The 72,089-nt window shown below is 32.6% G+C and overlaps 3 protein-coding genes across 3 annotated transcripts; 1 reads left to right on the top strand and 2 right to left on the bottom strand.

The window, feature by feature from the left end:
• The first annotated feature begins 2,380 nt into the window (after positions 1–2,380).
• On the top strand, positions 2,381–30,286 carry LOC123653522 (NADPH--cytochrome P450 reductase). The gene is made up of 12 exons (XM_045589512.1): positions 2,381–2,853; positions 17,620–17,806; positions 17,894–18,040; positions 22,595–22,719; positions 23,851–24,045; positions 24,622–24,749; positions 25,226–25,467; positions 25,557–25,754; positions 25,841–26,004; positions 28,031–28,205; positions 28,995–29,152; positions 29,439–30,286. Exons 1-12 carry the CDS (start codon positions 2,669–2,671, stop codon positions 29,581–29,583), a joined length of 2,049 nt encoding a protein of 682 aa, XP_045445468.1. The 5' UTR covers positions 2,381–2,668; the 3' UTR covers positions 29,584–30,286.
• A 7,188-nt stretch (positions 30,287–37,474) lies between these two features.
• LOC123653521 (A-kinase anchor protein 1, mitochondrial) lies at positions 37,475–59,533 on the bottom strand. The gene is made up of 9 exons (XM_045589511.1): positions 59,343–59,533; positions 56,390–57,277; positions 56,067–56,313; positions 55,848–55,987; positions 54,305–54,310; positions 47,145–47,316; positions 41,307–41,525; positions 40,359–40,492; positions 37,475–39,055 (listed from the first exon to the last, which is right to left on the bottom strand). The coding sequence occupies exons 2-9, from the start codon at positions 57,248–57,250 to the stop codon at positions 38,984–38,986; spliced, it is 1,851 nt and encodes a 616-aa protein (XP_045445467.1). The 5' UTR covers positions 57,251–57,277; positions 59,343–59,533; the 3' UTR covers positions 37,475–38,983.
• A 6,336-nt stretch (positions 59,534–65,869) lies between these two features.
• Positions 65,870–66,773, bottom strand: LOC123653520 (eukaryotic translation initiation factor 1A, X-chromosomal). Its single transcript, XM_045589510.1, has one exon. It carries the CDS (start codon positions 66,641–66,643, stop codon positions 66,197–66,199), a length of 447 nt encoding a protein of 148 aa, XP_045445466.1. The 5' UTR covers positions 66,644–66,773; the 3' UTR covers positions 65,870–66,196.
• Between the last annotated feature and the right edge of the window lie 5,316 nt (positions 66,774–72,089).

The following is a 72,089-nucleotide window of genomic DNA, read 5'->3' as shown; positions in this document are numbered from 1 at the left end:
AAACTATAACACCTACAAGCATGAAATTTGGCAGATAGACTCCTTATAGGGCTTAAACAGCCGCTAAGAACGGATTTAACGAAACTTGACCCCTAAGGGGGTGAAACGAGGGTTGGAAGTTTGTATAAAAGTCCTATGATTTTGAAGTAAGAGACTTGAAATTTAAAATGTATGCTCTATAGATGGTGAGAAGGTGTCCAAATAACGTATCTTTAGAAATCAACTCCCTTTTGGGGTGTGGGGAACTATAACAGCTACAAATTTGAAACTTAGCAGGTAGGTTCCTTATAGGGCGTAGACATCCGCTAAGAACTAATTTTACGAAACTCGACCCCTAAGGGGATTAAACGTGGGTTTGAAGTTTGTATGAAAGTCCCATGTTTTTGGAGTAAGAGACTTGAAATTTAAAATGTTTACCTTATAGATGATGAGAAGGTGTCCAAATAATGTATCTTTAGAAATCAACTCCCTTTTGGGGTTAAAACGGGGGATGGTAGGTTTACTCACTCATCACGTAATCTCCGGAACTATAACTGCTACATATTTGAAACTTAGCGGGTAGGTTCCTTATAGGGCGTAGACATCCGCTAAGAACTGATTTTACGAAACTCGACCCCTAAGGGGATAAAACGGGGGTTAGAAGTGTGTATGAAAGTCCTATGTTTTTGAAGTAAGAGACTTGAAATTTAAAATGTATGCTCTATAGATGGTGAGGAGGTTTTCAAATAATGTATATCATAATCTATATATATAAAAGAGAAAGGTCACTAACTCACTCATCACGAGAAATCAAAAACCGCTGGATAGTCTATCCATCCAGGTTGGACAAAGATAAAATTTGGCAGGGAGGTAGATTATAGTTAGCAGACGTCCGCTAAGAAGGGATTTTACGATATTCCACCGCTAAGGGGGTTTAATTGGATTTGATAGTTTATATGAAACACACACAGCCTGAAAATAAAACTAAAAATGTGGTGTATAGAGAGGTTTTATAAAAATAACTATTAAATTTTACTAAATTGTGCCTTTTAAAAAGTTACTCAGTCTGATAAGCATTTCAAGTGACTGAAATAAAAATAATTTGCGTTAAACATCTTAATAGTAATGCATATCTTCATAACCACGCGGACGTAGTCGCGGGCAACATTTAGTGTATTATAAAAAAAAGTCCTCAAAAGTGTATGTGATCGATTCCCTCAAAATCTACTGAACGGATTTTCATGCGGTTTCAACAATAGAGAGAGGGCTTTAAGAGGAAGATTTACGGAACGGGTAAGCCGATTTTGATGAGAGTTTCACTGGAAGTTTGCCGGGAAAACTTTGTGACACACTGATTTCAACGCGGGCGAAGCCGCGGGCACAGCTAGTATATATATATATTTCTTGTGTGCGTGTGTATGTCATTGAACTCCTCCTAGACGGCTGGACGGATTTTGATGAAATTTTTTGTGTGCGTTCAAGGGGATTCGAGGATAGTTTAGATTCACAATTTGATCCACTGGGAAATGTTTATTTAACTAATTTTTCATTTATAAGTAGTCAAATATTAAATATTATTCTATTTTAATTTCAGTTTGTCCCGACAGTTGGTGCTGCGATCAAATTGAGCAAAATATTTGAAATTTTGTGTTATGCCAAAACAACGTTTGCGGGGTCAGTTAATTTATTTATATTTTTTTTTCAGATAAGTTACCATTATTAAATTCGCGTTCATGGAAACTGGTTTATTTATATTCCGAATTTTGGAGAAAATTTCACTAGTTCAATTTATAGTTTGTAGCTATTTTTTTTTGTGACTATTTGGACTGTTATAATGATATTGTTTTTATTTTGCTGTCCGTCTTTTTTTGTTTCATTGTATTCTTTTTGGGTAAAAACTCTGCGATTGGTGTAATATCCCGAATAAACTTGTTCTTTTTTCTATCAGTACGTAAGTATTCGTAAAAAAACTTTATTTTAAGAGAATAATTTCAGACCTATAGATCTCGTTTGAATAATAAATTATTCATTGAAATTTATTTTTTTGAAAGCGTTTTCAATAAACCAACAGTTCTTCTATTGTACTCTATTGATGTCGATACTTAATACGCTATCTGATGCCTAGCTTGCTCTCCCCTCTCTGCGTGGATCATCTGGTCTAATAATTATAATGATAGTAGAAATAATGTGATCGTAAACACAATAACACTGCCTTACGATGGAAGATTATAAGTATCTTATTCAATTTTAGATTTTTTTTATATACAAAATATTCTCATTTATTTGTTCTGGCGTTTTCTTTTACATACGAGCCATGTAAACATGTAACAGTGACATGTGTTTTAACTCTGCGTATGTAACTCCGAGCTCACGTACACAAAACTGCGATCGTGTTTGTTCGATTCGACATCGGTTCAGGTTGCGTCGTCGCTACTATACGACATGACATTCGGTTGTTTTTCTCGCTCACTCCGCAAGACTTTTCGGTCACGGATCCGACTGATGACTGTAAAATGTAGACAGAGACACCACTACACCACACACCAGTACAATTTAGGTGGTGAATCGCGTTACTTGTGTCAATGGGAGTGATAAGTTGAAAGAGTATCGTGTTAAGTATTTAAGTTTCGTGTGACCTTGGACCTAAGCGAAATTCACTGCAAAAAGTTATAAAAAATATAATTGCACCATGTCAGATAACGCTCAGGATATCATAAAAGAAGCAGCGGCCGCAGCTGCCGTCAGTGGTTCATTATTTAGTACTTTTGACATAATTATGCTTGTCATTTTATTTGGTGCGGCAGTGTGGTGGCTTTATAGTTCCAGAAAAGAAAGTAAAAAGGATGATTTACTACTCAGCAATTATGCTATACAGTAAGTATTTTTAAGAAATATTGAAATTACAGGTCTTGCAACTAAATTATTAACAACTAAATTATGTTATGTATTAAATAAAGTTGTCAAAATTGTGTAATTTTATATACGACGTAAATATACAATACGAACATAAATTATTCTTTTTATAATTACCTACTTATGATTTTTATACAGTAATAAGTGGAATTAATTAATAATGTCAATAAACTTAGATATTTACAACAATAACTTTTCTTACAATCGCTTGTGAAATTAGAGTGCTTTAATGACACAATACGATTGAAATTACAAACTTAGTTATAACCACCATCTTTATGTTATGTATGCAAATAATACAACAATAAAAATATACATTATAATAAAAAATAAAGTTTGTAGTTATTATTACTTAATATACTTACAGAATCATAGGTACATAATCATAGGAAGCCAGGGAGGTATAGGATAGGTTGTATAAGCAAGTTATTTTACTCTTTGAGGATAGGTATACTTAAAAAATCTTGACGTTAGGATACGTCACTTGTCAAGTCTGTGCGCGGACCACAGAATACATTATTCAACAGATTATAAAGACCAAATACAAACGTATTACGTAAGTACGGTGAAATACAAACGGAATAACGTTAAAAATTAATGCAAAAACAATATATATATATGAATGTTGCTAAGTGCGTAACTCGAGTGATTCGACCAATTCGGGTAATTTTTTTTTGTATGTGCCTTAAGGGTCACGAAATGTTTTAATACTAAAAAAAAATTAAATCAATTTTTACTGTTAACGTCTGACAGAACGAAGTCTGCCCAGGGCAGCTAATCTATCTATACAAATAAATAAAATCGGAGGGTCTGTTTGTAATATTAAAATAACCGTTTTTTAACCGACTTCCAAAAAAGGAGGAGGTTCTCAATTCGACTGTATTTTTTTTTATGTATGTTACATCAGAACTTTTGACCGGGTGGACTGATTTCGACATTTTTTTTTTTTTTAATCGAAAGGTGGTGTGTGTTAATTGGTCCCATTTAAATTTATTTGAGATCTAACTACTACTTTTCGAGTTATATCTAATAATGCGTTTTTACTTGACGCTTTTTTCGTCGACCTACGTTGTATTATACCGCATAACTTTCTACTGGATGTACCGATTTTGATAATTATTTTTTTGTTGGAAAGAAAATATTCCTAGTTTAGTACCATGATAAGAAAACCAGGATCTGATGATGGGGTCCCAGAGAAATCGAGGGAAACTCTCGAAAATCCGCAATAACTTTTTACTGGGTGTACCGATTTTGATAATTTTTAATTTAATCGAAAGCTAATGTTTATCAGGTGGTCACATATAAATTTTATTGAGATCTGATAACTACTTTTTGAATAATCTTTGTTAACGCGTAGTTACTTGACTATTTTTTCGTCGATCTACGTTGTATTACTCGTCGATGTAATTGAAGTCGGTTTTTATTCGTTTGCGAGCAAACACAATTATTGTTTATTACTATAGGTATGGATATGGATGTTTACACAGTACATGTACCAAAATAGCATTTTTTACAATTTTTGTCTGTCTGTCTGTTTGTTCCGCCTAATCTCTGAAACGGCTGGACCGACTTAAACGGAACTTTTACTAGCAGATAGCTGACCTAGTAGGGAGTAACTTAGGTTACTTTTCTTTTAGAAATTTATTTATTTTATAAGTCTGAACAATACCTTTTTTTTTAAATTCCACGCGGACGAAGTCGCGGTCACAGCTAGTGTATAATATACATGTATAACGTAGGTAGACAAAAAATAGTGAAGTGTATACGCGTTATCAAAGATTACCAAAAATGAGTGATCAGGTATCGATCATAGGTCCACAAGCAAAGTATCAACTTTCGATTAAAATCAGACTATGATTTGATTGGGATACCGGAGTCCCAGGAACGGTAGACATTATTTCATCGAATGACAAACGCCTGGTTACATGCTAACACACGTACAACGTTGACGAGGTCAACTAGTACCTATTTATATATATTATATATTACTAGCCCGTTGGCGCAGTTTATGACCCTGCTTTCTGTTCTGCGGGTTGCGGGTTCGATTCCCGCCTAAGTCTTCGCCGTTTCCTTCGACATAGCCTCGCTCGATATTCTTATCATTAGTATTTTTAACCGACTTCAAAAAAAGAGGACGCGCTCAATCCGACTTTATTTTTCAAGTGTGTTATTTGATCGAGATCCGACGAGTACTTTTTGAGTTATCCCCATAAATGCATCCTGTTAATTTAATCAAAGTTCTACTCTTACTACTGTTTCATTTGCAAACAACACAATTATTTCTGGTATAATTTATACTCAACGTTCTTCAATATTTTCTCAAATCATTCTATGATTGCCTTCGTCCTAAAATCTGAAAAAAAAAATCAATGAAACGATTTAAAATGTGATAATTGTACATAATTTTTAACTATTCTCTTAATTTTTTTAAGACAATAAATAATAAATGTGGTCGATTAATTTTGCTTCAGAACAAATTTAAAAATTTCGGATATAATTATTTAAGCGAGCATTTAATGAAATATATATGCATATTAATAAACTGTGTATTTATGAAAGTATGAAAATTAAAAGTCATTAAATATAATACTAGTATTTATTTATCGCTGAACAACGGAACGATATTGTAAAATTTTTGGAAAGTATGCGTATTAAAGACATATTTACCTAGTAGCATTTTTAAGGTCATCAGAAATATTGCTTGCTTATCATTAAAAAAACTGACTATACAGTAAAATTATTAAAATATTGCAATCTACTATATTAGGTAACCATTAAACAAAAAAAATTATGATGATGATGTTGTATAGTGTTTTATTTAAACGTATACATTATATATAATGTAATTTTCTTTTGTACTAAAATGCAGCAGCAAGCTGTAAAAAAAAAATACGGGTTTATCGACATTTCTCTTCTTACATTTTTCTAATTTTACTGCAAATCCTTTCCACGTAATTATTTTCACGGGTTGCAGAACGCTGGATCCCTTCGCAGTTCGATTTACCGAGAGCCCCTCGCTCCTGAATACGTCATCTTACTAATGAGACTAGAAGTCATACATATAATTGTGTTTGCTGGCCAACTTGAAAAAAAAAACCGCCTTCAAATACATCGACAAGTAGTACAACGTATGTAAACGAAAAAATAGTCAAGTAAATACCCATTATCAAAGATTACTCCAAAAGTTGTAATCAGATCTCGATGAAATTGAAATGTTAAACAGACTTTTTTGAGTTTACAATAAATCTTCTTAAATTTTAAATTTAATACAGGAGTGTGGGGTGACTGATCGAAATTAAAAAGCCTCAAAAACCTTTCATTTGGACGCTTCCATTCCATTTTTTAATACTTACCTGGTACCCATGGCTACCCTATTCACCATAGAAACACAACATTATTTGATAGCAGTATTATTTGACTGTGATCTTCTTAAGATTAAGAAACTTTCCCATGCGGGCTGCTCTAAATTTTGAGCAAGGGAGCAAGGACTGCTATGCCATAGAACATTAGGTTTTCTGAGCAAGTGTTGGCAGATTTTGAGCAGTCAATATAAACTATTTTGGAATCACAATTACATACCTAGTAAATAACATAGTAAGGACAATACATATACTATGGGAACAGGTATTCAATCTGTGTCTGTATAAATAATGTCTGTATAAATAATTGTGTTTGCTGGCAAACGAAAAAAAAGCGACTTCAACTACATCGACAAGTAATACAACGTAGGTAGACGAAAACGTAGTCAAGTAAATACGCATTATCAAAAATTACTCCAAAAGTTGTAATCAGATCACAATGAAAATTAAATGTGACCACATGATAAACATCGGCTTTTGATTAAATTAAAAATCATCAAAATCGGTATACCCAGTAAAAAGTTATGCGGATTTTCGAGGGTTTCCCTCGATTTCTCTGGGATTCCATCATCAGATACTGGTTTCCTTATAATGGTACTACACTGGGGATATCTCCTTTCCAACACAAAAATAATTATCAAATCGGTTCATAAACGACGAAGTTATCCCCGAACGTACATTTAAAAAAAATATACGACCGTATATACGGTCGAATTGAGTAACTTCCTCCTTTTTTTAAGTCGGTTAAAAATATATATTTTACGCATTTATACACAAAGCAAAATACTATATATCAACACAAACAAAAATTCTGTATATTACTTTGTAGAGTTTTTGAAGTCAAAAAAATAATTTAAATAAATAAACTGAAGAAAACTTTTTTTGACAAACGTTCGGTTTTAGTCCGTATTATATTTGTTATTATAAGTTACTAGCTGTATCCTGCGCGGGTTGCTACGTTTTTTTTTTTTGGTCGTACCAATTTAGAAACCTTCAGCAAAGTGTTGGGCTCATGCACAACACTTTGCTGAAGATCATGACATGATCAAATACATAGTTTACGACTCTATAAAGGACATACAGACAAACATTCATTTTTACATGTAGAAACTCGTATAAATATAATTTATACTTATTTTAATACTTTGTTGCACCTATTTTTTTTAATGGTACCTAATTGCATTATCTATTAGAAAACCTTATACAACAAAGTACGATTTCAGGAAATGGTACGTGTAGGAAAGAGAAAATTGAGTAAAATGACATTTGAAAGAATGATAAACATAATAATAATAATCGTTTCGTCCGTTTTATTTTTAATTGTCTTTGCGCGTGATCTCGATAGATAATTGAGTGACATTGAGATCTACGCAATGAACCGAATTTGGTTCAGAAACGTTCCAGTAATAACGTTACCCAATCATACTATTGTATTTGATACGTCTCCTATATGTATCTAATATACCAAAGTATATGGCGACATAATTATTGAAGTAAAAATATTAAATGGATGTTACCGTAGGCATAATTAGTCCTTATCACTTATCAATTATCAATAGCTCTTATGTAAGTTTTCCTTTTTTGAGTATGTAACAAAAATACATTGCCCTTGTTATCTATTATTTTAGATTATTTTGATTGTTTTAGTGTGTTATAGTTTGTAGTGAATATTTTTATTCTTATTAATGATGTTTGAAATATTTATGTATATTATATAGGTACTACTGTGGTTGAAAATTTGATGAGGGAAAGTTAGTAAGGTACGGTGCATAAACTGGGAACTTGTTACTTAGATCTTTCGTATGTCACAAGGCTACATATTCGGTATTCTATTTGGTAGATACAAAATGATAGTGTAGAATATGCGTAATGATCGTTCTATATAACGTCAGATATTACTGAGCAACTACTCCAATTTTTAGGGTTCCTTACCTCAAAAGGAAAAAACGGTACCCTTATAGGATCACTTTGCTGTCCATCTGTCTGTCAAGCTAAAAATCACATCAAATACTCAGGTATTCTGTCCCTTGGAGCTGTGAGCCATTTGTGCTGCAAATTTTCGACACTCGTTAGGGAATCAAAATCAACAGGGTACTTCCCGTGAACTCAAAATCTTGAAACTTGGTACGAAGCAACGTCTTATAGCACAGATACAGGAAAAATTGCGAAAAGCATACGATTTTAGTTACATCATATAATAAAAAATATTTTAAATATATTATTAGTATTGTCCTGGAAGATTGGAACAAAGGAATATCGGTTGGGGGACACGTGATAAATAACCTTAGATACGCTGACGACACTGCCCTTCTCGCACAGACTAGAGAAGACATTGAAAATCTTTTGACCCGTCTGGAAAATATCAGCCTCCAATTCGGACTTGCTATCAACCGAGACAAGACGAAGATGATGATAGTGGACCGGGCTGAACAAAGTGGAAGCAATGTACACAAAATAGCTAATTGCGAAGTGGTACAGAACTATATTTACCTCGGCTCCACTATATCAAGTACTGGAGGATGTGGCGACGAAATAAGGCGAAGGTGCGCCATGACCAGGTCTGCTGTGGAACGACTGGGAAAGATTTGGAGAGACAGAAGGATCACCAAGAAGACTAAAGTCAGGTTGATGAAATGCCTTGTGTTTCCAATCTTTCTCTATGGAGCCGAAACTTGGTCTCTGAAACTGCAGGATCGCCGTAAAATCGATGCATTAGAGATGTGGTGCTGTAGGCGCCTCCTAAAGATCCCGTGGACGGCGTTTCGCACCAACGTATCCATCCTCAGAGAACTTCGTATCAAAGACAGACTATCATCAACTGTACAACTACGAATACTGAAGTTCTTTGGGCACATCTCTAGAAATGAAAACTCGATGGAGAAACTAGTGGTGCAGGGCCAGGTGGAAGGCAAGAGAGCACGCGGTCGGACGCCAACCCGCTGGACAGACGTCATCATAAGAGCTACTGAGTCCACCATGGTCCAGTGTACTCGCGACGCCTCCAACAGAGGGAAATGGAAGCACATCGCCAGGAGAGCTACCCTCGAAAATATTATCAACCCACCAAACACCCCACTATGTACCTCGTCAGCGCAGCCACGACCACTCTGACAAGAGTGTGCGACTAAGAAGAAGATTTTAAATATTTTTTGGAGGGAACTCTCGGTGCGCGAGTTCGACTCGCACTTGGCCAGTTTTTTTTTTAGTTTTCCTTCTCTTCGTGAAACTCAACTAACTTTCAATTTCAAGATGTTTCAAAAAACATAAACGCGCAGAGTATTCCTGCACACTATTCCGATATGCTGTCATCTTTTCAAAATAAAAACATTCATGTGATCTTGGTAAGTGAATCTTGGCTTAAACTGTTTGCCATCATTTTTCTATTACCTTCCAGGATTTCAATTAATCCAACACGGTCGTTGGCTGAACTGATGGTGATGTTGTCATTTATCTTCGTTCACACATTTCCTTCAACATCATTAGTAAATCCATGTCTCACGATGGACATGGCCCTGATAACCTCCCTTCCTAGAACTCCTTTTGTTTTAACACAAAGCTGTTCTAGGTGTCTATTATAACCCATTACGTGCTATTGTCTATTTTGCATGCTTCGAAAATCTATTAGAAGTATATATTCCTCAATATAGCAAAACGGTTGTGACGGGTGACTTTACCACATGCCTGTTTTAGCAAAACTGCGGAGCCATACGCTTACGCTTTCTTGTAAACTCCACAAATTTGCATATCCTTTCCCTGAATCCTACTCACTCATTTCCTAACTGCTCTCTCTCTCTTCTTGACCTGATTCTTGTTTCTTCATCTTATTATGATCTCTTATATCTTCTCTATAAAATTAGACCCCTAAAGGCAAAGTCAAAAATTTTTCTGCAGCGTAGTTTTAGGGGCATGGCCTTGAGCTATTTACGAAAAGTTGCTGGTGGGATTGACTGGGAAAAGATTTGTCCCGTCTATGGTGGACGAAAAATTGGTAGCTTTCAATTATCTCCTAAACCAGACATTTGATGTACATGCTCCTGTTCGACCTTTGCGTATTAAACATGCTCCTGCTTCCTGGTTGGCAGCTGAAATGAGAGCTTTGCAGTAGTCAAAAAATAAGACTAAAGTTCGTTATAAATCCTATCCGAGCCCATATAATAATGAAAAATATAAAACTCATCGAAATCGTTGCAACAAGGTTTGTAGAAATGCTCAACGACGCCATGTCGACGAAAATCTTGAAATTTCCAAGGACACGGAATTGGCAAAGTACAATAAGCGCCTACAAATTTCTTTGACCTCAATAAGCTCAATAAACTTTTTCTTCTTCTATCACTATAGACAGTGCGACCAAATCCGATACTCTTAGTCACCCTTCTGCCGTTGAAACTCCTGACCCGTCGTCAACTTTGACTTTCACTCTATTGTCTGAATGTGATGTTAAGAAGAGCATATTAGCTGTTAGTTCTAATGCGGTGGGCTTCGATAACATCAGCCATAATATGATCATTTCTATAATAGACTCAGTGCTTCCTGTCATAACCCATATTTTTAACAAATCCTTAAGTTTCAATACCTTTCCTACTCGCTGCAAAGACGCTCCAATCATTTCCCTACCTAAAAACCCAATTCCTCTACGTTTTCCGATCTTAGCCCAATACCTATTCTTCCTTTCCTGTCCAAAGTTTTAGAGCGTCTTGTCCATCAACAGCTAACTTTATTTCTTTCCTCGAATGATCTCCTAAATCCTTATTAGTTCGGTTTCCGTAAAGGTACGGCTACGGCCCTTGTGAAAATCACTGATGACATAAGGCAGGCAATCTACGGTCAGAATCTCACCGTGTTGACCTTGCTGGACTTTAGCAATCTCTTTGGACGTCTTGTGCTCACTTAACATATCTCCATTACCAGTTGATTGGTTTCATAGTTACTTGTTTGGTCGTCGCGGCGCGTGCTAGTCCAGGATTCTTATTAAGACGCTAACGTAAATGCTGGCATTCTGTAAGGTAGAGTTTGGTGTTATTTTTTACAATTGAAAGTTCTATCGAGCTTCAAAAATAAATCTATTAATCGCTCGTGTAATTAAAAGGCTGAGGTAAACAATATAATATATATGGATTATCTACAAGTCTAGGAGACGTCACTATTAAATGTCAAAACAAAAAAAAAAAAACTAATATTTACTAGGCAACGGTAAAATCTATAATGACAAAGTCTAACCTTGAGACCAAAGCTTGAGACCCACATCGCACACGTGTAATAATAACTTTTCCTATAATTGAAAGTCATTTAACAAATAATTCTATAGATCAGTCATCGACATTTCACGGATTTAGCTCGAGCAGCAAAGAACCAAACTCTATGCATAAATAAAGAACACTTTAATATATAAAATAAGTTTTAGTAACACACATAAGCATAACACGTAATAATTATTATGAGGCCCAAATGCAGTCAATTTCTTAGGTATATCTAAATTTAGCTTTGCATGACTTGTCGATTCATATTAAATACATATTTAAAAAAACAAATCAGTATAGATATCTAAAAATTAGTATGATGTAAAAAGTGGTATCAAAAAATTCTACTTAGAAAGAAGAAGGGATAATTGTTAAGTAATATAAAGTGAACACGTAGTTATTACGTAACTAAATAAAGAAAATGTAAATTTTTTGACGTCTATCTTAGGTTTAACGCCCGGCATACTTTTGTTAAATGGCTTTTCATACACACATACAATCATACATTGTTGAATTTATTAATCTTTCTTGCTATTTTGTGTGGGTTAAAAGGAAAACTTAAGACTGAGAAAACGAAATACCTACGTTGTCATTTTGATTTGTATGGAAATATACAAATAAAAATATATTTAAACATAATCGTACGTGTGTGCCAATAAATAGATATCGTTATACTGTTAGACAAGGTATCGACGTACCTACTTATACAAGTAAATATGTACAGACGTCATGGTATTTCTAAATAGTCAGTATAGGTATTATGGAAATTTCCATAAAATGTAACAGAAGATTCTTGATTATTATTTAATAATTCGTTATTCTCGTGAAAGGAAATAAAAGTAATTACTTAATACTTCACCTCAGATATACTACGTAATGAACATTACGTATGATATTAAATGCGTAGTTAATAGTTATAAGTCGCGACAAAAAAAACACATTTTATTAATTTTTGTATTTGTTTATCATCGCTTCAGCCTGTAATATCCCACTACTGGGCATATGCCTCTTTCCCCATGTATGGCGTGGGTTGGCGGATATATTCCCTACTATGAGTAACGATCGCTATCAGGTGTACATGATAACAACCGGGACCGACGGCTTAACGTGCTCTCCGAGGCACGGTGGGGAGACCACAAAGACTGCACAAACACCCAGACTACGGCAAACACCTGTATGGCCAATAAATGTTTGTCATGTGCCGAGATTGAACCCGCAACCGCCAGCTTAAGAGTGTATGCTACCTCAAATTGCTTATTTTCCACTCGGCAGGATATCCATATCTTCCAAACTACTGAATATTTAAGTTTGAAATTTGTGTATGGTAAAGTTCAGGATATAAACTATCTTTCATATGTTTCGAAAACACGATTCCATAAAATTTTCTCGATACAAAAAAATCGCAAAGTTACCTCTATTTTTGTATTAAAACCTTAATATCTCAGTAAATATAGAAGTTATGGACTTGAGATTAAGCATGGTAATTGAAATAAGTATGAAGAACGTTTTATATGTTGCGTTTTTTTTTTAAATAACTATTGGTAATGTTTGTGGGGAGAAAATACATATAATTCACGCGATGAACAACCAAGCGCTCTCAATTCTCATGTGTTTTTAGTACGGGTGAAATTTGAATTCGAGCTAAGGTAGTGTAGCCCCTTAACAGGCATAATCCATAGCTGTGACCGTTGCGCCAACGCGGCGTTTGTTTTATCACGAAGTTATAATATTTATCAAATTTAAAAAAATGTTTTCACTGAATTAATCTGTTGTTTATCATTCAAATCTAAAGTCTAATAGTTATTAACCTCTTATGTATTTTTTTTTTTTTTTTTTGTTACAGTAACTTATAAAAAACGCATGGATAAAATTAACTACGATTGAAAAATTGTTTGTTAACATAGAAAGTTTTTAAATTAATCTTAATTAACCATGTCATAATTATTTAGTTATAAATAGTTAAAAGAAAAGAAAACATTATTTAATATTAAACAAGCTGTGCCCGCGGCTTCGCCCGCGTTGAAATCAGTGTGTCACAAAGTTTTCCCGGCAAACTTCCAGTGAAACTCTCATCAAAATCGGCTTACCCGTTCCGTAAATCTTCCTCTTAAAGCCCTCTCTCTATTGTTGAAACCGCATGAAAATCCGTTCAGTAGATTTTGAGGGAATCGATCACATACACTTTTGAGGACTTTTTTTTATAATACACTAAATGTTGCCCGCGACTACGTCCGCGTGGTTATGAAGATATGCATTACTATTAAGATGTTTAACGCAAATTATTTTTATTTCAGTCACTTGAAATGCTTATCAGACTGAGTAACTTTTTAAAAGGCACAATTTAGTAAAATTTAATAGTTATTTTTATAAAACCTCTCTATACACCACATTTTTAGTTTTATTTTCAGGCTGTGTGTGTTTCATATAAACTATCAAATCCAATTAAACCCCCTTAGCGGTGGAATATCGTAAAATCCCTTCTTAGCGGACGTCTGCTAACTATAATCTACCTCCCTGCCAAATTTTATCTTTGTCCAACCTGGATGGATAGACTATCCAGCGGTTTTTGATTTCTCGTGATGAGTGAGTTAGTGACCTTTCTCTTTTATATATATAGATTATGATATACATTATTTGAAAACCTCCTCACCATCTATAGAGCATACATTTTAAATTTCAAGTCTCTTACTTCAAAAACATAGGACTTTCATACACACTTCTAACCCCCGTTTTATCCCCTTAGGGGTCGAGTTTCGTAAAATCAGTTCTTAGCGGATGTCTACGCCCTATAAGGAACCTACCCGCTAAGTTTCAAATATGTAGCAGTTATAGTTCCGGAGATTACGTGATGAGTGAGTAAACCTACCATCCCCCGTTTTAACCCCAAAAGGGAGTTGATTTCTAAAGATACATTATTTGGACACCTTCTCATCATCTATAAGGTAAACATTTTAAATTTCAAGTCTCTTACTCCAAAAACATGGGACTTTCATACAAACTTCAAACCCACGTTTAATCCCCTTAGGGGTCGAGTTTCGTAAAATTAGTTCTTAGCGGATGTCTACGCCCTATAAGGAACCTACCTGCTAAGTTTCAAATTTGTAGCTGTTATAGTTCCCCACACCCCAAAAGGGAGTTGATTTCTAAAGATACGTTATTTGGACACCTTCTCACCATCTATAGAGCATACATTTTAAATTTCAAGTCTCTTACTTCAAAATCATAGGACTTTTATACAAACTTCCAACCCTCGTTTCACCCCCTTAGGGGTCAAGTTTCGTTAAATCCGTTCTTAGCGGCTGTTTAAGCCCTATAAGGAGTCTATCTGCCAAATTTCATGCTTGTAGGTGTTATAGTTTCGGAGATTTCGTGATGAATGAGTCAAACTACCATCCCCCGTTTTAACCCCAAAAGGGAGTTGATTTCTAAAGATATATTATTTGAACACCTTCTCACTATCTATAGAGCATACATTTTAAATTTCAAGTCTCTTACTTCAAAAACATAGGATTTTCATACAAACTTCCAACCCCCGTTTTACCCCCTTGGGGGTCGAGTTTCGTAAAATCCGTTCTTAGCGGATGTCTACGCTCTATAAGGAACCTATCTGCCAAATTTCAAGTTTGTGGGTGTTATAGTTTCGGAGATTTCGTGATGAGTGACCTTTCGCTTTTATATATGTATAGATTAACTAATAATAAGTTGCAATTAGGTACGTGCGAATTTATTTAGAACCCATTACAAGTACATAAATAACACAATGATTAAAAATGATTTCAAATTTATTAAGACACCAGCTGTGCTTGCGACTTCGTACGCGTGGAATTTAACAAAAAAGTTATTTTTCAGTTCGCTGAGTTATAAAAAAAAAAAAAATATTCTAAAATAAAAGTAGCCTAAGTTACTCCTTATTACATTAGCTATCTTATCTGCCAGTGAAAGTCCCGTCAAAATCATTCCAGCCATTTCAGAGATTTGCCGGAATAAACAGACAGACAGACAAAAATTTTAAAAAATGTTATTTTGGTATATGTACCATGTATACGTCCATATGCATTTAATAAAAAGCGTTTTATTTAATATTACAAACACTTCACTTTTTAATATTACACAGACTTCAATTTTATTTATTTGTATAGATTCTGTTTTGCTGACGTCATTATGAGAGTAACAAGGTTAAGTATTACTTTTAATTATCATTATAACGCCGAACTCGAAAATAATTTCCGTGACTATAACACAACGAATAAATAGTTATATTAAAACTATATTGCAAGTTACGATGATTATTCGAAGCGAACGCTAGATACACTAATAATAATAATCTTAAGATATATTATGTACTAAAGATACTCAGGGGTGAATCCATTATCTCATTTATGGAACAAGTACTATTAGTCCAAAGCGGTCGTCATATTTATTTATAATTATACCCACATGTGTTTAATGATAATGATCCAGTATAAATGCAAGATAATATCTGATAAGTTGCCTTTAGTTTATCTGATGAAATCGCGCCCAAACAACTTTAATTAATAAAATGTTTATTCAAATATTTTAAGTCTACTTCCTCCATTTGTTCAATACAAAAATATAGCATTTGCTGAGAGAATATACTGCAATGAAGTAAAAAAATAAGGTTTGCCTATTTTCCCCCCTTCGCAACTATGGGGTTATATTTGTGTTTCTTAATCCGGATCTAAGACCATTAGAAACATGTGTTCTGGAAAAACCAGTTGGTAGGAGTTTAACTGTAGAGCACTGAGACGGGCCTTAAGTAATAAGGCTCCGTAGGTAAACTTTGTTAGTGGGAACTTCTAAGATTTATAACCTTTAAAAAATTGTAGGTAACCGAGTTTAAATGTAGATTATTAAGACGGACCTTTAGGGCCTGTCTGTTGTGAATAAAGTTTATCTTGCGCATAAGTTACGAATGGACTTTAGCAAGTGAAGGTAGAATTGACCTTAGGACCTGTTTGACACATATAATAAACAACAACTTTTAGCTTCACAGTTGCGAATAGGAAATATCCAATAAATAAATAGGAATTCCAGAGTGAAAAAGAATAATGTATCATAAATTTTTGTCTATAATCTATTGGATACCATCATCGGTCAAATAGCGTTAAGGGCAATCGGTGAAACAGGTCCTTAGTCCAAGTCGGTACAATTTACCAACCGAATCTTATCAAGGTTCGATTGGTAGGTTTAAAGAATATTTATTTCTCATTAAATACATATAGTCACTTACATGAGAAATTATCAACAATAATGTGAGTAAAATACAAGAAGTGTCCAGCTGCTCACAGATACATTGCGATTTGTTTTATGTATATATAATATTGTATTTACAACAAAATCAAGAGTAGGTAACTGACAAATTTAAGAGTAGCAAACCCTAAAAAATGAAAACTTAACATATTTTTTAAAAGTGACAGTTCGTCTAAGTGCACATATCTCAACAATACATAAAAATTACGTTTTTATGTATTGTATCTGTAACTCAAAATTCCTTTTGTTAAATAATGCAAAAGCATTAATAAATAAGATAACGTGATTATATAAAGAATATTCTAATTACATATTTTGACTTTCAAATAAAATTACAATATAATAGATGATTATACTTACTTAACCTTTCTCGATAATCAAATACAAACGCAAAAGAGTTCTGCATTTTTCTAGATTCCGAATTGAAGCCATTCAACCATATTAAAAAACTCATTAACCATAATTATTTAATTTAGGCAGCCTTAACTCCTAGTGATGATTCTGATGTAAAAGCAAGAATAAATTGCAAGGTCATAAAAAACTTACGAGCAACTAAGAGCTTGTGTGAGTTTTTTAACTTACGAGTAACAAAAAAATATTGTTTACGTAATTTCCGAGCATTTGATGTAACATAGACCTAGGCAAGTTATAATTCCCCGTACCTCGCGGCGTAATCAAACCTAGCAAATTGTTTCTCCTAAATTTTTTATTAATATTAAACTTAAAATTTGTGCAAACATAGACGTTTCAAAAATAAAAGTTCGAAAAAATTATATAAATTGTATAATTTTATGAATAATTAAGAAGAAATTAGGTGTATTTAAATTGTTTTTTTTTTTATTTAATAATTTTATTTCCAGACCTGCAGGGTCAATACAAGTCACAGAAAATTCTTTTATAAAGAAATTGCAGTCATCAGGGAGAAGTTTAGTTGTATTTTATGGATCCCAGACGGGTACGGGTGAAGAATTTGCTGGTCGTTTGGCCAAAGAAGGTATTAGGTATAGATTAAAGGGCATGGTCGCAGATCCTGAAGAATGTGATATGGTATATATGAGATTGTGTTTTTATTTGTTTTTTTTTTTATTATTATATAATTATTATTTTTTTAATTAATTTATTTTTATTTTTTAGGAAGAATTAACGAAACTCAAAGATATTCCGAATTCTCTTGCCGTATTTTGTTTAGCAACATACGGTGAAGGGGATCCCACAGACAATGCTATGGACTTTATAGAATGGCTGAAAACTGATCAAGATTTGACAGGATTAAATTATGCTGTAAGTGTAGAAATACATAAAGTTAAATTTTTAATTTTAAAAAGAACTAATGTAAAAAGTTAAAAAATATATTTTAAACTTATAAAATAGCAGAAAAACTTTAGGATTAAAATTATACTCGACATTATAATATATCATTTGAAATTCAAATACGTCCGAAAACGAATTCCTTAAATATTGCAACGAATATTATAGCAATCTCCGAAAAATTAAAAAAACCCGAACACATCGAATATTAAATAACAACTATATATGGTTAAAGCTGGAATATTTAGATAGAATTCATAATATTGATTAAAGTCGATTTGTCCTAAATTTTGGTTGTGCCATGTATTGAAAAATTTTCACTGACTGGGAATAGGTTAGGGGTTTTTTTTGTGTCAAAGGAAATTTAGTATATTTTTACTCAAGCCTCAAGTACAAAAGCCAATTTTTGACCGCTTATATAACTTATGCTGGCTACACTTTATGAGCTCCATGATTGCATAATTATATTATCTCTCACATGAATTGATTGACCTGATTGGTATCATCTGGTTGGCAGAATTTACAGAATTGTGAATGCGTTATAAAAATTCATATATTAAAGACTTTAAGCCGAAGTATACAAAGGAAAATCATTAATAATGAACTCGATAATAAGCATTTATTAGTGATTGTGTATGCTTTTTTTTCTATTAAGAATTGCCGACTCGCCCAGTCGTTATACGGGCGCAAAGTCCGATACAAGTAGGCCGCGACGTTAATGTGCCCCTGAATCGTATTGCATCGTGAATAATTTTTCGGTCACAAGTAAATTTAATACCTACTATGAGATATTTTTAAATACCTATAGTAGTATAGATATGAGATGTGAGATACGTTCACTATGTAATTTATTTCGGACAATAAATAATTAAATACGACTATGTGACGGGTTTCGACTGGTTAATTTGAACACAGTGTGATTCTAATTTACTAAGATTTTATTTGTCAAGGGGCTCAGCTAAGTTAACGGTTAACAGCTATGAATCACTGTTTTCTTTTCGCAAATAGACTATAGATATTATGGCGCATGAATTTATATTTCACTTCTGTTTATTATGAGGTTTATCTTTACCACTTTAAAACTTGTCGATACAGGTTAGTTTACTTCGATTTGTTAAATACATAGCTATAAGATAAATGTGATGTATACTTTTTCGTTTTTTTTTTTTTATATATAATCAATGGCTTCATCATTTGGTTGGGTATGATTTTGCCAATGATAAGTAAATGTGACGTGAAAGTAAAGACAATATAAAGCACATCTGTAACAATCATCATTTCAGCCTCTCACAGTCCACTGCTGGACAGAGGCCTCCACAAGTTCACGCTAAAAATGGCGTGAACTCATGTGTTTTGCCCATAGTCACCACGCTGCACAGGCGGGTTGGTGATCGCAGGGCTGGCTTTGTCGCACCGAAGACGCCTCTGCCCGTTTTCGGCCTGTGTATTTCAAAACCAGCAGTCGGATGGTTATCCCGCCATCGGTCGGCTTTTTAATTTCCAAGGTGGTAGTGGAACTGTGTTATCCCTTAGTAGCCTCTTATGACACCCACGGGAAGAGAGGGGGTGGCTATATTCTTTACTACCGTAACCACACAGCGAACAATTAACAATAAATATCAGCTAAAATGATTTTTTCGATCTATTTTTCTTATAAATTTCTGATACAATTATTTTCATCTATCAGTCATGTAAACGCTATAAATATTTTATTGTTACGAGTATATTCAGTTAATCATAAAGAATATTCATAATAATTAGGCAATTTTTTTATTAATCGATTTAATATTTCATTTACTTAATGACTGTTTGTCGTTATTGTGTGATTAACGCATGTAATGGGCATAACAAGTGTATTGTATTGTATCAGCATTAATAAAATTACAAGTGTTAATAAATTGAAATGATAAAGAATAATTAATTTAATCAATAAATCGAATTACTTGTATAAAAATATACTCGGATAATTATATAAAACCGTCATTTTAAAAAAAAGTTATTTCGTTATACGCGTTAGGAAACTTGATTATATTATATTAAACTTATTCAGCATATTATTTTGTACATTTATTTATTTATTTATTTATTAAAATTTATTGCACACACAAAAAAGAAGATACATTTTAGAAGGATTTGATACAAAAACAAATAATGTATGCAAAGGCGGCCTTATCGCTTAAAGCGATCTCTTCCAGGCAACCTTTAATAAAAGTAGTATAAGAAAAATATGTCGGTAGTAGTGCGCAATCAACAACGCAAGTTTAGCACATATAATTAAATTAATTACAATACATTTAAACGGTATATATCTACATAAACATATAAACACATATGTAAACACATACACACTATATTTATGCAAACATACAAATAAAAACAATATACCAATAGAAACATATACATATTTAAAATTATGTAAGAGTTAAGTAGTATTTGTGCAAACGATTCTTAAAAATATTTATAGACTCTGCTTGACGGATGTTATTGGGTAGGGAATCCCAAAGTTTGATCACTTTAGTAGTGAAGGAATTACCATAAGCATTAGAGCGACAAAGAGGTACCACAAGCAAGTTATTACTACGGGAACGCAAGTGACATTCAGGGTCATGTCCTAAAAAACTAAACCTTTCCTTAAGATAAGGGGGTGTGTGAGGGTGATAAAGGATATTGAACAATAAAGAAAGAGCATGCACATTTCGTCGCTGTCTAATTGGTAGCCAACCCAACTGTTGACGATATTGAGATATATGGTCAAATTTGCGCAACCCGAATATAAAGCGAATACATATGTTTTGTAATCGTTCCAATTTGTTTAACAGTTGTTCAGTTGAGGAGTTTAAGTACAAACACCGCGACACGAGAATTTTATATATTAGATAATCTGAATCTTGGAAACGGCTCCAACGATTTTCATGAAATTTATATGCAGAGAATTTGGTGGGCGATAAATCGATATATTAGAAAATGTCGTTTTATCCCTGTTTTTAGGCAAAGAAAAAATAGCTACAATATCGTTAGAATACGAAGGTAAATATCGCAATTGTTAATAAAGTTATTAGCTCAGGTGGGTAATCGGCCGGTCAGGATCGACCGAGAAGACCACGGTTCAAATCCCCATGTTCGTTTCTTTATAATCGTTTATTTTTTTTTTTCCTTTTTTTTCTAATTGCACTCATATTTTTTTATTTAAATAACCACTTCATATATTTTATTATTATGTCGGTAACATCGGAAAATATTATTCATATTTTATCAATATGTAATTCGTATTTAAATATGATTTTTTTAAAACACGATTTACTAAAAAAACCGAGCTAAGCTCGGTCACCCAGGTACTTATCATATAACTGTAGAATCTAAAATTAGTTACTGCGTAACTCGAAACAAACAATATCGAAACGATAGCTGTACTAAATAAACGTTAATCGTTTTTATTGTATGTAAATTCTGTGAATATTAATTTTTCGTTCAATGTGAAAATGTATATAGCCTCTTTCTTAAGATTGATTGACCACGACCGCTGAAATTGCCGTTCCACTTCCACTAACGCAAAAAACGCCGCGGGCGTTTTAGGCGAATTTTATAAGTGAACGCAATATAGCGGCGCTGTAAAACCTTGCTGCTGTGAAGGTTTTCGAGTAAATGTTTCGCATGGATTAGAGTAAAACTTAATTCAACATGGATTCCCGGAATTTTTATCGTTACGTTTTTGCAAAATCGAATGAGAGATAACATTCAAAATTTGACATTGACAATTGTTTTTTCAATTCCCGCCACGTTTTGATAAAAGCCAACTCTGACCTACATAAATTTTGTGGGTGAAGTGGGCGCGAACAGTGACGTCATCTATGACGTCGATCGATCGCTCGCAACGACCACGGGCCTTAGGTGGAACGGTAGAAAGGGCGTTAAAATCGTTGCGGTCGCGCAGTGGAATGTGCCCATAGTATTCATACTGCTGCTGTATCAATTGACAGTTGACGCGAGCCTTTTGTAAGTGACAGTTTAGTTTTGGTTTGGTTTGGTTAGTGTACTTGTGTACTTTGACATCTAAGTTGATAACCAGGGTTATGTTTATTTAAAATATTTTTCTATGTCTATGTTAGACAATATAATGTAATTATATTATGTTAGAATAATTAACATGTACAAACGCGTTAAGAGATAATAATTGTGAGAATCTCGTATAAAATTTTATAAATTTAGTGTTGATGATGTTTATTTTTACTAGTCCTTTAAAAAAGTTACCTCCGTATGTCACTAAGTTTTTATATAAGAAACGAATAGCTTCATCACTTCTAAAATTAAGATACATGGTACGAAAATCTTCAGTTTGTAATTAAACTATTTATTAGTCTAACCTCTGCTCTGTTGCAGGTCTTGCTTTTATACATTATATAAAATGTAATGTATAAAGGAACATGTAAATATAAAATTAATATACAGTCTTAAAATTTCCACAAAGTAGTTTGTTTCTAAGTGAATAATTTTATGGAAAAAAAATTATAATTTATTGCATAATTTCAGGTGTTTGGTCTTGGAAATAAAACCTATGAACATTACAATGCAGTTGCTATTTACGTTGACAAGCGTCTTGAAGAACTGGGAGCTTCAAGAGTTTATGAACTTGGACTTGGAGATGATGACGCAAAGTATGTATTACATAATGAAATTAATTGAAATATAATAACTTAAAAATGAAGAAATATTAAACATATTTGAATACTTTAGGACTTAAATATTTCAGACGATTTTATTTACTTTCCTTTTTAAACAGCCAATAACCAAAGACAATTTTTTAAATTCCTTGATAGTAAATTAATATCTTCAAAAGGTATTAATAGTTTAATTTAAAGCAAATTTTCATGACTAACAATTTGTTTTATTTCATTAACTTTTTTACGTTGCTGACCTATTAGTCATCATACAATTTTATATATTGGAATTTAACTGAGGTATGGGACAGCAGGAAATATCCTGCTCAAAATCGTGAGTAGCCTAACTAGGGAAATGCCTCAACCTTACAGAAGATAGCTAAATAATACTACTTTCAAGTAGTGTTGTGTCCCTGTGGAGAGTAAATTGACTTTTGGTGTTGCAGGTGTCCATAAGCTACTGTAGTTGCTTACTAACAGGTCAACCATATGCTTGTTTGCCGACCTAATTGTATAAAAACAAAAGCAATGTTTATCATTTTTAAAATTACCATCTCCACAGTCAGATACAAAAATAATTGAATTAATTCTTAAAAATTAAAATTTATTATTGAAACTTTTCATTTACCTTCAGATAATACAGTAGTCAGGTAATGGACATACTGACTGAATGTCACTACTTTAGTAATAGCTGGGTGGGGCAAATGGCCCACTACACCCACTGGTATGCCTATGTATGCTTCAACTTGTGTCCTTTAATAATGATTGTTTTTAAAAGAAATTTCTTTTTCTGATAAGTTTTCTTTTTGTATAATTATGTAATATGCTTTAGTACAGTTTTTTGAGTATGTTTGTACCTACCTATTTATTTCTTTGTTTTTCTGTACAATAAATATATGTGTTGTGTAGACCCAATTGAAAATTTTATAAAATAGAAAACTTGTTATATGTATCAATAGAGAAACAAAATCCAGACTGGACTGTTTTAAAAGGTTATGAGTACTATAAGACCATTTGAGCCCTAAGTTTTCGAAAAGTAAAATATGCTAAATAAATTAGTGCTGTAATGAAATGAAAATATAAAAATGTATTCTAATTTACATATTTATCACGAATGTTATGTTTTAGTATTGAAGATGATTTTATTACTTGGAAAGACAAGTTCTGGCCTTCAGTTTGTGCAAAGTTTAATATTGAAAGTACCGGAGAAGAAGAATTGACTCGCCAGTTCCGCTTGATCACACACTCACCAGATGAACTGAAACCCAATGAAATATTTACCGGAGAAATATCGAGATTACTTTCCCTTCAGAATCAACGCCCGTAAGTTTGTTGAATACCTTCTCATTTATTATTTCGTTATTTTTTTTTAAAAGCCTTATATAAAGGCTAAGTATGTTTCATGTAAAACACATTACATAAAAAATTTGTTTTGTAATCATAAAAGTGACTGACGAAAATGGGGTCATTTCATTGCATTTTACCATTAAATTAACTACAGTTAATTCTTGAATGGAACTACTTATTAATTTATTACAGTTTTAAGAATTTTACTCATTGACACATGAATATGTACTGTATGTAATTCACATATAGGTACATAGAATTTTCTAAACAATAACTTGCCCTTTGGACTAATGCAGGTTAAATTGTTAAACAGTCTTTTAATAATTCTTAACTTAAAATTAGTTTTGTAAGTAAATATAATAAAAGCTATTTAAACAAGAAAAAAAAGAGGAAGTTCTTACAGTCAATTTTGATATATGAAAAGTTAAATTTCTATTTCAATACATATTGTATTCTTCATTACATAACCCATTTTGACTCTTATAAATAGCATATTATGTTATATTACCACAAAATTATTTTTCTTATTCATTTTAAAATTCTTCGTTCCAGACCTTATGATGCTAAAAATCCGTTCCTAGCACAAATTAAGGTTAACAAGGAATTGCATAAAGGCGGTGATAGGTCATGTTTGCATATAGAATTGGATATTTCCAGTTCAAACATGCGTTATGAAGCTGGTAAATAATTTCATTATTTTTTCGTAGTTATAAATAGTATTAACACACGCTCTAATGTAGTGGTGTGAGTAGTCGCCTAAAACACTGACGGTCAAATCCTGCTCGGGATGGATATTTATATTTGTACATATATTGCGTCTAAATGCGGAAAACCGAGCCCAATACAATACAATACAATACAATACAATTGTACATATATTTTTTTCTGGATGTCTGTCCTTGTGGGTCTCCCGACAGTGCCTCGGAAAGCACGTTCAGCCATCAGTCCCAGTTATTATCATTAATACCTAATAGCAATTGTTAATTATAGTTTCAAATATATCCATAAATCTGCAGTGGAGCAGTATTGTGCTCTTCTCCTACATGGAGAAAGAGGCCTATGCCCAACAGGGGAATGTTACAGGCTGATTGCATGAATGCAAATGTGATGAAGTGTATTACTGTATGAATATTTCTAATAATTAATATTTTTGTAGGTGATCATGTGGCTGTATATCCTATCAATGATAGTAACTTAGTTGACCGACTCGGTCTCTTGACTGAAACCAATCTAGATGAAGTGTTCTCGCTTATCAATACTGATCAAGAAAGCACAAAGAAACATCCATTCCCTTGTCCAACCTCCTACCGTACTGCACTATCACACTATGTAGAAATAACAGCATTGCCTAGAACCCATATTCTCAGAGAACTAGTTGAATATTGTACAGATGAAGAGGTAATATTTTTTTTTTCTCAAAACTAATTTGAATAATTTTTAAGTTTCAGTACATGAAAACAAAATTAATAACTTATTATTATTTTAAGGATAAGAAGCAATTGATGCTAATGGCGACAAATTCTCAAGAAGGCAAAGCATTGTACCAGTCCTTTATAGTTGACGGATGTAGAAACATTGTGCACATATTGGAAGATATCAAGTCATGTAAACCACCATTGGATCATCTGTGTGAATTGCTACCAAGACTCCAGCCGAGATATTACTCTATTTCTTCTAGTCCTAAGGTTTGATTTGCTACCGACCTTAATATTAGAAAATTTTGAAAATCATAATTATATATTTTAATATAATTTTTACATTTTCATTGTAGCTATATCCAGAGATGGTGCATGTAACAGCTGTTGTAGTGAAGTATAAGACTCCGACTGGTCGAGTGAACAAGGGTGTGACAACTACGTGGCTAGCGGACAACAAACCGGATCCTGGCAAACCATTCCCACGAGTACCTGTTTACATCAGAAAATCCCAATTCAGGTATGACATGTTATTACTCTTTTTTAAATCATTCCTCTTATCGGTAGTATACTTATCAGTTTAGTTATTAGAATGACTCATTATTATACAACACAAAATAAAGACATTTTTACACATTTTTAATCTCTTATCAGTAATTACATATTTCTATACAGTACTATAATTTCATTTCCTTGTTTGCTTAAATGAGTGATTGAAGAAAAGTGCTTAATAATTTGAAATGTAATTTTTTATATCGTTTTTGTCAGTAAGTAATGAATAGAATACTGGAGAAACAATATATTCTGACATTTTTCATAAATGAAGGTAAAAATTAAGTTATCGTTAATTTAAACAAAACAACCTTCATTATAATAATAATATGTACATCAAGGCCAACGTCTTGTATTAAATTTTTTGCAGCATTTACTGGCTTGATGAAAAAGTTACATTTCGTACCCTATATAAATACGTATATGCATGTTTTTATCATTTAATTACTACTAGAAGCTTCTCAAGTAAATAAATAAAAAATTCTACTTTTATTAATTTTCAAGATGTAAAATTTTAATTTCGCTGATTTGTTAATGCTATAATTTTATATATAAAATTCTCCTGTCACAATGTTAGTTAACATACTCCTCCGAAACGGCTGGACCGATTTTTATGAAATTTTGTGTGCATATCGGATAGATCTGAGAATCGGCTAACATCTATTTTTCATACACCTAAGTTATAAGGGGGGGGGGGGGGTTAATGGGGGTTAATAACATATATGGCAAAACAACGTTTGCGGGGTCAGCTAGTAATTTTATATAGGTCACGGCATGTACTCATTTTATTAATTTAAACCATATTACTTAATACGTCTTTTTATTTTTAAAAATATGAGGAATGTGACGTGTTTTTTCTTATAGATCTTATAAATTTTAATTTTTTTTATCTATCTATCATTTAAAACATCTTAACACTTGCTTTTTTAAATACGACTAGATTGAATATGGTTATGTAGGTTAAATTTAATATGGACTAACTCGTCGACCTTGTTCGATGATTCTCGTAACGACAGTCAGTCGACTGAAGAGCAACCTTGTGACGTGCAACAACACTGATGCCAGCAGGATGTGAGTTAGGAAATCAAGGGTCATTCGTATATTTTGATGATCGTGCACGCCAAAATATTCGCAATATGACCTTGCAATATTATATAATATTTAATACTCATAAATGCATAAAGTTATTTAAAACTAGTTAGTATCGTATAAGTATTGCGTACTGAGGTAATCGGACAAATAAGGCATATGATTACAATAAGAACATTATATTATACAAAGTATATTACTATGTAGTAAAGTAGTACGTGCATGAAATTTTTTTAGCGAATTTTCTACATTGTGTTTTATTTAATGATACATAAGTAGTCCTTCGTCTATAAGGCACAGTATATTTATGTTTGCCGTTTACGATATAACGAGTCATCGTCCATTAGTTAAACAATTTGCTTCTAAACTGTTATTTTACGTAAAGCTAGCTTTAAAATTTTTCATTGTAATGACGAAATTTATACTCTAACAGTTAACACGTAAAATTTAACACCAGAGTAATATTCGTTTTTAAACTTTTGTTAACGGTCATTGATAAAATCAAAACCCCCGATATTTTGGCGACGTTGCAAACCCCATGGTCAATATGAGGTCTACCAACTGCGCAAATATATATATATATATATATATATATATATATATATATATATATATATATATATATATATATATATATATATATGTATAAAACCTGTAGTTAGAACTTTAATTGGCTTTGTTAACAAAATCCCTCCATTTGTGACTGTTAATATAGATCCATCTTACAATAGTTCGACGTCGCTTAAAAACATGGGCTTATACTTGGTTATTATGGATCAAATCGGGTTTTTATGAACTCAGTTTAAATTCTCACGACTCATAGGTTCTAATGGGTCAAATAAGTTCTAACAAGTCAAAAAGGTTCTCACGGGTCAAAAAATTCTAATGGGTCTGGTTTTGGATAGGCTCCCACTGCAGAGCCAGACTCCCATCTTGATGGTGGGCCCGGGCACAGGGCTAGCGCCCTTCCGCGGTTTCCTGCAAGAAAGAGCTCACGCTCGCGCCAGTGGCAAGCCAGTTGGCGACACCGTGCTATACTTCGGCTGCAGACACCGCGACCAGGACTACATCTACCAGGAGGTTCGTTCTACAACTTAACTAAACTTCCTATATTTTATTGTGGGTGCCCTACGCACAGCAGGTCCAGCTCAAAATCTGAATAAGTTCATCTGGGGAAGTACCTCAACCGCTAGCATCATAGCTATATAACACTACTCTTAAGTAATGTTGTGTTCTTGTGGTGAGTAAAGTAGCCAGAGCTCCTGGGTCGGAGTAGGGTCAGCAACGCGCATGCGATACTTCTGGTGTTGTAGGCGTCTATAGGCTACAGTACCGCTTAACATCAGGTGGACTGTACGATTTGCCGATCTAGTAATATAAAAACAAATGAGGATAAACCCACGCTTGTCAGGCTGGCATTAGTTCATGATCCGCTCTTTGAATCCTACAATTAAATCGATCTTTAATAATTGGCCGGTTGGGTCTCAAAACTGTGACCAAAAATTTCGAAGAAATACTAATTTTTATAACATACCTTTGGGGTTATTTTGGGTCTTTTTTATCTTCGTAACAAGTTTTAATGTTTTCAGTAGATTTTACGTGGGAGTGTTACTATATAATTTGTTCGTCCAATAGAAAAGTTAATTTCATTAATAAATAGACTAAGTAACGCAATTTGTTTACAATCGAAGATAAAAAAAGGAAACAAAATAAGTCTGTCTTTACTTCAAGCATATTTAAGAAATAGTAATTCGATGTTTGGGTAGTAGTATTGGTAGACAGTTTATCCCAAGCAGTAGTATTAGCAAAATTGTAAATTAAAATTCCGGAATAACCAGTGATAAAAAATGTATTTGTAACTTTTTACAGGAATTAGAAGAATTCGAGAAAAACGGCGATGTAGTCTTGAATGTTGCATTCTCTCGTGATCAACCTCAGAAAGTGTACGTGACGCATTTGTTAGAAAACAATTTAGACCAAATTTGGGACATCATTGGAAAGAGAAATGGACATTTCTATATTTGCGGGTGAGCAAAAGAAAGAAACATATCATAATTTATTCATACAACTAGCTAATACGGCAGATTTTATTCTGTCATTCTGTCAAACGCTTTCAAAGTTTAATTATTTCATATGGTAAAAATCGTCTATGAAATATTAGTTAAATCGATACAGTCGTTCTCAAGATATGGCGTGACCAAAAGAAATAGGAATCCATTTTTTGTACATTGATAATTTTTAAACTGTAAGTTTTTATTAATATAACCATCGCTTACGCGGTTGTAATATAAATATATTTTGTTTTTTGTATAGTGACGCTAAAAATATGGCAGTGGACGTTCGTAACATTGTAGTCAAGGCTATCGTTGAAAAGGGTGGCCGTACAGAGTCAGACGCGATACAGTTCATCAAGAAGTTGGAATCTATGAAGAAATATTCTGCTGATGTGTGGAGTTAAATGTATTTTTATAAATTAGTTCTAAAGAGGACATGTAGTAAAATTATTACGTAAAAATGACATTTAATAGAAGAGAAGCAGTGGTAGGGTCAATGGAAATATATTTTTGCATTTTAAACTGTCGGTCGCAGCTAGAGTATTATAATATGGGTTATATGTTATAATCACTGTCATCCCATATGCTATTCGTGTCGTCATTGTCTCAAAGTGAAAGTCACGATGACGATCAATAATGACGCTAGTTAATTTTAGGGTTGTCGCAAATATTCTTTTTACATTTATTTTTCATTAAACTTAAATGATTGTAACATTGTTATACAGTAGTTTATGGATATAAACTGTTTAAAAAGTTGTAAAACGATTTAAGACTATATATATATATTTTTTTTCATAAATTGACTTTATTGTAAAATGTTTTAACAAGATGTGACGACCATACAATTGAATTGTCTAACAAATAAACTAGTGAATTTTGAACATAAATAATAATAAAAATGTACAAATAAGAACGGAGAAGAAATTATAAAAAGATGTACCAAGGTTTTTTTTTATTGGACATAAAATAATTTATAATTAATTTGTTTCGTATGTGTTAGCCTTGTTTGTTATCATTGTGTGTAAATTTTGAATTAGGACATACATGTTATTTTAGATATATAAGTGGAATGGGATATATAAGAGAAATAAAATATTTTAAAATTTATATACAATATAAATTTCCTTATTTGATTAATTAAATATTTCATAATATGTAAGTTTTTTTATTAACCTTACACCATTCGATAAAATTAAAAGGTCATGCTAATGAAAAGAATACATTACAATTGTAAAAGATTAATTAAAACTTTATACAAGGTTTAATACGTAATTACTTACAAAATAAAATACGATAAACGGGAATGACAACTTTATTCGGCTATACAGTTTACTACGTATTGATTAAGATACTAAAAGTTTCGTTCATGTATAACAGTAGTTATGTTTTCCTTAAATAATTATTTCAATAGGACTTTAAACGTAGTCAAAATTAAATATAAAAATTACTAACGAGGTATACGCTTCAGCCTGTAATATCCCACTGCTGGGCATAGGCCTCTTTCCCCATGGAGAACAAGGATCGGTGCTTAAAATCGTTAATCCACCAATATTTTGGTATATGTACCGTGTATACATCCATTGCATTTAGTAAAAAGCGGTTATTTTAATACCTATTACAAACAGACACTCCAATTTTATTTATTTGTGTACATAGGAAACATAATGAAGGACGCACTATATTATAACATTATCAAGGCAAGGTTAAGTTTGAGGAGGTCACTTTTGATTTGACATTGATTTTGCTAAAGAAATAATAACTAAAAACAAAATTTTACGTCATAACAAACAATCGTCATCTTTTGTTATTTTTTACACAGATCAAGAAGAAGTTAGTTCAATCATTATGAACTTAAAGACAGACAGTGCCTCTGATCATGATAATATCCCTACAATTAAAAAAAAAAATCAAAAGACAATAGTTAATAAACTGGCAAATCTCTGTTTTACTAAAGGTATTTTTTCTCTACTCATAAAACAATCTATAATTATCCCTCTATATAAAAATGGGGATAAAGCTCAAATAAATAACCATCGATCGATTTCAGTTTTAACAGGTGGAGCGCCTCTAAAGTAATGGAAAAATTAATCAATAATAGACTAATTCAATACCTCAATAAATTTAATATTTTATCGACTTCGCAATATGGGTTCAGGAAAGGTTGTACGCAGGATGCCATTCTAGACTTAACTTCTCACATTGTCGTTATTTATTATAAAATTATAATTTGGATGCTTAACGTTAGGTAAAGAAAACATAATACACTTGTTTTTTTTTTTTTGGCGTTCATAACCAAGTTGTTTAATCTTGAATTCGCGACAAAGAAGTGTTCACGTCATCATAATTTACTTTTTTCCTATCAACTTTAAATACAAGAGATGTGCCATCTGCAGATAGCACTATATCACAAATATACTTAACATAAAATGGCAGATCATTTATGTAGGTATATTTAAAAAAAGAAACGTATCTAGAATCGACCGATCGATTGTGGAACGCCCATTTTTAGCGCAGATCCAGAAGACTTCGTTCCGTTTATTGATACGTGTTGAACTCTATTAGATAAAAATAAAGCAATTAGATTAAGAGCTTTAACATTAACGACGTAATACTCAAGTTTACTTAATAAGATCCCGTGGTCCACGCAATCAAATGCCTTTGTGATAAGTCACAAAATACACCAATAGCATTTTATGATCTCTCCGAAGCGTCATATATATGTTTGAGAAGTGCCACACCAGCATCTGTCGTAGAGCGACCTTTAGTGAAACCATATTGTTCACTGTGAAAAATTCCATTAATTTTAAAATGGAAAAGAAGTGGATTTAGTATAATTATTTCAACAGTTTTACTTAAGGATGGTAGGATTGAAATGGGCCTATAATTACTAGGATCACTTCGACTTCCTTTTTTAAAAAGTGGTAAAACTTTACTATATTTTAGCAAATCTGGAAAAGAACCCACTTTAATAGCATTGTTAAAAGTTAAAGCTAAGTATAGAGCGAGGTCATCAATGATAAACCTTCCTCTTCAATCACTCTATCTATTAAAAAAAACCGTATCAAAATCCGTTGCGTAGTTTTAAAGATTTAAGCATACATAGGGACAGAGAAAGCGACTTTGTTTTATACTATGTAAGTGATACAATTGGTACGTTTCCCACAGATACTATTAATATATTCCATGTGCATTTAATTTTATCATCAGAATTAATAATTTTATCTTTGATATATTTTAATTTAGCAGCCATACAAACAGCTTTAAAGGTTTTAGAATATTGTTTTACATAATTCAAAAATCTAGTCTCCTGCTTCCATTGCTTCATACTGTACAGTTCGTACAACCTATTTCTACTCTTATTTATATTACCTTCAGAGATTTATTCGTACACTAAATCCATTATTTATTTATCCATTCACTAAATTTTAAGTTTACATTTATATCGAAAGTTTTAAGTTTAAAAATGTTATAGCATTCATCTAAAATTAATGTTAAAACTGAAATAAAGATTACATCTGGATCCTGTGCTCTATATCTACTTTACATATTTTTTTGCGCTACAATATCCCTAAAACAATTAGTTTTCTTTACCGTTATTGGTCTACATGTAATTCTTCGAGAATTTGTGTTAATTTTCTCATCAAGAGAGAATTTTTGACCGTGATCGGAGTGATCGGAAGTTAAAACAGTTATAACAGATTTATTGTGAATTTCAATATTACTAAATACGTTATCTATACAAGTAGAAGACATAGAAGATGTCTTAGTGACTCGAGTTGGTTCACAATATCTGTATGTTTAATTAACGAGTATACCGGGCATTATACCATTTCTTAAAGAGTAAACTCCAAAAACTTAACGTTTGAAAGAGGACTATTTTCATTATTGGAATCAGAGGGAGTTAATTAATAGTTATTTTAATTAATTAATTGAACATTAATTTGAACAGAATTTGTACTTTATAACATTTTTATAAAACTTGTTTTATTTTGTATGTGTGATTTGTAAATTTCTACATTCGTTAGGTACAAAGTATTCGTATTCAAACGTGACATAGTGCATCAATCAACCATTTTTTTCCATTATCATACGATAACCTACATACCTACAGAAAACAGTCTTCTTGACAAAATTACAATTAAGAACTTGAATAATATTATTAGGCCCCCGAGTACTAAAGCCCTAGGTAAATTCACGAACCGTCCCTGATGTGTATGCAAATAATATTTATTTATTCCTACGGTTTTCCAATTACGCGAGCAAAACAAAAGAATAACTAATTAAAACTAAAAGGCTTAGGAGAGATTGGGTAACAGTGGATCACGGGTCACAGTGGATTATTCGTTATAACTCCGTATATGTATTGCATATTATATACAAACAAACGCATGGCCACTTCACATCCACACCTCTCAACCACGCTAGTCAACGACGCGTTGTGAAAACGGTGTGATTTGCTGTTACACTTCGGTCAGTGGTGAGTAAAAAAGTATTTTTTTACGTGATTTAGAATTTTGTTGTATCTCTAAGTGATTGAGAAATATAAATAATAGTTTTATGTTTTTCTCTTGTTATTTTAATAAAGCCGTTGTAGATTAAGTTTTTTCTGAAGTATAGGTAGTATTATTTTGGTATTTTTTTCTCTCTCATGAATCATTTCAGTTTGGGTCACAGTGGACTGTTGACCCAATGTAACCCGTGATAGTTAAATTGTTTTTTTTTTGTAGGTAAAAGTGCTCAATACACAAGCGTAGGCTAACTTAAGCACAGAAGAAAAGCTTTTATGAGAATAGGGGTTAGAGATGATGTTGATGCTGCCAGATGATTTTGAGAATGAGAAAGAAAATCGTAATCTTCGCTCTTAAACTTAGATAAAAAATTGAAAAAAAAAAAAAAAATATATATATATATATATATATATATATATATATATATATATATATATATATATATATATATATATTTGTAATTGTATATTATTAAAATCATCGACGCCATCCCAAATGCGACGATGTTCTAAGGTATCATGTTGCACTGCACCACTTTTCTCACTATTCGCTTATGACGTCACCACAGTGTCGTTGTATTCTATGCTTGACAACGGCGTGTAGTAAACGGACTAATGGTGAAACGCTAGGGACGCGCCAGATTTGCGATATCAGATTTATTATGGCAATATGATTTATTTTAGTTGATTTGATTTTTTTATTCATTTGCTATTTATGTGTTAGCTGATAGTTTTATGTTTTTTACATTTTGTTTTATTCAAATATCAAATTATTTATAGAAAATATAACACCTTTGAGTTGAATTTTGAATAGCTTAAAAAACATCTATACCGTTTTGACTAGCCCGTTGGCGCAGTTTGTAGTGACCTTGCTTTCTGCTCCGGGGGTTGTGGGTTCGATTCCAACCCTGAGTCTGGGTGTAATATATATTTATTTATATATGTATTATTTATATGTAAGTTTATCAAAAAAATGTAGCTGTTACCTATAACACAAGGATTAAGTTGCTTACTTTAGGAACAGATGACCGCGTGTGTATGTTGTAAATATTTTTTTATTTATACATCTCTAGCGGTCAACTACCGACGACTTCGGTGTTCTGGACATATCATTTACGTGGAATAAGAATGCATGTTTTTATTTCAATGTTTCTCAGTACGTGTAGCTCTAAAAGACTTGTTTTTAACCGACTTCCAAAAAAGGAGAAGGTTCTCAATTCGACTGTATTTTTTTATGTATGTGACTTTAGAACTTTTGACTGGGTGGACAGATTTCGACAAAAAAAATTTAATCGAAAGGTAGTGTGTGTCATTTGTTCCCATTTAAATTTATTTGAGATCTAACAACTACTTTTCGAGTTATATCTAATAATGCGTTTTTCACTTGACGCTTTTTTCGTCGACCTACGTTGTATTATACCACATAACTTTTTACTGGATGTACCGATTTTGATAATTCTTTTTTGTTGGAAAGGAGATATCCCTAGTTTGGTACCATGATAGGAAGGTACCAGGGTGAGGAAACCAGGATTTGATGATGGGATCCCAGAGAAATCGAGGGAAACTCTCGAAAATCCGCATAACTTTTTACTGAGTGTACTGATTTTGATAATTTTTAATTTAATCGAAAACTGATGTTTATCATGTGGTCACATTTCAATTTTATCGATATCTGATAACTACTTTTTAAGTAATCTTTGATAACGCGTAGTTACGTGACTACTTTTTCGTCGATCTACGTTGTATTACTTGTCGATGGAATTGAAGTCGGTTTTTTCTCGTCTGCGAGCAAATACAATTATTTATACTCAAATGTTGCTGGAATATTCTTTTTTCAGAAATGTTGAATTAAAATAAAGAAATATTTAATAATTTTATTTAATGAATTTTTAATAATTTTATTTATTATTTTTGTGGTCCTGGTTTTTTGTCGTCTATAGACGTCGTTGGCGCACAGGGCTCACAAGCCCTTGTCAAGTATAGATGACTTTGGCGTTCAAAAGGTTAATGTATAGTATTCGATTCTATAAATCAATTATAAGACGTAAACTGACTAAGTTTCCACTTAAAAATCTTTGGTAGAGGCTACTTTTTGAGCTACAAATTTTATGCCCCGTTATGTAATGTAAGTTATCGACAAAAGCCTGATATTCATCATTTAATGTCCGTTAAATATTTATTGTACCATTTTTATCATTGTGCAGTCATAGATGAAGTAAAAAAAAGTAGATAATGCGCGGCCTATGTTGTTACTGAAGCCACAAAACTCGGCTCCTTCAAGTAAACACACGCGCTCACGCACACATATGCACCAAACTACGCTCATTTTCGTTAGTATCTCACGGGGCCTCGTACGGTAACTTTGCCTTCAAAATGCCGTTCTTATATAATTAAATGGTGCAAAAACAATACCAAAGTGAATAAAAAGTCTCAAGAAATATCGTTTCACACGTAAGTACATACAAAACTTTATATTTCTTGTTATTCCAAAATAATATTGAGGTTATTCGGAACTTATAATTTCGATGTCCCGAAATGACGTACCTAGGGAGTGTTACCAGTAATTTTTATTTCCATTAGCCCAAAATGCGGGTAAGTAAATTGTAGCCAATCATAGAAAAATAATTAAGAAAGTGTACATCATTATTGTGTTTTTTTTTTATCGTGTGATTTTATGTTTTATTTAAATTGAAGTCAATATGAATTTTTAACTCGTTTGTGTCTGTTTAAATTTGTGAATTAACTACTCATATTATACTACTAAATATCATGATTTTAGGTTTCTAACGAATATTTTAATAGGAGATAGATAGAATAGGTAGATGCTATACGACTGAGCCGAAATGAACTATAACGACAGAGATCCTCATCTAATGTGGTTTGTTCAAACCATTTTGATAAAGCTGACATGTACGGTACAAAATGTGGACTTGGCAGAGTACCATCACGTATATACTACTACTTACTACTACGTATTTTAATGTTGTATTTTTTGTTCTAGGACCTACCGGATGAGTCTAAAATCAGTCAATAACCAAGATTCAATCTTTGATACATCTAGAAAACATAAACTAAGAGAAAAGTTAAAAAGACAGGAACTTTATTAAAAAAAAAATTAAATCATTACAGCAAAGAGTTAGACGTCTTTAAAACAGGGACTTGCCCTTCAGAGAAATCATCAATTACTTAAAAACACAATTTTCATTGACACAGATTTATATAATTCATTAAATCAAAACATGGCTGCAATCGATTTATTTAACAATTTGAAGCGAAAAAAGGAGTAAATATATTTAAAATTATAAACAGGTTTTTATTTTCACATACCCATTTTACCTATATTAAATTAATTGTTTAATAAAAATTTTAGGGACTTTTTTTAAAAAGTGTCAACACTTCACTCACTCACACATATTTAAAAAAGTGGCTTCACTTTTTTGTTCTAAGTGCGTTATCTATATTTTTTACTTAATCTATGTGTGCAGTAAATATACAGTATCATTCATTAGTGAATTGCCTATCCTTAGCAGAGTAATTTTTTTCCATGTTTAGTAAGTTTTAAAACACATTGAGAAAAGTAAATGTAACTTTGGAATTCCGCATTAATTGTATTTAGTGTCCATGTTAAGTTAGTTTGTAGTTGATTGATAATGATATTCCCATCTCTGCTATTCTAGCATGTTACTACAAAGAATAATATTATTAGAGTTCCGTAATACGTCAGGAAAGCAGTGTTAAAATTCGGAGGCAACTATGGTAAGTATTTTTACTATAAATAAAAGTACATATTTTTAAAACGACATTTTATTGATTTAACTGCAAATATATTAGTTTATATACAGTAGTACGGACGATAACAAAATGCAAACGGAGAGCCAGCTAGATTATTATCAATTCACACTCTGATATCAGCAATTCTATTTGTGAACTCTAGTAGTGTAAGAAGTCTCGAAAACAGCAACATATCAAATAAGGCTCGATGCTAAACTACAAAAAGTCGTTGTTAATTCCATAGCCTGTCGAGTTCACCAATGTCATTGCATACAATTCAAATCACTAGAACACCCTAATTTATTCAACATAAAAATACTGAAATATTTTTTCAAACAAATATTAATTGCTTTGTAGTAACTACTTAAACATTCTATTATGTACATTACCTCTATGATAAAGTCAGGAATATTTGCTCATTTAATACATGCTCATCAGAACAATACGCTTTATTTATTCCCAATTTAAATATTAATAAAAGAAATTAAGTTACTCATATATTATTAAATTTATTAATATGTGGCATTTAAAAAAAAATACCTGTACAAATTGTATTTATTATTGCATTTTATTTAAGACTTAACAATTTTTACAAATCAATCGATGAGTTATTTCACAGAACACAATTTCCCATTATGCTCTTTTAAATTCACTATTTTACAATAATTTCTAATAATAACAAATCTTTATGCACATAACAAACGCACAATAATGGTCACCTATTTATGCAAATAACAACAGTTTCATATTATTATGCATATAATTAATTTACACAGCTCTCAATAGTTTTAATGACAGATAATTTTCTAAAATATAGAATCATTACTGGAAGTTTATAGAATCATAAAAGGCCACCACTCAAGGCGAAGTAGACGAGATAATATGATTTAAAATCAGGCCAACACTATAATTTATATTGGCACTGCACACATGAAAAGTGAAAATAGATATATTGAACAAATCAATACTTACAACAAGAAAAATGCAAATGGCAGTGCTATTATGTATTATAATGAGCATCCTGACCAAATCTTAAGATTACAACAAAATGATCTAAGAAAACACAAAAAAAAAAATTATAAACTTACATAAGCGCCAATAACTTGTAATTTACCTATGAGACAGTTATTCATGGTTACTATAAAATGTTCATTTATAAGCGTATCATACTCTAGTGTAATTTGTGGGAGTTTAGACATAAATAAATCTGTCCACAGACATACATACTAGTAACGATATACAGCAGTCGATAGTTACAATTGTTGCACCGAAACGAGTCAACACTAAAATACAAACATTACGTACGAAATCAGTTTCTATTTCATATACGTTCACAACATAAAATAGATCACGTATAATTAAAATTTAATTTACTCGACGACTGGCAATCCGACCGACGAACGTAGTGCGACGCGACTGATAATGCGAGGTAGCTTTTCCTCGCCTACCAACGAGTTGAGTCTATGAAGGGGCTCGAGAAGAAACGCAACCTCATATTATTGGTCGGCGGTGGGCGGCGGAGCACTTCACGAGTCCGCAGGAATGTCCCACTCCGCCAGTCCGCGGTCCACCAGCTCTCTGTTCAAGAATATTACTTGCTGTGGACAGAAACAAAGCCTAGATTAGATTCATTTTACTTTACAAAATAAAAGCGATAACACTGAGTGAGGATAAGGATTTATTAGTAGTTTTATTAGTATTAACAAAAGTTATTGACACTTAAAAAGCATTATCAAATAAAAAAGAAATTTAACTTGATTCTTTATCAACACAAGTTATATCTATTACGACTAACTATTCATCTTATCTAATCTTCAATTACAATCGATGGTTACAATTTTCATGAATTATTAATTACACCTTCACACAAACAATGTTCTTTATATTTTCATAAAATATTAAAGATTTAATAAGTATTATATCAAATTCGTGTAGTAATTCCTTGAAAACTTGAATAAAATGATCCAACTTTGGAACCATTGTTTAATAATATCCATCAAGCAGATTCAGTAAATATTTTTAAGAATTGTTTGCACAAGTACTATCCCATGCACTGTCTTAAGTATTGATGTATTGGTATATTATAATATACTATAGATGTATGTATCATATACTATATGAAACTTGTATTATAGAACTATGTTCAGTATTTTCAGTTGATTAATGATGCCTGGAAGAGATAAGGTGATAAGAAAGATAAGGAAGGGATTATGATTTTAAATTGTAGATATTTTCTTGTGTGCAATAAAGTTTTAATAAATAAAAATTTTAGGTGTGTATCCTGTGTATCCATGTGGTGTATCCACCAACTTGCAGTAGAGCAACGTGGTGGATTAAGCTCTGATCCTTCTCCTATATGGGGAAAGAGGCCTTTGCCCAGTAGTGGGATATTACAGGCTGAAGCGTTTTGGTGTAATGGTGTGTGTGCGGTGTCGGCGGTCGCCGACCAACGGTCGCGGGTTCGATTCCCATTCCGAGTGGATATTTGTGTTTATATAAATATTTATTTTCAGCCTGGTTGTTAGTCCTTGTGGGACTCCCTACTGTGCCTCGGAGAGCATACTAAGCTGTTTTTCCCAGTTGTTATCATGTACACCTAATAACAATCGATACTCATGGTAGGAAATATATCTGCCAACACGTATTAGAGCAGCGCGGTGGATTAAGCTCTGATCCTTCTCCTACATGGCGAAAGACGCCTATCGCCTATGGGATATTACAGGCCAATGCTGTAATATCCTCCTGCAATTATAAATTTTTGAATTGTCACTACAAGCATTTTTGGGACTTATTCTGAAAGTCAAGATTCAAAATAAAAATCGCGGTAAGTCCCATAGAATAAGAAATATAAACAAATAATTAGTATCCCGCGGCACATGTCGGCGGGCAGTCGGGTCGGACCTGCGGGCTGAGCGTGAGGTAGAGGTGCACGAGCGGCAGGCCCTGCTCGTTGTAGCCCGCCACCTGCGCGTGCAGCAGCTGGCCCGCCGTCAGCCCCGCCATGATGCGCAGCGCCTCGCCGCTCCACTCCGCCTCTGGGGACACGATAAGATGAACATTGATATTATGATATATGGAATCAAAAACATACGGTTCACTTTACGATATGGGTTCAAAATTATATAGGCGCGTTTATTTATAACCTCCCCAAAAAATTAATTAGGTGTGATATTTTATTGTGTTGAATTATATTTGAGGATTACTAAAACGAGCAAAAAGCGAAGAAATATAACTTAAAATTGTCTGTAAGAGTAAGTGTGATAAGACTGCCTTTGCACTTTATTAATTTAGAATATTGTTATTTTGCTTATGTAATTTCTAACGTGCAATAAAAAATAAAACAATTTTACTTTAGAAATAATTTAATAGCAGTATATATTTTCAAAACAATTATTTATTCAAGAGTGGAGACTTCGAGAGACGAAATTAATAAATGTTAAAAATTCATGCGGACTCGAAAAGAAAATAATATAGAAAAATAAAATTCGTGTATGGAACATGAAAAGAAAATGAAAAGAACGTGAAAGACAAAAATAAATTTTACCAGTGACTAGAAATAGTTGAATAATATTTTTTTAAACTACAAAAACATTAAAATTTTATTTATAAAATACCAAACAATTTGTTTCTTGTGTCGTTTATTTTGTTGAAAGTATTTGATACTTTGCCAATAGAATATTTCCTCAAAGTATACAATCATGAACTCAAGTCACAACTATACTAGTTTGGAAAATGAAAAACAAAGATATAAGCAGAATAGGCAATAAATATGATGAATAATAATGATCTAATATTTTGCGGTTTCCATTAACAAAAGCAGTAAAAAAGCCTTAGTATTCAGAAACTAACCATCTTTAGCAGGTTTGACAAAGGCTAGTAGGGCTTCCGTTGCCTGGAAGGGCAGTGTCATGAAGTCCGCGTGAATCTGTTTTAGCTGATCGTTGTCCACAGTGAGGTAGCCTCCAAAATCGACCAGCTGTACAACAGACGTGTCATTCTCCTCTGATGTGGATATGATTTGTGCACGATACCAGTTGTTTTCAGTTGGAGCAGCACAGATAGAACCCTCTATTAAAAAAAAAATATGTATATATATTTCATGATGTTTTATACACAGAAAATACTATTAAATAAATAGTTGTGTCAGCGGCATTATATAATTTATATGTAAATCAGTTGAAACAAGTAGGTAATTATTATAAATATCAAAATAAATGAGGTCACTTGATAATGTTCTTTAAAAATTCCCTTTGAGAGGTAACAAAACAATGTGTCGTGAAATTTTTTGGACTACAGGTCTACAGTGGTGTACAGAAGTCTGTGATACCGATAAATTATAATATAAAAAAGAAACAAGCCATTTGATATTGTAAAATAAAATGACATAAATGATAAAGATATGTGGGACTTAGTGATGCAGTATTTGATGCAAGATTTTACCAAATGACATGGCCAATTTTTGTATGGGTGTTTGAACATAGTGTACACCAATGACTTTTGCTGTTATAAACTCGTGATAATAGGCACATTAAATTGTTATAATTACCAAACTCACAGAACTTGTCATTACAATAGACTAGACGTTAACATGTAAGGTTATGATTAAAAAGGTTATGATTTAAAAAACTAGGCGCTTCCACACAGTGAACAGTTTCGAATTATTATAGACTAAACTGATATAGTTTCAGTAATAATAGGTATTTAAACAAGGTAAAGGCCCCTTTGCATCGGTCGTATCCCTTTTTTTGCCAAGGGTTAGGGAAACAAAATAAAGAGTAAAAATTAATATTTATTTTATTTTCAATATTCTTGAATTGTCTTAAGTATGTTGTCTAAAAATCCTGCTGGAGCTTGAATATTGTTTTGGTGCCTTGCCCAAACAAGATACCAGATTACAGTCATTACATGACAACAACAACCAACAGTCCTGCTCCCTACAAGCCGTAGCGTGCATTTCATATAGGCAGAAAGGCACTGCCTACCTTGGCATGTTACTAAAAATGATATATAAAACACTAGCTGACCTGGCGAACTTCGTATCACCTTATTTTTTTCTGAAATATAATAATAACATAATATATCAAAATAAAATATAGCCTATCTTTTAAATTGGATCAAACTGCACACGGTGTGCAAATTTGACTAAAATCGGTTAAGTAGTTTAGGAGTCCATTGAGGACAAACATTGTGACACGAGATTTATATATATTAAGATGAACATTACAATTATTCTTGAATACATATTTTTGAAAAAGACATTAATCGTAATTCAATTTAAATCCGTTTTAAAAAAAATCCGCCGTCATATATGCGATATCGGCGCTTCGTGCGCATAACAAATGTTAGCAATGACAGTAAGACATAATATAATCCTACAATTTTATAATGTCGCGCGCGTCATATGGAATACGAACAAAGTATTGTGTTTTTAACATTGGTCGGTTTAACAACGAAATTAGGCACAGCCTAAGAATAACCTGTCAAATTAAATTGTCTTAAATTCGATACCGTTTGTACTAATAATTATGATTTTTAACACGGTCGCGTAATCGCAACATTCCACAGAGTAATATTATGACAATTCACTTTGAATTTTTCGTTTGTGCGTTCTTGTTATTAGTGAAAATACTAATATATTAGTGATGAATAAGTTTACTTGTGAAATATGTAACGGAGACGTGTGTTTGATGAAAGTAAATAGTGCATCGAAATTCAACACGTTCGATTTTACAGATAAATTAAAAATTGTTCAGGCGTATCGATTTAACACATAAATAACAATGACATTATAAATTTCGTTTTTTAATAAACAAGTACTTTCATTAAGCATACAATTTCGTAACTAATTAATAGTGTTATCATTGATTTCCTAATTTTTGACACAAACGAAATTATCAGAGTGCCGGCCTTATGAGGTCACTATGTCTATCCAGTAACTGATTTGTTTGATAGGTATCAGTTGGTTGCTGTACGTGTATTTAAATGCCTGCATTATTAGTATAAATGCACTTTAAGTGTCCAATAATTTACTTTTCTTTTCTTGAAATTATCTAAAAGCCTCTATTTCCAACAAAATTGAAATAAATTAGAAAAAAAATTGCGCGTAAGTGCAGTGTGGCTGTTCATTTTTTTTTTGGCTGCCTACCCTGTTTAAAAACTTTATGCACGCCACTGCCTACAAGGCAATTCATCATTACAGCCTATACAGTCCACACCTGGACATAGGCCTCCACAAGTTTACGCCAAAAATAACGTGAACTCATGTGTTTTGCCCATAGTCACCACGTTGGGCAGGCGGATTGGTGATAGCAGTACTGGCTTTGTCGCACCAAAGACGCTGCTTCCCGCCTACAAGGCAATTACAATAGCCTAAAATAGCTTCCAGCCGGCCTAGCATGCATACAACGAGATATCTCTTGACGAGAGAGAGAGATAATGTCTACATCGAGTATTTTCTCGATTACCCTAACATGCGCACTACGAGAGACAAAATTCTCTTCCGAAGACTTCGCCTTGTCGAGTAGAGAAACATTATCAACCATAATCACAACTGAATATCATTCTTATTTCTTATGTCGTAAAGTTGAATTTACAAGATTATTGACCAATTTCAAACGAGTGACACATGTTTTATTTAACAATGTTCTCGGCCTTTTGGCTAAGATAAAAAGTGTATATCTAATTTAAAAAATAAAACGGCGTAAGTAAATGAATTTAATTATATATGTAAAACAATATGCTCGTGTTGTGCTTTATATCTTGTCGCACATTAGATAATTGTAATTCTATCACGCAGTTTTTTTTTTTTAATTTTTAAAATTTTTTGAATTTTTGAATTTTTTTTTTTGATTATTGATTTTACTTTTATTCTATTTAATTTTATTTTTAATTATTGATTTTTTTAATATAATTTTGTTTTGTTTTTTATTCTGAATGTTGTCTTGTCTTGTTGTACTAACCCAATATGGACTTATACTTTGGTCTGAAATAAAGTATTATTATTATTATTATTTAGAATAAGAAGCAACAGGGCGCAAATACGTTTTTTGTGTCATTATATGGCACACTTCACTCGACTTTTCGCATTTCCCGCTCTTCGTATACCGAAATTATATAATTATAATAGGGAAACGCCATGGTATACAAAAAATAGGCACCCGGTTTTATTTATTTTTTATTTATCGTCTTTCTCGTCGATAATATTGAAGACGAGAAGTTTCTCTTCCTAAAACGACAAAATTCGACAAAATTACGATGTCATGTTAGCTTCCGTAGAGATAGATATCACAGATCACTAAAATTTAATGATTATCTCTTCTTGACGTAACGAGAAGAGTATCGCGTGCACGCATGTTAGCTACTGTAGACATAGAGAGATAATACGAGAAAAGGGGTAGACAAAATTTTGTCGTGGCGCGCATGCTAGGCCTGCAGGACAGAATCACTATTATGTTCAGTGTCAAATAAAACATAGGCAAAAGTACGGGTCAAAAATATTAGAGAATAATCGCAAAAACAAACACAGTAGGTACAACGAACGCAAGAGCACCGAAGAAACGAACGACAATCCAATCAAATAACAATATCGTAACATTGACGGTTGACATAGACTATGACACATTGTCAAGCACGTAAACACGTTCCATTTTATGTATTATGTTGCAGAATGTGGGAATGCAATTAAATAATACTCATATTATAATCGTTATTTAAATACGTTGTTGTTTTTTTTTCATCTATTGAATGAAAAATTATCACTAAAGACAGTTTCGATATGAATAAAATGATCCTAATAAAAGAGTTTGTTATCCAAAAACGTGTCTACATTGGTAATACGCATGGTGAGGAACGTCCATTATCTATACATATAATAAAATGGTAGGAAAGTCAAAACTGTACATTAAATATTTTTTTAAAAGAATATTTGGGGTGTGATCTACAATCGATCGTGAACCTTTATTTCTTCAACGCATTCTGTAACAACGTGTAATCTAACGACGCATATTTGAATGTTGTTGTTATTATGTTAATAACCATGCTATAAGCTTCACACTATAAATAAAGACATTCTGTAGTATATTTAGTATCAGCATTGCACCCGTGCGAAGCCGCGGCGGGTCGCTAGTTTTAAATAGATTTCTCTATATACAGTATGGCGGAAGTTGACGAATTCATCTTGTATTGCTTATTTTTATTAAATAAAAACTGACAAGATCAGAGAGATTAAAAACTACGTCATAATTCATCTTTCTCTTTTTAATATTTAGTAAATATGTATATGTATGTGAACGTGGAATGTACTTTTTGGCCATGTCCTTTGTATAAAAAAAGGTAATGTATTAATCACAGCGTAAAAAGAACCAGTGGGCCAACGCGTTTGGAGTCACGCGAAATGCCGCTTTTGTGTAGACATTCGTCATTGCTGCAGGGTTGTCACAATATAATATATATTTTATATCATCCGTTCTACAATTGTGTATTTGTATTTGTGTATGTAGAGTACGAGGAACAAAATGAAAAAAATATTGAAGTACATAATATGACGAGGTTTATTATAAAAAATTTAAAAAAGAACAAGTTCGACAGGCTAGTATAACTAATACCTAACATTATTGTTATTATAAGCAGATGTGCTTTTAATAATATTCTCAAGATACCAAAAAAAAGAACGGATTCTTTTAAAATCTACAAATGTGAAACTGAAACGTATTTTCGACATTTAGATTTACTAGTTTGCAGATTGCGATTGTTGAATTTGACGATGTAGTAGATTCTCATACATAGAAACAATTTTAATAAAAATTCAGACAAACAATAAACATAATAACATATATGGCAAAACAACGTTTGCGGGGTCAGCTAGTATCTATATATTAATATGTGAAGAAAATATTATAAATATATAAAAAAAAAATTATAGAGTAACTGCAGATTTTTACCAGTTTTTCTCTGCAGAATCTGCATTCCGAACTGGTGGTAAAAACAAGTAAACTTTATATTTATTGAAAATATAATATATTTTTTTATAAATATATTTTTGATTTTGATTATGTACAGAATTATTGTAAAAAAATAATAATAATCGAAAACGTAGTTTTGAAGTTATTATGGGCCCTGGCTGAAATCGTGAGTTGTAAGGTTTGGTATAAATGGCGGATTACGCGGATTCATCTAAAAACTCCACAAAACATTCTTGAAAGGCTCCCATTGAGAAATTTGAATTAACAAATGCCTAAATAAGAGGGTTAAATACACCGCCCTTCAAATCAAAAATTTGATAAATAATAATATATCTCAACCAGGAGACAAGTTTAAAATATCGGTGTCAGGCTGATACGAGACCAGTAAGTTGATAGCAGTGATGTAAAGGTCAGTGCACCTTTCAAAATACATTTAATAAAAATCAGTGTCAGGTAAGAGACACATAAGTTGACGGCAATGAAATCTTTGTGTATGTGAAGGTTTACATATATAATCAAATAAAAAAATGGGCTAGGAATTCTTTTTTCACACAGAATCCATTATACCTACAGAACCTTTCCTTTGAAGGAAACCAATCAAGAATCTGCAAAACAATATTAATGTCCTTATCATGTCTAGAAGAGTTTGCTGTTTTAGCAATAAGATTGCTTGGTTGTAGTTTGCGACTATAATTTTATTATTATATAAATGTAAAGTTTAGGTCACCTGTCAACGGGCGCGGCAACGCTGGCACATCCGGGGCCTGGTAGGTGGCGGCCATGAGGCGGTGCAGCGCGTGCAGCGAAGGGAACGTCGGGTGAAGAGGCTGTTGCAGGAAGAAGTGCCCGGCGCTGACGATGCACGTCATTATTGTGTCGTTGTTCACTGATTCAACGAGCTGTAAATGATAGTTATAGCATACAATGTTCGCTAACCAACTTTTTTTTTATATAACTAGATCGGCAAACAATCGTACGGCTCACCGTACGTACGGCATTATCGTAGCTTATATACGCCTGCAACAACAGAATCATCGCAAGCGCGTTGCTGACCCTATCCCTCTATACCCTATCTAAACTATAAAACAACCATTACGCCCAATTGCTTGGGTTTTTGGTAAGCAAAAAAAAAAAAATTAAAAAAAATGTACTGATAAAAAAAAAATTAAAGGCATTGTAATACCACCAGCGTTGGACCACGTTCTATCTATACTAAGTATAGTATGTAATAAATTAATTTAAAGCTTGTAGGTAATAATTATGATAAAAATAATTGTGTTTGCTCGCAAACGAAAAAAAACCGACTTCAATTACATCGACGAGTAATACAACGTAGATCGACGAAAAAATAGTCAAGTAACTACGCGTTATCAAAGATAACTCAAAAAGTAGTTATCAGATCTCAATAAAATTTATATGTGACCACATGACAAACATCAGCTTTCAATTAAATTAAAAATTATTAAAATCGGTACACCCAGTAAAAAGTTATTGCGGATTTTCAAGAATTTCCCTCGATTTCTCTAGGATCCCATCATCAGATCCTGGTTTTCTTATCACGGTACTAAACTTGGGATATCTCCTTTCCAACAAAAAAGGATATCAAAATCGGTACATCTAGTAGAAAGTTATGCGGTATAATACAACGTAGGTCGACGAAAAAAGCGTCAAGTAAAAACGCATTATTAGATATAACTCGAAAAGTAGTTGTTAGATCTCTTGGCACACACCACCTTTCGATTAAAAAAAAAAATTGTCGAAATCGGTCCACACGGTCAAAAGTTCTGATGTAACATACATAAAAAAAATACAGTCGAATTGAGAACCTCCTCCTTTTTTGGAAGTCGGTTAAAAATAATCATTAACACCTGTTTCTCTTTTTGCGAGTACGAACATCGCACCTGGCGCCTGGAATTTGTATTGGTCATACAAAATATGTTTTCCGTAGTCTAGGCGTTTTTGCTTGTGTATTGTGTATGTTTCTAGATACAGGAGTATATCCTAGTACCCGTTGGTGTACGTGACCGTAGAAGCCGTTAAGTGTAAGGTGTTTTTGTATTTTGTTTATTTATTTATAATATATATAAAATTATATTAAAACTAGCTGTGCGCGCGACTTCGTCCGCGTGGACATTAACAAAAAAGTTAGTGTTTAGTTTGCAGAGTTATAAATTTAATTTTCTAAAATAAAAGTAGCCTAAGTTACTCGTTATTACATCAGCTATCTGCCAGTGAAAATCGAACCATCCGTTTCAGAGATTAGCCGGAACAAACAGACAGGCAAATAGATTTATTTGTATAGATGTAGTAATAATTGAAGATGAAGCTTTGTATATAGATAGCTCCTACGTGATCGAGAATACGTGAGAAAAACTACGAAGCGTAACATAAATAATTATAGAAATTTATATTCACGTTAATATAGTAATTCTTGTATATGTACATAAAAAAGTCGCGTCATGTAAATTTTATTATTAAAAATGATGTCAAGGTTTCAAAATCGAGGACATGTGCGTTAATTATACTTTCAAAGAAAAAGCAACCCTTGATCAATAAAATATGAAATAAATAAAATATAACGATCATACCACTTTTGTTAGTTTATTCATTTCATTATAGAACAAATTTCTCAGAACAGAAAGATTTATAAATCTCTAACTACCAACAACGAAATTTCATATATTATTTTTACTGTCTACGGTTTATAATAATTGTATATCAGATAGCAGATTAAAAGTGACAAAACAAAACATAAATACAACATTATTTTATAAATAATATTTTTTTTTTTCGTAGTCTTATTTAGTAAACGAACCCCTGTCAATACGTAATTCACGTTTTTTCCGCATTTACCGCTCACTTTCACAATTTGTAATACTCCATTTACTATTTATTTCACTAAAAAGAAATATCAATTTATCATTTTAAACACATAAAAATTATTAAAATACGGATTTCGAGAGTACAGATAATTAATATTTTCGAATATGACATTTTAATATCTTTTTTTTATGAGGCAAATAGGAATGTGGTCATAATATTTTTAGAGGTGAATGAGTAGCGTGAGCGATAAAATAGGCCGTGTTCTTTACCTATATTTTTAATTTTATAATAATTTATTATTCTTAATCACCACATAGTATAAAACAAAGTCGCTTTCTCTGTCCCTATATCCCTATGTCCCTATGTATGCTTAAATCTTTAAAACTACGCAACGGATTTTAATGCGGTTTTTTTTAATAGATATAGCTATCGAAGAGGAAGGTTTATATGTATAATAACATCCATTAAATAGTGGAAAAATACTGTTATTTTTGAGTTTTCTAATGCGATGTCGTAAATAATTACATTTTTCTGCTTACATTGCAAACGCAGGCTGAACCCTACGAGATTTATCAAAATAATGTACTAAGTATTGTACACATTGAAAATGTCTACAGAAAACTCCGCTATGGTATGTCTATCTCTTATGGATATCCCACACTAACATTTTTTTGTCATTTACTTTTTACGACAAATAATGGCTAATTTTCGAAGCGATTTTGACCAATACAGCATTATTGCTTATCTAATTAAATACCTTAAATACATTGTTGATTTAATATAGATCTATAAGGCTCTTTACAGCACATAATTTAAATGAATATTTTCGAAGATATTACAAATTTAAAAATTCGGGACGTAGCGTTTGCGGCGGTTCCGGCCGGCCGGGGCGGCGGGAGCGTGCCTATAGTATAGTATAATAATTGTGTTTGCACGCAAACGAAAAAAAAAACCGACTTCAATTACATCGACGAGTAATACAACGTAGATCGACGAAAAAATAGTAAAGTAACTAAGCGTTATCAAAGATTACTCAAAAAGTAGTTATCAGATCTCAATAAAATTTATATGTGACCACATGACAAACATCGGCTTTCGATTAAATTAAAAATTATTAAAATCGGTACACCCAGTAAAAAGTTATTGCGGATTTTCAAGAGTTTCCCTCGATTTCTCTGGGATCCCATCATCAGATCCTGGTTTCCTTATCATAGTAATAAACTAGGGATATCTTCTTTCCAACAAAAAAAGAATGACCAAAATCGGTACATCCAGTAGAAAGTTATGCGGTATAATACACCGTAGGTCGACGACAAAAGCGTCAAGTAAAAACGCATTATTAGATATAACTCGAAAAGTAGTTGTTAGATCTCAAATCAATTTAAATGGGACCAATTGGCACACACCACCTTTCGATTAAAATAAAATTTGTCTAAATCGGTCTACCCGGTCAAAAGTTCTGATGTAACATACATAAAAAAAAAAAAAAAAAATACAGTCGAATTGAGAACCTCCTCCTTTTTTGGAAGTCGGTTAAAAAAGTAAATAAGTAAAAATGTAGTGTATAAATTTAGATATTCCAACATAGATTATTAGATAAACAGAAATTTTCATGGTTTAGGAAAAGAAGAATTGTTTTGCTCTAAAGTTAACGCGTGCGAGCCACGGGCAGTAATGAATAAATCAAAACTACAGGATCGATTTTAATCATTTTTTCAGTGAATGACATATATTATATATCCGTGCGAAGCCGGAGCGGGCCGCTAGTAAGTTATTTTTTTTTTTTTTTTATTTTTTTTTTTTTTAGGAACAAACAGTTGCATACAATGTTATAAAAATACATTTATGATAATAATTTTAAACCTATAGCTCCCTGAAATACCATACAAAATAAAAAATAAAATAAAATATGAAACTTGTACAGCTAGATTGTTACATTTTTAAAAGAAGAAAATATTTTATTCATTCAATCTCTAATTAGATCTCTTTTAAAGATATTTTTACTCATACCAAATATATCTATATCACTTAATCTATCATTATACAATTTACATGTACGTCGTATGAAACTATTGGCGGTGTAGCGTGCCCTACTTTTAGGTATTGTAAACAAATCCTTTTTGCGGACACTTCTTTCTTGCCTGCGAGGAATGCGGAAGTAGATATTAGAAAGCAGAAAAGGGGCATCAACCATATTATTCAGAATCTTAAATAGATAAATTGCATCGTTACAGTCTCGCCTTTCAGCAAGGCCTGACAGCTTGTGTACTTTTAAAGAACTGCTATAGTCTATATAATTATTGCCAACTCTATACTCCAACGACTTAAGAAATTTCTTTTGCAATCTCTCTATTTTCTCTACATGTACTTTTTGATAAGGATTCCAGACGCAGCTAGCAAATTCTAAACGACTACGGACATAGCTGTTATATAGAATCTTATAGGTGAAAGCACTTTTAAATGGTTTACCCACACGCAAAATGAAACCTAAAAATTTATATGCCTTATTTAAAATATTTTCAATATGAGATATGTAACTTAATTTAGAATCTAAAATAACGCCAAGATCCCGGATTTCATTAACTTTTGACAAAACATTATCGCATAACTTATAATTTTTATGGATGGGATTTTTTTTACGAGTGTATGTTATTGCAAAGCACTTGTTTATGTTAAGGAAGAGATTATTACTATGGCAATAATCAACGAAACTATTGAGATCTTCCTGTAAAAGATCCGAATCATTGGTATCCTGAATAATCCTAAATATTTTAGTGTCGTCGGCATACATTAATACCCTAGAGTTACTGATTGAGTCAGAAAGATCATTAATATATAAGGTAAATAACAGCGGACCTAAATGCGAACCCTGTGGAACTCCAGAGGGTATATCCTTATACCGAGAACGATGACCCGATATTACAACAGCCTGACTACGATTTCTTATATAAGAAGATATCCAACGGAACAAATCTCCGTGGATTCCGAGATGGAAAAGCTTTGAAAGCAAAGTATTGTGACAGATTTTATCAAACGCTTTAGCAAAATCAGTGTAAATGGCATCAACCTGAAGATTTCGATCCATGGCTTCAGTTACCATTTCAGTAAATGATAATAAATTACTTTCAACGCCACGACCCCTGCAAAAACCATGCTGATTTATTGAAAGCACTCGTCGTACTGCATTGAATATCTTAGCAGCTATGATCTTTTCAAGTATTTTACCAAATTGACACAACTTAGATATAGGACGGTAATTGACAATATCTTGTGTTATACTGCCTTTTGGTATTGGTGTTATCCAAGCATTTTTCCATAAAGATGGAAAGCAACCCTCGCTCAAAGATCTCTTAAAAATAAGAGTAATTGGGAGAGTTAGTCCGCTGGAGCATTTACTGATAAGTAAAGGATGCACACGGTCAGGACCAGCACCTTTACTAGCATCTACATTTTTCAACTCTTTATACACTAGATCTTGGGTAATATCAAGTGAGCTTATTTCAATGACTGTGTTTTTAGTTGTATCTAGGCATACAGTTGAATTACCCAATGGCCCCTCAAAAACGGAATAGAAATGTTCATTAAAAAAATCGCATATCCGCTGTTCATCTGACGTCGTTACTCCCTTGTAAGTCATAGTCCGTGGCAGACCCTTAGAGGCTTTTATTGTTTTTATATATGACCAGAAGAAGTTAGGATGTGATTTAATTTTATTTTCTGCATAACTAACATAATCCGTAAAACATTTAATTTGCATAGATTTGGCACGTTTCCTAAAAATTTTAAAACTTTCATAATCAAGTGGATTTTTATAAATTTTCCATTTTTTGTGATATTTATTTTTTTCGTTTAAAAGTTTTCTAAGAGGTTTGTTGTGCCACATTGGAAAGGAACACGATTTGTTTATTAATTTACGAGGAACAAATTTAGTAATTAAATCATCTAAAATGTCATAAAAAATCTTTACACAAGTTTCTACGTCAGACGAATCGAACAGTGTATGCCAATCAATATTTTTTAGTTGTGTGTTAATAGAGTCAAAATCACCAGCAGAAAAATTAAAAGTGTAAGAAGGTACTGATTTCAAAGGGGGTGTTAAATTAATCGCGAAATCTAATTCTATAGCTTTATGGTGTGCATCTTCAGGTAGTAAATATTCGATGGCGGCTGTAGTTTTACAATTAAAATTACTCATGACTAAATCTAAAATACGTTTTTTTGCATTAAGTACACCATTCGATTGAGTAAGTCCAGTAAAATTTAAGAAGTCATTCAATAATTCAACTGCGTAATTATTATTTTTATTTAGTAGTTTTTTGTTCGATGATGCATCACAATCAATCCAAATGGCATCAGAAATATTAAAGTCACCCGTTATCAAGAATAAATCATCTGGATGGTCGTTTATTATATGACTAGTCTTTTCAAAAAAGTCGGTTAGAGCGGCACGATAACCAGGACCATGTGGTATATAGACGCAAGCCATGTTAAGATATTTTTCATGATTGTTACACAATGGTATGGATATCCAAATGTACTCACAGCAAGCAGGCGATGGTCCCGGCCAATTACGAAGCAATGGTTGCAGTTCATTGCGAATAGCCACAATAACACCACCGCCACGCGTCGTGCCACTCTCAACGTGTGATCGGTCACAACGAAATATAGCATATCTAGCATCAAAAAATTCTCTGTCATAGAAATCTGATGTTAACCAGCTTTCGGTGATAAATAAGAAATCGTAGTCAACCTGAGCGACTTGACTTAAGAACTCGTACGACTTAGTCCGTAAGCCCCTAACATTTTGGTAGTAACCTAGCAGTGATTTAAAAACCACCATCCCTTTAAATAATGAATATTTGAGTCTGATATATACTCATATACGGTATCCGCTCCTCGCAAGCAACAAGGATCAATTTTAAATATGTTTTCAACATTATTTACAATGGTAAAGCTACTGCAAATATAAGAGATACTTTGTTGCCTCAAAAAAAAGATAATACAAAGATATAGAAATGGTACAAGTGGTAACAATTCCTTTCTCGAGAAATAATATATAGATACTTGCAGCTAAAGTTAATAAAAAGTTATAAAAGAATGTTACCGTATAGCGATTTGTTATTATGTTTTAGATATTGTTTTTTTTCTTTTTATTTATATTCAGCGTAAAAAATGCTGACAAAATATTATTAATGTCATTATTTTATAGTAGTGTTTATTTGTAAAGGTTTTATTTTATATTATGAATATTTCTGAATATCAATTTCACCCTGAACATTTTTAACGCTATCCCATATAATATAAAAGTATAGCACATAGCATTGGCATAAAAGTTTATTGTAGTTCACAGGAAACTTTAGTGGGATTTAGTATCAGACTTAGGATTGATTACCCAATGAGAGCTACGTGAGAAACAGTGTTATCAATCCTTTTGTTTAGATATTAAAGAGAGTGTACCGCCGGCGCAAGGGTTTATATTCATAGTGAATACAAATAATATGACAATGACAATATTTTGTCGTAAATTTTATTTTTGACATCTTTTTACCAACCATTTCACATAAACGAAATATAAATTTGTTGCGTTTTAATTATTTTTTTTTCTCGTTATTCTGTACTTCTACTAATTCTTAGCAAAAATATTCAATATATTATTAGGTTTTAAAATAATTCTAGCAATATGTTAGCGTTTAATATTTGAACATAAAATCAATTTTACTTTCGTCTATGGCTTATTAATATTGTTCATTCATACAATATTACTCTATTGTCTATGGTCGGAAGTACGCCATATTTGTTTACTATGTAGGACTGTTCCAAAAAAATAGAATATAAATACATACTTGTTTATTTTGATATGTAAATACATATGGCACTGGACAAAATTTTAAATAATCCTACTAATATTATAAACGCGAAAGTTTGTATGTATGGATGTATGGAGCACCATACTGCAGCACGGCGCCGTGCCGTGGACATGGGGCCGGGCCCTAAGAGTTTATGTTAGAAACAAACACTTTATTCTTGACTATGATCTCAATACTAGATAAATGTGTATTTAAAACTAGATTGCTTAAAGTGGATTGCACAAAACAATTATTATTCAATAAAAACGGAAGGAACTATGTAATGTTCAATATCACTCAATAGCACTCCTCAAAAAGTTATTATTGAAATGACAATATGTAACACAATTTATTTATTACTTCTTGTATAAATATAGTCAAACACTTTCACATAATAAAAAAAGGAAAAAAAACAGCAGTACATAAATAAAATTAAACAAAACGTAGTTATAATGACAGCATGCGAAGGTGGTCTTATTACTTTAAGCAGTCTCTTCCAGACAACCCCTCGATTTTATTGTAAAAATTAAAAAAAGAAACAATTTTTCTATGAACTACTTTCTTTCCTTCTTTTGAAATAAGAATTGTGAATACTTTTAGAAAAATTCGCATGACAGAGAAATTTCTCAGTTTTATATATTTTTTTAATGATTGTTTTAGTATTTTATTTCCACCAATCCATCCATTCCATATTAAATAAAAAATTATTAGTCAGTAAATTACTATACAGTAAAGATAAAGCAAGTGTTTTGCATACTTACTTGAAGAAATTCTGGTATTACTGGGTTTAGACTTTGACATAATTCAGCACTAATTTCTTCAGTAGAAAAATTTGGAAACCTCTTTTCAGGGAATTTTTCTTTAATCATTTCTAGAGCTGCTTCTATTTCAGTTTCTGTACCTATAAAACAAATATAAATGAATATAGCAAACTGTGTTTAATAATAATTACAACATGTACCATCTGTCTTTATACATACCTTCTATTGCACAAATTTTTTGTTTGATTAACTCGGGATGTCTTCTCACATAAACTGTTGCACCCGTTTTTGCTTTAATTTTAGTTACAAATGAACCAAATTTTCCTATTAATAAACCAACTAAAGTTTGTGGTATTATAAATTGGTGTATTCTCAAATCAGTTTCTAAAGGAACTGTGTTCATATTCATATTTGCAGGAGGTGGACTGGCTGCTTCTGAGCAGCCTTTACCACTGTCACTTGAACCCTTTAAAAAATAAACATATTATTAAAAACATATACAAATTTACATAAATTAAATTTATACAAGTGATAAAACTAACTTCACTATGACTGTCTGAAAAATGACACGTAGATGGACTTGCCATCATTGGATCTACTGGACTATGATTTGCTGAATCCCTCTCCGATATTCTTCTACTTTGTGGAGGTAAGAAACTGTTGGCATCATTACTTGGTTCATTACAATCATTTGATTCTTCAACTGCTTTATCTTCAGTATTATCATTGTCTTTATTTGTAATATTATTATTATTAATATGTAAATTTTCATTATTAGTTGTTGTGTCCTCTGCAGTGTCATCATTTTCAGATACTGCAGATGCACATTTCAAACTATCTGACTGAGAAGTATCCTTCTCAGAGTTATTAGATAAATCATTAACTATGCATTTTGAATGACCTTCATCAGAACTTTGAATACTAATATTATCACAAGTGTTATTTACTACTTCAGTTTTAAAAGATGAGTACAAATTATGTTGTGAATCCTTAACAATAATACAATCCTCCCTAAGGTAAACATCATCTGTTTTGTCTGAAGTCAGAGACATTTTCTTTTCTTTCTCTAGAGATTTCTTTTTTATAATTTTTTCAATCTCCAAATCAATTTCCTCATCAGTCATTTCCAGTGGAGAGGATCTCTGTGATCCACTGCCATTTGGAATTATATCAATAGGTGCCGACTTAATTATGGAACGCTCAATCTTACTTATTGGCGAAGACCTTAACAGTTCAGCTTCAGCATTTAAAGCATTTGCCAACTCCTCTTTTAAACTTTTCAGTCTTTCTCTCCCGCCAGGGTCAGATTTTGCGTACTCCCTCTTTTTCTTGAACCAAAAAATGCCTAATAATACAGCTATTGATGGAACCGACCACATGAGCAACTGTCGACAAGGTGCCATTGTAATAAGCCACTTTTACCAGCCAAACTACAACAAAAGGAATTCGTAAAATTGCACATTATCACGTGAGATTCGGTACCGATAGTATAAAAAGAATAACAATGTTGAAATTTTTTTCTATTTTACCTACTAAAAAAAATACAGATGTTTTAAAACAGAAGATGCAATTAGAGCTGCGTTATAATCCAATAACATCACTAGTTTAGTATTTTAAATCAAACATTAAAGTAGTGATTTTTGCAAGACATTATTTTTTTTATTAGTGCTTAATCTTATTAAGCGTGATAAAAAGTATTCAAGTCACAAGCGATTATTGTAAGAGTTTATTCGTAACTCAAGGTGCAAAAGAAGGGTGGTATAATGCGCATTGTAGTTCTTAGTGATTTCAATGTGGTTTTTTACATGAAAGTGAATGTTTGTGCGGTGGTTATGGTTCTTAGCTTTTTCAAAATGATATATGGCATTTTTGGAATGATATGATTTTTTTGTCATATAATTTTTAGCACCTTTGGTGGTACTGTGTGGCTACGGTACTAAAGAATATAGCCACCCCCTCTCTTCCCGTGGGTGTCGTAAGAGGCGACTAAGGGATAACACAGTTCCACTACCACCTTGGAACTTAAAAAGCCGACCGGTGGTGGGATAACCATCCAACTGCTGGCTATGAAATACACAGGCTGAAGACGGGCAGCAGCGTCTTCGGTGCGACAAAGCCAGCCCTGCGGTCACCAACCCGCCTGCCTAGCGTGGTGACTATGGCCAACACACATGAGTTCACGCTATTTTTGGCGTAAACTTGTGGAGGCCTATGTCCAGCAGTGGACTGTATAGGCTGTAGTGATTGGTGCGACAAAGCCAGCCCTGCGGTCACCAACCCGCCTACCCAGCGTGGTGACTATGGGCAACACACATAAGTTCACACCATTTTTAACGCGAACTTGTGGAGGCCTATGTCGAGCAGTGGACTGCAATACGCTGATATGACTGACTGATATAACTTTTAAAATTATTTATAGGATGTTTGGTGCAAGGTCGGGAGGTCTATGTTCAGCATTAGAATAAAAGAATGAAGGTAAGATTATTGGAGTTAGTTGGTTTAGTAATGCCAAAAAAATTGATAGCCAATAATCCTAAAGAAGAAAAAGGTTATTCGTGTCAACTATACAGCTGTAAATACAACTTGTCATAAGACAAATAAGCTGAGCTTTGCTAAGCTAGTAACAACATGAATGGCATAATTTCATAAAATACTTTATAATTTTCATATATTATAATAATAATATTCATAATATTCATAATTTTAAATAATTTCATAATTTTCATAAAAGGGTACAATAGAAAAAAATTCAGTGTTTGTTTGTGTCCTCATTTTTTAAATAGTGATAACAACTTTATATTCCAAGATTGTGACAAAATGGTGATAATAGATAACACGACGTGAATTACATACATTAAATGATAACTTAAAATTTATTCCGAATTCTTTGAAAAAAGTTAGGAACATATTTTTATGCATTAAATTGGTTAAGTTTATGAGTTACAAATACAATAAAAGTTACATCAAATTGTTCAACAATATTCAAATTCTTTATCTCGCGTAAGTTATGAGTTATGACTTAACATGGCATATCACATAACACTAAATTTTAACACCGAACATTTTCGCAGGGAAATTGTCTTGGAGAGCATGGCTTGATCTAAAAATGTAAAAGTTGTCCGACCAATCTTACCGTGACAGTTACGAGACACGTATACATTACTTTCTCTACCATGCTTTATATATAACAAACGTGCCTTTTTTTACTTTTAAATTAAAACTTATTACATTGTTAAGTGAGGGTCACGAGCATTATGGAAACCTTCACGGACAACACGTAAGCATTTGGTACCGAATTGAAAATGAAAGGTTACGCAATTTTACAGATGCCAAAATTTTGTTTCAAAGAAATTTAATTAAATTATTACGATCGTTTTCTTTGTTTTACGCATATTCTAGTACACTAAGCGATTTACATTTACGACCTAGTCAAGAGCCGACCCTGTGGTCCAAATCTGGAATTGTTACCGGTATTGAGGAAGTTTGAATACTTACTTTACAAATCGAAGTAAATAAATAAACACTTACTGAACAAGAAAATTAAACAATGCAAAACATGTGATAACTGTAATACACTACAAACAAATTTGTCTCAATTATTAAAATACCAACAATCCACGTGCTCACAATGTTTTCTACCGAAGCACAACAAATTTCAATATGGCGGTGGCAAGCTGGCAACTTTCCAAAATAACTCAAAATGTTTCCATTCATTTTTTAGACTAGCAATATGTACTATTAGTTGTTTTAAACTTTTAAAACTTACGAGTTACGGCAGCGATACACATCCATACATCACTAACTTGTTTTAAAAAGAAAAATTACAATTAAATTGTTATGTAGTGTTTATAGTATTTTTGAAGAGTATATATACAGATGTGCTACGGCACTAAATAATTTAGCCACCCCCTCTCTTCCCGTGGGTGTCGTAAGAGGCGACTAAGGGATAACAAGGTTCCACAACCACCTTGGAACTTAAGAAGCCGACCGATAGTAGGATAACCATCTAACTGCTGGCTTTGAAATACACAGGCCGAAGACGGGCAGCAGCGTCTTCGGTGCGACAAAGCCAGTAAGTACTGCGGTCACCAACCCGCCTGCCCAGCGTGGTGACTATGGGCAAAACACATGAGTTCACGTTATTTGTGGCGTAAACTTGTGGAGGCCTATGTCCAGCAGTGGACTGTATAGGCTGTAATGATTGATGATTGATGATATAAACAGAGTGGCCCGTTTACAGTGGTCCAATTTTTTTTTTCAGCTTTAGACCATCATGTGTGATCATTTAAAACAAGCTTTAGTTACGCGAAAACTTATGGTACCTATAGAAATTATGTTTTTTTTTTTTTTAAATAAACCGAAGTTTCAATATTTTTGACACAAAACGACTCTGTTATGAAAACTGCTGGACCGAATTGAATGAGGTATAGGTATAGCGCAATAACCTACCTATCGCGCTATAGGCTCATGTAGTGTAAATAATTAGACTGCATTTTTTTATTTCACTTTTTCTGCAGTTTTTTTTTTAACTTTTCGGCAAAATATTGATTTTCGTAAAAATCCTGTGAAAAAAAATGTACCGCCAAGGTTTTGTTGATATTGCTAAAAAGTATACATAGGGTTATTCTTCATACAAAAAATCAAAAAAATCTCTCAAGCTGAAAAATTTTTTTGGACCACTGTAAACGGGCCATTCTGTATAATATTTTGCAAAAGCCGAGATTTAAATTCGTTAATTGAGCTTACATCTTTTATTAGACATGGTAATTTATTATAAAATTATACACCTTCGAACGTGATATCCCTTTTTCGTCCTAGTCTTAGGCAGAACCAATAAGCTGGGTCGATGGTTGCTGCGCTCGTGATACGTTTTATAAAGGACAAATTTGAACGCATAGATACTGATAATTTTTTTTGACTTTGACGGATTAAATCTTACTAAATTTCTATGAAGAGCGAATGAATCAAAGAGTAAAATAACTTGCTTGATGTACCTACCTAAGTTTTGTAGTATTAGTTTTAGCACTGTTTTGGATACCTAACTGATTTTATGTTTGTTTACTGAATTGTATTTACCTATATGCATGCGGTGTTTACCTACATGAGTTGTGCACTTAGATTAAGTATACTTAATGTATGTTCCGTTTTGTAATGAATGTTTAAGTTTAATAACTGCTGGTAAACCAATAAATAAATAAATAAAAATACAGTCGAAATGAGAACCTCCCTTTTTTGTTGTTTGTTAGAAGTAAGCTCTTAAAATCAACAAAAACAATAAATAAAAATATTCCATAAGGTATCATAATAATCGTGCCGTGGAACAATATTAGTTACCAGAAACTTCTTGTGTAAGCTATACTTATAGCAAATATATGTATACTACAGGTATTTCATTATTTATTAAGAGATTAAAACTTTTCTTCTCATTATTTATATTGGTTTAACACTGTTTTCACTGGTTTAACACTGCCTGTATTGTGTTCCAGTTGATGAGTAAGGTGACCAGAGGTCCTGGGGGGAATTGGGGATGGGTTCGGCAACGCGACAACGCGTTTGCGATGCTTTTCTCTGATGCTTTTAGTGTTGCAGACGTTTATGTCTACGTCTATGTCAGGTGAGCCGTACGCTTGTTTGCTGATCTAGTTATGTATAAAAAAATGGTTTGAAACGAATTTGTTTGTAGTAAATCATTATTTGTAAAACTGCATCATTTACTTACTGTCAGTTCCTGCATCGTGAAATTACTTTTCTTCATGTTTGTTTTTTAAAAACAGACGAAATAACTAAATATGGTCAACTTATCAACAAGAATAAAACATTACAAATACTTACCGCTTCTAAAAGCCAGGTCAATAGAATACATAAAAACAAATTAAAAATCTAAAACTAATCCTTGTGAAACAGCCTTTAGAAAATGGACCCAGACAATCTTGTTCCTTTTATATATTTAAGCTTCAGCCTGTAATATCCCACTGCTGGGCATAGGCCTTTTTCCCCATGTAGGAAAAGGATTGAAGCTTAATCCACCATGCTGCTCCAACGCGGGTTGCCGGATATGAGTAACAATCGCTATCAGGTGAACATGAAAGCAACTGGGACCGACTACTTAACGTGCTCTCCATTTATAATTTTTTTTTTTATTGCGCAGTCTTAATCGAGTCTGTGTAATATTGACCCGGGGGTAGGGTTGCCTTATCTTCAAACCTAGTAACCGGAGAGACTAACGTTTGCAGATATTTGGTTAAAAGGGCTGGACACCATAAATTATTGAGGACTTTGTCTTAGTATTAATATGACATACTACAAAATATTCTTTTGTAAAACAGACTTTTTCGAGTATTTACAATAAATCTTCTTAAATTTTAAATTCACTACAAGAGTGTGAGATGACTGGTCAAAATTAAAAAGCCTCAAAAACCTTTCATTTGGATCCATCCATTTGATACCTTTTCATTTCAACAGGCATTCATTCAAATGCTTAACTTATCCAACTTTTAAAACTTACCTAGTGACATGGCTACCATATTCACCATACAAACACAATATTATTTGATAGCAGTATTATTTGGCTGTGACCTTCTTAAGATTGAAAAACTTTCGGGCTGCTCTAAATTTTGAGCAAGGGAGCCAGAACCTACTATGCCATAGAACATTAGTTTTTCTGAGCATGTATTGGCAGATTTTGAGCAGTCAATATAAACTAATTTGGCACCACAATTACATGGAAAAAAAAATAAAAATTGAGAAAAAAGATGGGAACAGGTATTCAATTTGATGTCTGCATAAATAATTGTGTTTGTTGGAAAACGAAAAAAAACCGACTTCAATTAAATCAACAAGTAATACAATGTAGGTAGACGAAAAAATAGTCAAGTAAATACGCATTATCAAAAATTACTCCAAAAGTTGTCCAAAAGAAAACGAAACTTCAACTTCAAAATTATAAAATATTTATTTAATCATTTCTGATTAACTAAATCAAAATACGAAGTACTTTGTACTAAGTAAATTTATTTTTCACTTTTTAGTTTCCTTTTTGAAGTCAGTTTTTTTTTGTTAAAAATTATTTTATTTTACAATTTTTAGTGATGGGTAGACCTATAACAAGGATGCTTTTTCTCTTATGTCGGGGGTTCGGAAACATACACAATACACAAGCACAAACACCCAGATCATGACAAACATCTATATGGCCAATACAAATGTCTGTCGTGCGCGGGGATTGAACCCACTAACGCCAGCGCAACAGCCGGTGCTGTGACCGCTGCGCTAACGCGTCGACATACTATGAGTAAAGTTCGCTATCAGGTGTACGTAATAATAACCGGGACTGACAGCCTAGCGTGTTCTCCGAGGCTAGGTTGGGAGAACCACAAGGATTAATAACTAGACTGAAAATAAATATTTGTATAAACATAAATATCCGCTCAGAGCGGGAATAGTACCCACGACCGTCGGTGTTTAGGCGCCGCCGACACGGCACATGCACCATTATATCAAAGCGGTCGTCAAACAGCAAAAGGTAACTGCTATAAATTGTTGAGAAATTCCCTCGAGTGTTTATGGGCTCCATCATCAAACCTGGTCCTGCGACACAGATGATCACACAGCAGGTAATTGCTATAAATCGTTGAAAAGTTCCCTCGACTATCTTTCGTCGCCATCATCAGACTTTAATGGCACTTGTAACTCATATAGGTGTAAAGTTCTCATCAATAGAAACGAATTAAGTTCAAACAGCAGGTAATTGCTATAAATCGTTAGAGTTCCCTCGACTAACTTTTGTCTCCATCATCAGACTGTAATGGCATTTATAACTCATACAGGTGCAAAGTTCTCATTAATAGAAACAAATTAAGTTCAAACAGCAGGTAATTGCTATAAGTCGTTGAAGAGTACCCTCGACTATCTTTTGTCTCCATCAGATCGACTCCAGACCTTTATTAAATAGTAGTGCTTTATAGCGTTAATGAAAACATGATTAAATTTACTAGTCACCCTTACGATTTTTGAAAGTTTCCCTCGATTTCTCTGGGATTTCATCATCAGATCCTGGTTTCCTTATCATGGTACCAACCTATGAATATCTCCTTTCCAACAAAAAAAGAATTATCAAAATCAGTTCATAAACGACAAAGTTATCCCCAAACATATATTTAAAAAAATGCTGACCCCACAAATGTTGTTTTGCCATATATTTTATTAACCTTCTCAATCCCCTCCACTTATAACTTAGGGGAATGAAAAATACATGTTGGCCGATTCTCAGATCTATCTGATATGCACAAAAAATTTCATAATATTTTATTAACCCTCTTAACCCCCCCCCCCCCTTTATAACTTGGGGGAATGAAAAATAGATGTTGTTCGATTCTCAGACCTACCCGCACAATGCACACAAAATTTCACGAGAATTGGTCAAGTTGTTTCGTAGTTTAACTACAAACACCACGACAAGAGATTTTTATATGTATAGTCGGATTGAGTAACCTCCTCCTTTTTTGAAGTCGGTTAAAAAGTATATAAAACTGAGAAACAATATTTCCTTTAGCATGTTCAATAGGAGGCAGAGTATGTCCTAAAAATTTATGCAGAATTGTTAAAATCATACTACACAGAATATTCACAGTTTGATTCATCTATACTAGTGCTAAAAGCTCCTGTGATGGTAATTAGCAATCATTAATCAATTTAAATGTGCTGTGTGGCTACGGCACTAAAGAATTTAGCCACCCCCTCTCTTCCCGTGGGTGTCGTAAGAGGCGACTAAGGGATAACAAGGTTCCACAACCATCTTGGAACTTAAGAAGCCGACCGATGGCGGGATAACCATCCAACTGCTGGCTTTGAAATACACAGGCCGAAGACGGGCAGCAGCGTCTTCGGTGCGACAAAGCCAGTCCTGCGGTCACCAACCCGCCTGCCCAGCGTGGTGACTATGGGCAAAACACATAAGTTCACGTTATTTTTGGCGTAAACTTGTGGAGGCCTATGTCCAGCAGTGGACTGTATAGGCTGTAATGAATCAATTTAAATAAATAACAAATAATAAAATAACCATTAATTTATATACCAAAACCACATTAAAAAAAAACCGTAGCTGTCTAAACTTATACTTAAAATATTAGTACAAACTATATCTAGAAATCCCAACAATAACAGTGGAGATCAAGCACTTCAAATGGAAGTACAGAAAGAGGTCACCCCAATCCTAGCTAGCCTACCTTTTGTACTTACTGTTATACAACTTAAAGTTAATTTAATGACTGAAAAAAGCCAAGAACCTCTGACCAAAATATTCTAATTTCTTTTAATTACTCTATCCACAGACTGACCATTATCTATATTAAGCTATTCATAAAGACAAATTTAACAACAATTACCTTTCTTAAATATTTTTTTTCTAAATTTATCTCATTAATATGTTGTTACTACTAATTTTCAGATAGTTCTCAGCTTGTATTCCTCTTGTGCTTTATAGTTTTGCTATACTATACTATATAAGTATTTTTTATTTAACATAATAAATTAATTTAAATTTTAAATGAGTCCAAACAGGACACCTTTGCTGAAAGTTGACATTATGTTGTCGCAGAGGTCACAGCACAGGTTATGCTCTGATGGTTTTAAGTTTGACTTTAGCTCATAACACTTAATACAAAAAAATAATACTTTTAATTAAAACCAGTGCAAATATGATGATTTAGGGTTATCTGCTAAACATCTGCTATGAATGAAGAAATTACACAACACTAATAAACCTGAGTTGTCAGTTAACTGCTTTAGAAAACTTTAAGCACAATAATTAAATTAAACACTTTTAACTAAAATTGATAATCTTCTGTATTAAATTATTATTATGTATTCATGGAAAGAAAGAAACTATAAATTGTTTACAGCAGGGCCAGATACGGCCCACGAGCTGTGTCTTTGACATCCCTGGTCTACAGAATTGATGTTATGATCTACAAATAAACATTGATTGGTACAAAATGACATTTATGACGTCACAAAGAAAGACATTTTGTAATTTATCATTTTATTATGTACATTCCTTACAATTTTATATAGAACATAAGGGACTCAATGGCTCAAGGAATGTTGTGCAAGAATTCTATTATTTATCTATGATGTAGAGATATTTTTTTACATTCTGTTTTAATAAATAATTATATAATTTTTATTTGTAATTAATGACAATACTGGGTGCCTAAATTATCTAGACAATTCCTAAGGTGTGACGGCTACATGTGATTTTGAGACCAAATATAAAAATCATAAATTTAGTTTATTAACAGGAAAAAAATCACAAAAGACTTACTGTAGATGTTAAAACATATAAAAATAACTTATATATTATCAACAGCATCAGCTTCATCTTCAGAGCTTACTTCATCTCCAAATTCAATGTCTTCGTCCAAACCATCAACAGAATACACTACAGTCTCATTGATGCGTACAGTTTCAGGGAATTCACCATACGTTTTCAGATTCCTCGCCTCGTCTGGGGTATATTTAAGAATAACGTCTGCCTTGGCATCTTGATAATCTCGTAATCCAATCAATATTATGTCCCCCTGATTTATCCAAACTTTTTTTCTTAATTTTCCTCTGATGTGGCAAAGACGTTTTATGCCATCAAAGCACATGGCTTCTAAGCGGCCATTACCGAGCATTTTTGTGACTTGGGCGTATTCTTGTCCGTCCTCTTTGAAAACCAATTCTCTTTTTTCTGTTTCATTTTCATTCTTCCCCCTCCTCCTGTTTTTACCTCCTTTTCCTTTATTTTTCGGCATAATTTATATAATCTTGAGTACAAACATATACAATTAAGACTACGAAATTCTCAATAAGTTCATCTAACCATCTATGTTGATTGATCTAGCTGTCAGTATTAAATACAGATTCAAAATTTAGTATTTCCGAAATCAAAATGGCGTGTGATATAAATAGATTAAAAAATGTATTAATTTTAATTTTGTCTATTACTAGTAGATTAATTGTAGATTGTCTAGTAATTAACGAAATTTAAATTATCTATTTTTAGTGCGCTTACGACAATTAACCAACAAAAAATCAATACTGTTTATTAAAATATATTTATAATCAATATTATAAATGTAATTTATTTTTGACCTTTCTAGTTTATCTTATAATGCTTGTAAGTGTAAGAATGATAACGTACATATTGGTTGAAATTACAGACTTGGCTTCGGCTATACTTTACCAGTCATCGAATCAGAAGAACAATAAAGTTACTTCAGACTTGGCTCCGGCCTTTTGATATATCAGAACGAAACTTACAAATTCAAATTAGGCTGTATGGATTATAGTCCTTTGCCTTTCCCTATTGGGGATAAATTTTAAAACAAAAACAAACGTACATATTGCGTATGTTCCACTAAAGGCCCGCAACGCCATTGACCATAACCGCTGAAATTGCCGTTCCATTAACGTAAAAACACTGCGGGCGTTGTAGACGAATTTTATAGGTGGAACGCATATTTGAACACTGTGTGCTCGCAATATGGAGGCACGATAAAAACATGCAGCTGTGGGGTTTGTGAGTAAATATTTCGCATGGATTGGAGTGAAACTTAATTCAACACAGATTTCCGTGCATTTATCGTCGTGTGTTTCACGAAACGAATGAGACAATGACTCGGAAACTTCAGCTAGTTTTGATGACATTAAAAATTTGACAAAGACAGTTGTTTTTTTTTTCGAATTCCCGCCACGTTTTGATGAAAGCCAACTCCGACCTACCTATATTTTGTGGGCGATGTGAGCGCGATGTGGTTGCGAACAGTGACGTCATCTATGACATTGAGCGATCGCTCTCGACGACCACGGGTCTTATGTGGAACGATAGAGAGGCCGTTAGAATCGTTGTGGTCGCTTAATGGAACGCATCCATTATAATATAGTGAAGATATAAGAATACCACACTATGATTTTTTAAATCCTCTGCGCTTTTTAAACGTGAAGTAAATATATTATTAAAACATCAAAAGATGAAAAAAATAGTTAAGTCTTACTATGAGTATATTTAACGCGCTGCGCAAATAAAGTCAATATCCAAAAATTTATAAAAATACCTGTTAAACACTCCACTTCATACGACTTTTTAATGAATTTAATATTTTAACTCCATTTGTATTAATTATATTATTAATATTGTTTTTATCATAGGTATAACAAATTTTTCTTGCAAATCGAAGTATAATGTATATCTACTACATTTTTCATTGTTATTTTAACAAAGGTAATGGAATAATGTAATATAATGTTTCATAGCACAATATCATAAAATAGGTACTGTTTTGGTGAAAATAAAAAAAGAAATGTTCCAGAAACTATGACATTTGATATTTTGCATTGACGCCAATAGATGGTGCTCGATACAACATCCAAGCGGGGAATATAAAACATGTTGCGTGGGTAAATCATTATGCATGAAAATACCTATGTAGAAAATAAACATTACTGAATATTGTATCTAGCTGGATTACTTTCTCACTCTGTCAACTCCTATAGTACAAACTTCAATGAAAAGGTTTGATCTGTTTCAAAAACTCGATTATAAATATTAGTTTTTAACAGGATGGCATTATTTACAGTAAATTAATATTAATCGATTTTTTTTAATTCTGATCTTCATATATCGTGTTGAAGTTTTTAAATGCGCCTCTAAGTGCACCTGTTTTATATTGATCTGATTATTTGCATTTATAAGCGCTAACCCAGTGGCGAAAAAGGTCTAGGCCCAGCTGTGGGATGTTACAGACTGAATAAGTCAATCATTTTTGAGGATATAGTATTTAATTTTTAAAGCACAATACGTCCTTATAGTATAGGAACATACGTAAGTAATGCATTATAGTAAAAATAAAATAAAAAACCAAAGCAATAATTAACTTGTTGTTATTGTTGTAGGTGGAAGGTTGTATACGAACAAACTTTTAATATTTTATTTGTATTAGTACTAGCTGGTGCTTAGCGGCAAACGTTGTCTTGCCGCTAAGCGCTATTTAAAAATAGGGGTTGATCGTAGAGGCTTGAAAATTTAGGGTTGTATATATTTTTTAATGTTGTATCATAAAAAAATAAAAAATAATTTGTCTAAAAATTAAAAAAAATTTAGGACCTTTGACATTTAGGGAGATGAAAAATAGATGTTGTTCGATTCTCAGACCTACCCGATATGCACACAAAATTTCATGAGAATCGGTCAAGCCGTTTCGGGGGAGTTTAAGAGCCATTTCACAATTTTACGCTCTGCAAGTTTAGGTAAATTTGGTCGCATCGCGCGAGTCGTACGAGCCGCGCAATCTTTGTGCTAGTAAGTATAGTGTGACAACCAAAAGACCATCTTGATCATTTTCTAATGTATAATAAAAATTAATAACTATGGTATAAAATGTTTTTTAAATAGCTAATTTGTTAAAAATTTCAAGTATGTTATATAACAACAGTTAATAAATTTATAATAAAAATAAAAAATCAATTTTATGAAACAAATATTTTTAAATTGATTTAGTTTTTTCAGTTTACGAATGAATCTAATATTTACGATATAAATAAAATAGCATTTTATGACATCGACACCGACAAACATATTAATTAACAAATAACAAGACAAACAGATTGAAATGCTTATTTGTATTGATAGTGTGAGAAAAGAAAATTAAATTATACATTTGTTTACAGAAATTATCATTATATTATTTTACAGTCATTTTCGTAATATGTTTATTTTATTTATATTTTATTATGAAAGTATCAAATGCGTTTTATCCGCTATAACAACAGGCGCTTGGCGCGTGTGAGCGAAAGAGACCGCTGCGCAGAATTTGGCGTGGACCTTACCTCTAAGAGCGCTAGTGCTCGACTGATTTACCGGGCTTGATGCGTGGTAATATATACTATCTTTTTATTATTTAATATAAAATGTATTAAAAATAATTACATCTTTTAATTTTTTTTTTTTTGTATTCCTTAATGATGTAAGTTTACTTTGATGAAGATAGTTCGTTAAAATTTCTTAGTTTTCTAAGAGAAATATCGCTTTTAAAATTGTACTTATTTGGAAAATATTCGTAACTTTAAATTTTTTTATCGTTTAATAGAGATACAAATGGAATAAAAATCTATGATAGTGTGCAACAAAATTATATTCCACATATTATGATATTTTTTTAAAATGGTTTCAACGTAGAGGTTATTGAAAAGTAGGACTTCAAAGTATACATTGCGACCGTTTACCTAGGGAGGAGGCTGATGAAAAGGTTAATAATTTTATACTCATAATATAAATCAAAATTCAACAAAGGTTGCTTTATTATATTTCAAGAACAACTATATATATACATTATTGCATCCAACACTGAGATTAACGACGTCTTAATATTACAATTTCGCGGATTGTTACCGATTTTTGTGAAATGGCTCTTAACTACAAACACCGTGACACGAGAATTTTATATATAAGAAGACTAGCTGACTCGGCAAACGTTGTCTTGCCGCTAAACGCTATTTAAAAATAGGGGTTGGTGGTAGAAGGGTGAAAATTTAGGGTTGTATGTATTTTTGAACTACAAATCATAATAAAATAATTTTTTCTAAAAAAAATTAGGGGTGGACGACCCTTAATATTTAGGGGGATAAAAAATAGATGTTGTTCGATTCTCAGACCTACCCAATATACACACAAAATTTCATGACAATCGGTCAAGCCGTTTTGGAGGTTTTAACTACAAACACCGCGACACGAGAATTTTATATATTAGATTACTAGAAAGCGATCTATTTTATTTAAAGTAGTGGATTTATAGGTGTCTAACGACCGGACATATTTTAGTCGAAAATAGGAAGAATAGATGTGCGAACAAGTAGAGTTTTATACGTGAATAAATCTTAAAATTACAGACGAACAACTGAATAAATCTAATGTGGAAAATTTCGCGACAAGCTTTTATAGGATATACTAGCCGACCCGTGCCCACTTCGTTGGGCGTTAATTATTATTATATTAACCAAATAACATACTTTAAAGAACAAATTTTATAGCACTTAAATAAATAATATGTTGCTCCAATGCCATCTATCAAAAATCGAGAAAACGTCGTCGATGGACTAAAATAAGACTAAATTAATAACGTCGAAAGACTAATAAATTGTTTTCTAATAGCGATATATGGCGCTAGTTTATTTACCATTTTGATATTATATTTTAATCTTTTTCTTATTTACTGATTTTTTTGTTCAATTACAATAAAATATAGCCTATGTCACTCCTGAATAGTGTAGCTTTCTGTTAGTGAAAGAATTTTCATGATCGGATCAGTATTTGCGAAGATTACCCCCTACATACAAACAAAGTTATAAACTTTACCTCTTTATAATATTAGTATAGATAATTGTACAATGCCACAAAATGTAGGGTTTGTCTAGACTTTACTACAAAGTTTATTTTCTTGTTTTCAGTACATTGAAATGAAACTTGTTTTTAAAAATGTTTTTCGATATTATTTTTTTAACTAATGCCAATTCATGTGAATCTGGCACTGCTTCTTAAATTTGAAGATTATGTTGAGAACACTCGGCATCACTCAACACTAGTATTTTAAAAATCGTCAATATAACATTCAATCGTCATGCTTATATCCTACATGAAAACCAGTGTTAACAAACACTGGCATTTATCTAGGGTACGAATAATATGCTTTAGTTATTAATTTATTATAGACTTTTTAATATAAAATTTAAATTGATGTAATGGCAATTTTATAAACGTATACGCGTATACCTTGGCGGCTTGGTCTTTAAAGGAAACGCTTAGTTTACGAAGTTGAAAACTTAGTTGATAGTTATAATTACATAATTCTTTCTCGCGTTTATATTAATACTAGCTGTGCCCGCGGCTTCACCCGCGTTGAAATCAGTGTGTCAAAAAGTTTTCCCGGCAAACTTCCAGTGAAACTCTCGTCAAAATCGGCTTAGCTATTCCGTAAACCTTACTCTTGAAGCCCTCTCTTCATTGGTGAAACCGCATGAAAATCCGTTCAGTAGATTTTGAGAGAATCAATCACATACACTGTTGGAGACTTTGTTTTTTAATACACTAACTGTTGCCCGCGACTACGTCCGCATGAAGCGCGCGTCGCGTCGAATAAAAAGGTTCGTTGACTTCGTCAGAGTTGTGGTATGAAATAATATTAGTAATAATATAATATTGTAGTG

This window comes from Melitaea cinxia, chromosome 5 (genome assembly GCF_905220565.1).
Source record: "Melitaea cinxia chromosome 5, ilMelCinx1.1, whole genome shotgun sequence".
Taxonomy (NCBI): Eukaryota; Metazoa; Arthropoda; class Insecta; order Lepidoptera; family Nymphalidae; genus Melitaea; species Melitaea cinxia.
Note: the sequence above shows the minus strand (reverse complement) of the source record. Positions and strands in the feature narration are given on the sequence as shown.

Excerpts from the sequence above, each read along its gene's own strand:
- LOC123653520 (XM_045589510.1), bottom strand. The coding sequence starts at position 66,643 with ATGCCGAAAAATAAAGGAAAAGGAGGTAAAAACAGGAGGAGGGGGAAG.
- LOC123653522 (XM_045589512.1), top strand. The coding sequence starts at position 2,669 with ATGTCAGATAACGCTCAGGATATCATAAAAGAAGCAGCGGCCGCAGCT. Across the intron at positions 17,807-17,893 it reads ATCCTGAAGAATGTGATATG|GAAGAATTAACGAAACTCAA; the intron begins GTATATATGAGA and ends TTTATTTTTTAG. Across the intron at positions 26,005-28,030 it reads ATCAGAAAATCCCAATTCAG|GCTCCCACTGCAGAGCCAGA; the intron begins GTATGACATGTT and ends GGTTTTGGATAG.
- LOC123653521 (XM_045589511.1), bottom strand. The coding sequence starts at position 57,250 with ATGGCACCTTGTCGACAGTTGCTCATGTGGTCGGTTCCATCAATAGCT. Across the intron at positions 55,988-56,066 it reads AAAAATTTGTGCAATAGAAG|GTACAGAAACTGAAATAGAA; the intron begins GTATGTATAAAG and ends TTTGTTTTATAG. Across the intron at positions 41,526-47,144 it reads GTTGCCGCGCCCGTTGACAG|AGGGTTCTATCTGTGCTGCT; the intron begins GTGACCTAAACT and ends TTTTTTTAATAG.